General features: G+C 41.8%; 1 protein-coding gene across 1 annotated transcript; it reads left to right on the forward strand.

Annotated features, from left to right (window-relative positions):
* The first annotated feature begins 23,963 nt into the window (after positions 1-23,963).
* On the forward strand, positions 23,964-59,665 carry LOC132864403 (tripartite motif-containing protein 16-like). Its single transcript, XM_060897825.1, has 6 exons — positions 23,964-24,578; positions 46,088-46,183; positions 47,880-48,113; positions 48,302-48,461; positions 50,388-50,447; positions 59,096-59,665. The coding sequence occupies exons 1-6, from the start codon at positions 23,979-23,981 to the stop codon at positions 59,626-59,628; spliced, it is 1,683 nt and encodes a 560-aa protein (XP_060753808.1). The 5' UTR covers positions 23,964-23,978; the 3' UTR covers positions 59,629-59,665.
* The last annotated feature ends 12,141 nt before the right edge of the window (positions 59,666-71,806 follow it).

Consider the following 71,806-nt stretch of genomic DNA (forward strand, 5'->3'; position numbering starts at 1 on the left):
TCTTGAACGTATACACGGAAGTAAGGCGGAAGGTAATTTGTCGACGTCACCTCAAGACGACGCCAACGATTGGTCAAATTTGCGGGAAAGTTGCGGTGATTGGATATAATTGCAATACCGCCCTGAATTCGCGGGGATTGGGTGAATTTGTGTTGAAGTTGCAAATCACAACACCGCGAAATCCTGGAGGGTCTGATATATGCTTAATTAGTCAAATTAAAGTGTACTTTGTTTGTATTATAGTACACTTTAGAAATTAGTACACTAAGTACACTTTAGAAATTGCACATAACTTTCACTTAAAGTATATTTTTAATAGAATATTGTTAGGTTTATATAAGTATTAATTCTTGGCCAAGAATTCAGCAAAATTATTCTGTGTCAAAATTATATTAGTTGAAACGACCTTAGGTCCAGCTGGACATTGTTTGGGAACATTTTGTTTATGAAATGTGTATTTTGAACAGAGAAGTGTCTGAAGGTCTGTTTTGGTGTCAGATCGACTCACACACACCCTGAAATGGTAGAATTAAAGTTCATGTTTATGTTAATCCATTCAGTTGAAACTTAGGTCATAGCTTCATAAAAGCTATGAAATATACTGAAATATATTGAAATATACTATGGTAGTGATTTGGATCCCGTAATTAATGAATGCATTCCGTGATTAATGTTAGTTTTATAGTTTTAGATTAGTTTCATAATGACATTATAATTATAGTTAAGATCTTATGATTCTAAGGGTTTTTAGTTTAAAAGCATTAACCTAATTTAGTTATGAGTTTAATCCTGTTAGTTGTTTAATTGTTCTCTCTCTTTCAAACATATTCTCATTGTTCTTGTGGTTAAGTTGTTCTTATTTTTAATGTTTATTTTCTTATAACATTCTTTGTTTTAGCATTATTAAAGACATAGTTATTTGTTATTTTGCTTATGTTGATGAAATCAAGATGTAATTTACTGACTTAACACACATTTATGTGTTAAGGAGTTATGTTAAATTATTAGATCCTTTCTGTGCAAACGTGTCTTTGACCTTCTCTGAATAGACTCCGTAGACTAGACATTCTGTGTTTAGACATTCCATGCTGATATCTATCTGTACCTTACTGTCATCAGAAATATGTTTTTATATTATGATTGATTCAAGATCATTACACACTTCCACATAGACACACACCCATTACACACACACACACACACGAAGACAAAACATAAACACAGAAACACTATAAGACGTTTCCAAAGATGTTTTCATTTTGACGAAGTGACTGTGCGAATAAACTGACATGTGAATCTCTGATTCTGATTGTCTGTTTCTCTCGACCTGATCATTCTCGTCCTCGGCCGAGGGTGGCCCACGAAGGAATCGGGGTCTCTTTCTGGGTGAACCCAACAATTTGGTGTCAGAAGTGGGATACTGCCAACCAGGTGAGTAAATTATTTGAATTTTATAATTTGATTGGTTATTGATTGGTTGACCGCCTGGTTGGTAGTAATTTCAAAAATAGAGACCCGTAAATTCAGGTTGGTAATCCTCGTGTGGAGGCACGGGACGTAAGGAACCTCGTAGACTGAAGATTAGATTAGACACCTTTATTTATTTTAGACTCTTGTTTACGGGACGAGACGGGGCTAGTAGAGCCACGGGATTGGGCTGGTAAACCTCGTAATTTGTTTACGGGACGGTGAGCCTCGTGAAGACACTTCAAGGGGGAGAACTGTCACGAGAAGAGCGCGCTTTTAATCTTTGATTCCTTCGTGCAGCCACCATGGGGGGAAAAATTGTATTATAAAAATTGTATTATATTAATTGTATTATATTAATTGTATTATTGTATTAAGGTACCCGGACCCCGAGAAAAAAAACCACGGGACTGGATGTGGTTTAGCATTCTACACAGATTCTAGACAATTTGGCCGGCTCAGTTTTGATTTATCCTCATCCAGGTATTTGCAATCTCTAGGAGCTGTGTAATGTATCTTTAATTGTTTTAGCATTTATATAAGGCATTACTGGATATGCACAAAATAATGAAACAACAAATCAGTACTCTGGACATGAACAGTTAGAACTGTGTTCCTGGTGTGCATAAATGTGAAACCTTTGGTCAATCAAACCTGTATAACCAACTTCCAAAGTCCTTATTCCCTTTATAAAGTCCTTATAAGATGCAAATTAAAATGATTTACCTAAAATTTGAATGATAATTAACAATGATATATCCCAGGTACTTTTTAATAATAAACTTTAAGAATGAATACAAAGCTTCAATGTTTGACAAAAAACTACAAAGTGTAAATGTTATGTGCTCTTTTATCATTGTGGGAATTGATTATAGCTCTAAATAAATATTGAAGTGTTTTTTTTTGTTAAAAAGAATCCGTATAACTTTATTTGTACGCCTGTATACTATGTTTATTGAATCAAATCCGTATAAAATACGGACATTCTGTGTATTGTGCATTATGATCTCAACGAAAGCTTTACTGAATCGATTCTTTAGAACAAACTCGCATGCGTGTGAATCAATTTACTTGATTCACTCTTGATTCTTCAGAAACTACGGAAACCTTATTTGTATTCCTGTTTTCAAATTGTAAACAATAATCACACTTTCATGCTGCATGAAATTAAAGTATGAACTTTCCTCAACCCATTACGTGTGCATGAACTCAACAAATGCAGTCCATGCGTCTGTATCGATTCGCTCGATCGAGTCATTTATGTTTCCCGAAGAAGATCCGAATCGTTTATGAATCTCATCACTTCCCTTATCATCAGAGGAAAAATCTGCTTCTTAATCAATTAGTTTCAGCGTTTGGTGAGTAGATCATCTGCATTTTATTTTATATTCATTGTGTGTTGATAGTCCGAAACTTGTAACTGGAAAGTTATCAGGAAAGTCGCGAGTGGTCTGTGAGGTGATCTCTGAACAGGTCCGCGAGCACTCTACAAGACTATTAATGTTTTAATAATTAATAGTGCAGCTATTAATGCAGTTTCATGTCTTAATCTTATAAATGATGAATACGAAGTTTTCAAAATTATGAGAACTCCAGTTCCCATGATGCTTGTGAACTGGGCATGCGCACTGGATGAAAGAAAAAGCAGCTCTTTTGGGCAATTATGCATTCAGACCTTAAATAATGAAATAACTGTACAAGCAAATACAACACAAATTTTTAAAACATTCACTTAAATTAAACAGACATGGTAAAAAACAGAAGAAATATAGTTAAGGCCAAATCAAATATCACTTTCAGATTTGAAGATATTTATCAGGAATCATTTTTAAAATATTGAGTATTATACCACTTCCTGTTTAAAGGTATAATAAAAGGCACCAAATATATTTACCCTACGTGTGAAGGGAAATGCCGAAAAGTTTAATGTTTAACCTAATGTTTAATGATGATCTAAAACATTTTAAAACTGATCGTGTGGTGGTCTAGTGGTTAGGATTCGGCGCTCTCACCGCCGCTGGTGTAGTGGGATTTTTATTAATCATATGTAATTCTAACCTTTAAATATCCTATATACTCCTGTTTCTGACGCGTTTTAGCGAACTTGTCTTGTCTGGGAAGCATGCAACTAGTTCAACAGCGAGCTAACCCGCTTTTTACTTCATTTTTGACATTTTTTGAATAATTGTCGTCATAATATTTAATATAAATAATATTTGAATAATTGTTCCGTAGCAATATGCTCTGTCTCTTTCTCAGTGAACATTGAGATAAGGACTCCCAGACTGTTACAGAGAGCTATAATATAAACAACTCATGCAAGAACAGCAGGCAAGGACACAGAAATCTGCAATGGGCAGAGAAAATCATTATTTTTGGCGCTTTCTCACAATAATAAATTTAATAAGTAATCTCTTTATATTATTAGGTAAATTCCATATACATAAAGTCAAAATGTCCAATACAACCAATTCTCATTCTCATTAATACTGTTAATTGAATTAAAAATGTATTTTCAGTCTCTGTCACATATCGAATCCAACAAAGAGTGCTTATCAGCTATTCAATTTTATTCAAATTACATTCAGTGAAATTGTTTGTCATTTCAATTTGCCCCGTTTTTTTTTTTTTTTTATTTATCTCCTTATCTTTCTTTAAACTACTTGCTACTTATGAGGCTAAGCTTAACTATGTTCCTCCTAATTTCGAACTATTGATATGAAATGCTCTGATTAACTGTTTGCTCCATACTTTTGCCTTTAAAAACCACAGAGGATATGGAATGGATAGGTTAATGTATTTAGTTAACCATAATTTCTTTCAGCAAGAAACAGTTAACAAACGTTTACTTGAATAACTTTTTGTTTATAAATCGGAGACTTGGGTTTATACATTAAGTATTCATTGTCCTTGAACCTTTCCGCACTTAAATTGACATGAAACTACACAAAATATGATTTAATAAGCAATACCTCTCTCTCTGGATGTCATCCTACAGTCTCTTCTCGAGCAAGGCGTGGCGAGACACTTTACACAAGATTAATGAATTGATTGTTTCTTCTGTAATATCACAGGTTCCTGCCATTAATGATCTCTGTTCTGTCTTTTTTTTCCACGCACATGAGGAGATAGCGTTTGGACTCAAGGTTTCATTTGACTCTCCTGCTGTTTTTTTTTTTTTTTTTCCAGCTGTAATTCATAACGTGCTCTGTGACCTTCTCCCTCCCTCAGGACTCTGTGGTCTGTGTGTTCTGGTGTCTGCTGAGTCACCAGAAATCTGCCAAGACACTGACACTTGCGCCTGCTTCAACATCTGGTGCATAAGGGCTTTAAGGTTTCCAGAACTAAGCTGCAATATTGCATGGACACTTAAGTATTTGAACTTTCTCAAGGCTGTCATTCTAGACACAAAACCTCCTCCACTGCAACATCCTTTGACCTGGACTGATGCTATGGTGGTCGCTTATCACTCCCTCAGAAGCACCCTTTGTTCCGCCCCTGGGTCACCTGCTCACTTCAAGCCCTTCCACCTCTGTGCCTGTGGACACCGGGGCACAGCCTCTGGGGAGCATGAGGGGGGGAAATGCATCATTGTGCGTTTTTATCCAAAACATTAGACATTGTTGCTCAAGGCTTACCTGTGCATCTGGGGGCTGTCTCCGCATGTGCTTTGATGGTTTGATGGTAAAATTTACAGACCCATTAAATTAATCAGTAATTTAATAGATAATTAAATTAACATATGACTATTTATTCTCTGTTCTACTAACAATCTCGAAATTCGTGTCACATCCTCTTTTGATAATGTAGGTCGCGCTCTCGCACGCCTCCTTAATTCTCGGGATGATACTTGGGATGACTGATATTGTCTGTCTAAAAATCGTACATACTACTAGTATCAGGTCTGATCTCTTCCCTCCAGCCCTCTAGAGATCTTTGTTAATGGTTCTTGTTCTAAACCCTCAGACGGTTCTTGTTTTATAATTTATAATATCACACCTCTGTGGTTATTCTGTGTTCAATCAATATATCAGCCTGATATTCTGCATGAGACATACGCTCTTTCTCATTTGATTTTTGTCATCTTGATTGTGGACAAATTCTCTAAATGGGTAGAAGTTTTTCCCTGTTTTCGAGAGAACACGAAGGTAGTTACTCGTTTTAATTTTATTTATAAGTGCCTTTCAAAGTACCTAAGAACACTGGACAGTAAAAAAGAAAGACAAACAATAAAAGCAGAACAACAAAACAACTACAATAAAATAATAAGAAATCAATAATAATAATTATTATTGTTATAGTTATGGGGTTTCAAATGCCATAGACTCAGACAAGGGTACCCGTTTTACCTCAAAAGTCACACAAAACCTTTGTAAGTATCTCTAAACTATACTGGTGTTTTGACACTCCTAAATCCTCTGGTATCGTAGAACGTACTAATCGAACATTGAAAGACAAATTAAGGTCATGCAGGACACAGGTTTGGTTCTGTAATCCATAATTCATTCTGGCTGAAATTCGTGTGACACCAAGAAATTATTCTCCCCTGGAAGAACTCCGGCTCCGAGTACCTCTGATTTGAAAATGCATATGGATGAGTATTCTGCAGCCCTTATAGATAAGTTGCATAAAATTTGTACCAAGGTCAATAATACAACATTATCTCCACCACACACCCCTTTCACGTGGGAGACAGGTGCTGGTGTGATCTTTTTTTAAAGTAATGATTTGGACACTTGGGAAAACAATATAATGGGCCTGCAGACATAGTCGCCATTACTTTTGCTGCTGTTTTAACTGATCTTTTTCCACAGTGGATCCATGCCACTCGATTGAAGAAGGCTCCATAACAAAGTTGTGTTACAATAACAAGTTTGCTGCTATTAACGCTTTTTGTGTCCCTATCTAGTCTCTCTCTGGCCAGTTTTCTCTGTCTCTCTCTCTCTCTCTCTATTTCTGAGCTCTACACAGATTTGACTGAGAATCCTCAAGATGTTGTGAACAAAGAGGGGAAGAGATCTTGCGCCCCATTTGGAACCAATCATCCTCACTACAACCATGACAGTCCTCATCACGGGTTTCGTGACTTCATTGCTCGGGGCAGGGCTACCCGCCCGAGCCTTCATGACTTCATCATTGCTCGGGGCAGGGTTACCCGCCCGAGCCTTCAGGACCACTTCATTGCTCGGAGCAGGGTTACCCGCTCGAGCTGGACTTCGAGACAACATCTTCTGGACTAACTTCGCTAACTGGACCACACGAATGTGTTATGTCTTTCATCTGATGCCGTTTTCTACTATTATTACACATCTCTATGCTCTAAAACTCTGTATTCTTACAGGACTCTGTTCTCACTATAGGTCGATATGCCTTCTAATTTCATTTTTCCCCCCCACTGTTTTAGAACAAATTACTCTGAAGGAAGTAGCGTGTATCTGGGAATTAAGAGGTTTTGAGTTTCTCTAAGCTCCGGTGAGGTGGGACGAGGGCTGATCGGGCATGCCCGCCCTCTGAGCACCAATATACGTCAAGAAGGGCAAAGATTAACTCAGAATTAATTCTCGATGTAATCACATACATGATCATGAGGTGATAATGATCAAATAGGATGCTAGGATTTGATAATAGTGATACTATTATCAAAGGGGGGGATTGTTAGGTTTATATAAGTATTAATTCTTGGCCAAGAATTCAGCAAAATTATTCTGTGTCAAAATTATATTAGTTGAAACGACCTTAGGTCCAGCTGGACATTGTTTGGGAACATTTTGTTTATGAAATGTGTATTTTGAACAGAGAAGTGTCTGAAGGTCTGTTTTGGTGTCAGATCGACTCACACACACCCTGAAATGGTAGAATTAAAGTTCATGTTTATGTTAATCCATTCAGTTGAAACTTAGGTCATAGCTTCATAAAAGCTATGAAATATACTGAAATATATTGAAATATACTATGGTAGTGATTTGGATCCCGTAATTAATGAATGCATTCCGTGATTAATGTTAGTTTTATAGTTTTAGATTAGTTTCATAATGACATTATAATTATAGTTAAGATCTTATGATTCTAAGGGTTTTTAGTTTAAAAGCATTAACCTAATTTAGTTATGAGTTTAATCCTGTTAGTTGTTTAATTGTTCTCTCTCTTTCAAACATATTCTCATTGTTCTTGTGGTTAAGTTGTTCTTATTTTTAATGTTTATTTTCTTATAACATTCTTTGTTTTAGCATTATTAAAGACATAGTTATTTGTTATTTTGCTTATGTTGATGAAATCAAGATGTAATTTACTGACTTAACACACATTTATGTGTTAAGGAGTTATGTTAAATTATTAGATCCTTTCTGTGCAAACGTGTCTTTGACCTTCTCTGAATAGACTCCGTAGACTAGACATTCTGTGTTTAGACATTCCATGCTGATATCTATCTGTACCTTACTGTCATCAGAAATATGTTTTTATATTATGATTGATTCAAGATCATTACACACTTCCACATAGACACACACCCATTACACACACACACACACACGAAGACAAAACATAAACACAGAAACACTATAAGACGTTTCCAAAGATGTTTTCATTTTGACGAAGTGACTGTGCGAATAAACTGACATGTGAATCTCTGATTCTGATTGTCTGTTTCTCTCGACCTGATCATTCTCGTCCTCGGCCGAGGGTGGCCCACGAAGGAATCGGGGTCTCTTTCTGGGTGAACCCAACAAATATATTTCTAAAAGTGTAATCTAGTATAATTATTTTAAAGTGTGTTAAGTGTTAGCGTGAAAGCGTGATGTTAGTATACTTTTTATATATTTACAAAAAGTACAATTTGTGTAAGTACATTTTCAATATACTATTAAAAATATGAATATACTTTAAATAAATAATATACATATAAAGTACATTTTTTTTTTCGCCAGGGTAGGCAGCTTCAACATCATACTGAGATTCTGTTCAAATTGTTTTTTTTTTCTTCTATGAAGCCTGAGCCATTTATTTTATTAGTTTATAATTATTGTTTAATTTAGTCTTCAGGAGAGACTGCCTGCACACAGTACTAGTATTAATAGTTTTTTTTCAGTCAATGGGTCAAGCTAATACTCTGGCGACTTCCCTGTGTAGATTAACAGTGCGTAAATGCCAAAATCACAGTAAAAAAAATTAGTTCATTTTCATTTAACGTACAATAAGTCAGTATGGACCCTTTTCACGTGACGTCACGACAAACGCGGCCGCCATTTTGGACATGTACTACCAGTAGTTTACCACAGCCAACATTGAGGAACGGCAGCAAAGAAAGTTTTTACTTTCAGCAAGACTTCCATCATGCCACTATATTGTTGTGCACCTGGATGTAGTAACCATCAACAAACAAGGCAAGGTTTATCATTTTATCGGATCCCGACGGAGAAGATGGATAGCGGCCATTAACAGGAAAGATTGGCAGCCCTTGGCATACCAACGCTTGTGTAGTGACCACTTTGTTGGAGGTAAGACGAATAAAATTAGCCAGAAAAGGCATTACATTGCTGTTAACATTCTGTGGCGGCGAGTGTGTAACCAAATAGGTTAAAATAACCCATTGTAACCTCTTTGTTCTTCTGTAGTAGCTATTGTTGACTAGCTAATGTCAACAAGTAGCTGGTATATTACTGTAGTAATGTTTACGTTCAGTCATTTGGATGACTGTTAAAACCTTTCAGTCTCAAGTTTTTCCTTTACTGTATTTACTAGTTTACTGTAATTATGATCCAGCAGCTATTTACACCGGATCCAATGTAAATAGCTGCCGGAGCCAACGTCCGAGGTTCCGGAGCGCGCTCCGGCTTGCTCCCCCTCAAATTAAGCAGCACGCTCCGGCTTGCTCCCGGAGTGCTCCGGCCGAGGTTCCGGAGCGTGCTCCAGCCAAGGTTCCCCTCAAATTAAGCAGCGAGCTCCGGCTTGCTCCCGGAGTGCTCCGGCCGAGGTTCCGGAGCGCGCTCCGGCCAAGGTTCCCCTCAAATTAAGCAGCGCGCTCCGGCTTGCTCCCGGAGTGCTCCGGCCAAGGTTCCAGAGGGCGCTCCGGCCGAGGTTCCCCTCAGATTAAGCAGCACGCTCTGGCTTGCTCCAGAACAAGCCGGAGCGTGCTGCTTAATTTGAGGGGGAGCAAGCCGGAGCGCGCTCTGGAACCTCAGACGTTGGCGTGTATGTGTATGGCGATGGGTTTTTAACGACATGGGCATACAGATCATGTGGGCCGAAGTCAGGTAAAGATGAGGGCTTTGTGTACTTCCGTACGTCAGTGAATAATCCTGGTGGAAGCAGGTAAACGTCGTTCTCTAAGCCTGCTAACCTCAATTTTTGCAAATACCTCTCCCTCTGCTCGCCCTGTAAATGCCCTACGTCGCTGGATAGTGAAGGTGTTTTCTGCATCTCGCTCCTTTTTCTTTTATGTTTTTCGTTTGTCGCCTTCCTCGCATTCAAACTGATTCGAGCCGAAGTCCACTACATGTCCAAAATGGCGGTCGCGTTTACGAAGGTCATGTGACTGAAAAGGGTCTATATCGAATATCATGACAGGCCTACTCTCACCTAGTGAGGGGAAAAGATATTGCTTGGTGATTGTCGATATATTCTCCAAGTGGATAGAAGTTTTCCCTACAGCAAAAAAGGACTCGGACGCAGTGGCCAAGGCCTATGGGATATAATTCCCTGATGGGGCATTCCAAGGAAGATTTCCAGTGATAATGGCACACCATTTATAAGCCAGGCATTAAAACAATGGGGTAATTATTTGGAATAGACTTAAGACAACATTGTGCATACCACTCTGCTACTGGAGGAATGGTAGAATGGGAGATTGAAAAATAAACTGAGCAAATGCTGTGGGTGGTAAAAGAGAGCAACTGGACTTGCTTGAAGATTCTTGAAGACGTTTCACCTCTCATCCGAAAGGCTTCTTCAGTTCTGTCTGAGCCCATGTTTACATTAGACCGTATCAGCGGATCATCAGATTAACGTTTTTAAAACGATTAGTGTGCACACAGCAACACCAATACACGATTTGCGTGCTCACAACAATACCAATACACAGATACACTCGGCTCCGCAGGCATCCTGCGCTCCAAATCACTCCGCCCTGAACAGCGAGTGCCCTCTGGAGGGTGCGCACTCCAGCCCTGCGCAGCTCACACAGCGCGCGAGTGAAGCACACTAGCAGTGTTTTCGGGACTGAGCCGCTGTGTGTGTGATCCCAGCGCATATCACTTACCACTTGCAAGTGGAAGGATGGCAAGCCTAAAGACAATCATAACTACACAATGGGCAGTATTTGCATCAGTATTTGCAGTATTTTCATACTTTTATACTCTTTAATGAAAGGTGATACAAGGCGGAAGTCCACGCCGTTTTTCAGCAGTCGCATCACGTGACCAACGCCAGTGAATCAGGAAGGTGGATGTCGCAGTGACGTTGTCCAATGAGACGCCAGCTAGAGCTCAGCACAGCGTATCCGCATATTCTGAATGTTTACACAGCACCGGAGCTGACACGATCTGGATTGAACACATGGACGCTGGCGGATTCCCGTTTCCCGGCGTTTCCAGGCGGTTTAATGTAAACGGACAGTGCATCCGCGAAGAAAACGAGACAGATACGGTCTAATGTAAACGTAGCCTGACTAGTAGGGAGTATCAGGTATTTATCCTCTCATGGATGAAAAGCTCATCTAAGGTGTCGTTGAGTCATCCTGTTGGTGTGGGTCACTGGGGGCTGGATGTGAACGGCCTAAGAGTCATTAGGGTGATCAATGGATTGCCCATTAAGGTGATCAATGGAATGCTGATTCTCTCTGTCCTCCTGTATGCCACTGAAAACAACTGGATTTTGGTGTGCATTCAGTTGTCTGGGAAGTGTGCCAAGGATTGCATTGTAGGTGGCTGATAAATGATGTCTTAGACCCCCATCTCTGTTCAGTGATGGCCGTTCCAGGTTGACAAAAATGGCTTCTTTAACTCCTCGCTCATACCAACGATCCTCTCTGGCTAAAATGCGTACGTTCCAATCCTGAAATGAGTGTCCTTTGTTGTTAAGATGAAGGTAGACAGCAGAGTCCTGGCCTGAGGAACTGGCTCTCCTGTGTTGAGCCATACGCCTGTGAAGCGGTTGTTTGGTCTCACCAATATACGAATCTGTGCATTCCTCACTGCACTGAATTGCATACACTACTGTAGGTACCATGCGCCATCTTGTGTCTAAGAACTACAACTCCCAGCCAACTTCCGCGTTGACTACGTCATGCCTGGGCGGGATCACGTACATCACATTCCTCAGGAATTCAACAAAGGACTTGGAAATCCACCATCTCGTGCTCTTTCATGTCTGACTCTCAGCGAGACGGGCTGAATGAACGTCTCACCATCAGACGTCTAAACCGCGCGTTTTCTTCTCTATCTGGCCCTGATCAAGTTAGATTTCGGAAACACGCGATCATCAACTCAAGCGAGTTGTAGCTACTGCTGGTACTAATAAACCTGGGTCCACGCTTCAAACTGATGTCATGACTGGTCTCTTTATTTTCCTTGCTCGTCATGAGCACCGTGAAAACTGGCAACCAACAAAACAAACAACACATACCACACATTAATATTTAACCAAAACATACAGAAACATAAGTAAAGAAAAATACAATATAAAAGTAAGATAAATTACCGTGTACGCCTTGTACCAGCGGCAGAAGTTCATAAAATGTCCATAAAGCGTAGCAAGTAGCCACCGCTATGCACGCCAACTCATTGAAATCCTTTACCTGGCCTTAGCGCTTCCAGGTCATAAGTTCATGTTCAACTCACGTGACATACACGATTCAACCAATACAAAAGTTAAACAAAAAGCAACCCAAAAGAAAAATATACTTAGTCAAAAACAAAACCAATTAATAATACAGACAACAAAAACAAACCCATAATCAAACAAAAGGTCCATGTTATTCACGGTTGTCACATTGACAGGCCTACCAGCACCAGTTACACTCCCACCAAAATTACCTTAAATTATCGCACACAAAATGTAAAATCACAGTCAATGGTAATTTTACCCAGCATATCATTGAAACCTTTAATTCATAATCACACTGTTCATTTAAAATCTCCACCCCCCAATGTAGAAAATAGTTAAAACACAGCAAATATTTCAAGAAAAAATTCATAACATTTACACCAGACATAGCAAACATTTCCTTTAACTGAAACTCCTACAATAGAACAGGGAACCCTGCCGTCAAAAGGTTTAGAGTCACTTGCATACACCATAAAATGGCAAACTTTAACTTAGCTTTTAATTCTAGAGGTTACCAGGATGACCAACTTTTGTATTGGCCGCTCAATAATGGAGGGCTTGACAACACGCTCACCCTTTTTTCCCAACCTCCGTGAGCCCACTTGAATTACAGCTTTACGTACTAGACCATCATCACTCTCACAGACTTCCAAAACCCTAGCCAGCTTCCATTCATTGCGAGAAACTTCCTCATCTTTTACAATTACAATGTCCCCGACCTGTATATTCTTCCTGGGAGAATGCCACCATTGCCTTAGAGAGATGTTGGCAAGATATTCCTTCTTCCACCTGCACCAAAACTGCTCACACAGATATTGAACCTGCCTCCACCGTTTCCTTGCATAAAGATCTTCTTTCTCAAACCTGCCGGGTGGAGGAAGCGGAATAGATGACTTCATGGTAAGCAGGTGGTTTGGAGTGAGTGGTTCTAGGCTGGTGGGATCACTTAGGCCATCCACTGTGAGAGGGCGGTTGTTAACTAGTGACATTGCTTCATAAAAGAATGTTCGCAGAGAAGCATCATTTAGTCGCCCAGCACATTGTGTAAGAACTGAAGTCATCACACCCCTCACTGTCCTAATCTGGCGTTCCCAACTGCCACCAGCATGACTTGCACTAGGTGCATTTAGACAAAAATCGCACTGCTTGGTTGCCAAATAGGCGGCCACTCTCTCCTTGCTAACTTCCTTTAATGCTTTCCTCCAGTTCACTTTTTGCTCCGACAAAGTTGGTTCCTTGATCTGATCGAAGATGCCTCACAACTCCTCGGATAGCTATAAAGCATCGTAAAGCATTAATGAACGCATCAGTGGTCATATCTTCCAGCATCTCTATATGAACCGCTCTAGAGCATAGACAGGTGAATAGAAGGCCATACCGTTTTTGCACCTTATGACCTTGCTTGGTATAAAATGGACCAAAACAGTCCATGCCGCAATAGGTAAATGGTGGGGAAGGATCTGTGCGGTCAGAAGGGAGATCTGCCATTCGTTGCTGCTCTAGGGGCCCACGAGCCCTTCTACACCGGACACATCTCCTTATGTAGTGAGCTACCACATTGCTACCACCAACAATCCAATAACCATTGGCTCGAAGTTCATTGAGAGTTTGTCCTCTGCCCTGATGCTCGATTTTCTCATGGTGGTGTGCAAGTACAAGCTGTGTAACATGACTATCTCTGGGAAGGATTACTGGGTGCCTTACTTCAAAAGGTGCCATTGCTCTCCTTAATCTTCCTCCCACCCTCAATACACCATCTTGAAGGAACGGGTCCAGGTGGTACAGTGGGTTGCTACGACTGACCTTCCCACCCTCTTGGCTGAGCATACACATCTCTTCTCCAAACACTGCTCGCTGTGCAAGCTGAATGAGGGTCAATGCAGCCTTCCTTCTTTCCTCCACGCTCAAGAGCGCTGGTGTCTTCAACCTCTTTGCCAACCTTTGAATTCGAGCCACAACATTTACAGCCAGAGTCCACTTTGAGAAACGTGACAGGCATTGCAAAAAATCAGTTTCTTCTGCAACATAAGTTTTCAATACTTGGACAGCTTTAACCTCTGGGTCTCCCACCAATAACTCTGGTGTTCCTGGGCTGGCCACTATCTCTCTTTCCCACAGGAATCTGGGTCCTGTAAACCAGTTGGAATTGATCAGTTCGTCCACCTTAAGGCCTCTAGAGGCATGGTCAGCAGGGTTTTCCTCTGTGCTTATGTAGTGCCATTGCTTTGGGTCTGTGACCTCACGGATTCTCTGTACTCGGTTTGCGACGAAGACATGAAATCTTCTCGCCTCATTATTGATATACCCAAGGACCACTTGTGAGTCTGTCCAAAAGTATTCTCTGTCAACCTTGAGGTCAAGTTCTTCTTTCAGCATGTTACTCATTGCTGCGGAAATGACTGCTGCTGTCAATTCTAAGCGAGGTATAGTGACAACTTTGATAGGGGCGACCCTAGCTTTCCCCATAATCAAGGCACAATGAACATTGGCATCATTCAAAAGCCTGATATAAGAACACTGACCATAGCCTTGGTTGCTGGCATCAGAAAAATGGTGTAATTCAGTCCTCACAATCTTTCCAAAATCCTGATGTATAAAACATCTTGAGATCTGTATTTTGTGCAGGTTTGGGAAATCCTCCAGCCAGCTCTCCCACCTTGGCCTTAATTCACTTGGCAGTGGTTCATCCCAACTAATGCCCTTCTGGCACATTTCCTGCAGTATCCTCTTCCCCAAAAGGACATATGGGGCCAAGAAACCCAAAGGATCATAAATGGAGGACACAACTGAAAGGATGCCACGGCGCGTAGCGGCTTTCTCCTCAGGGGAGATTGAGAAGGAGAAGACATCATTTTCTACATCCCACCTCACTCCCAGCACATTCTGTACGGGAAGATGATCATGGTTAAGATTGACATTCTTCACGTCAGCGGCACGATCAGTCACACTTATTGACTCCAGTACATTTCTGTTGTTAGAAAGGAATTTGTGGAGATGCAATTTTCCTTTAGCACATACAGCTTGAGCATCCTTCACCAACCTTATTGCCTCATCAACTGACTCCAGACTTATGAGCCCGTCATCTACATAAAAATGGTTCCTAATGAAACGGGCAGCCAATGGGTACTCCTTCTCATTCAAGCTGGCCAGCTGCTTCATAGCATAATTAGCACACCCTGGAGAAGATGATGCTCCGAACAGGTGGACCTTCATGCGATATTCTGTGGGTTCTGCATTTATGTCACCATTCTCCCACCAAAGGAAACGCAGATAGTCCCGGTCTTCTGTACGGACATGAAATCTATGAAACATTTTTTCTACGTCACACATGATGGCAATTGGGTAATTACGGAAACGACAGAGCACTCCAGTAAGCCCATTAGTGAGATCAGGCCCAGACAACAAATGATCATTCAAGGCGGTGCCTTCATACTTAGCAGAACAGTCAAAAACTACCCTTATCTTATCTGGCTTCTTAGGGTGATAGATGCCTTGATGGGGAATATACCACACATTTCCAGCCTTTGCTTGATTTTTTACCTTTTCTGCATCACCATCTCCAAACACTCCTTCCATAAATCTCACATAGTCACACTTGAATTTAGAATCTCGTTCCAACTTCCTTTTAAGATGTTTCAAACGAATTAATGCAAGCTTCTTATTGTCTGGAAGATGAGGACGTGCTTTAAAAGGTAGGGGCATCTCAATGTGACCACATTCATTTTGACTGACACCTTCCTTTAAGATCTGAAGAAACTGAACATCCTCCTGTGATACACTCCTCTCTCCCATGCGAGTATCAGCAAAGTCAAGTTCCAGGGCTCTTATGACAGAAGCTGGGGTCACTAAAGGCATTTCCTTAACCAATACACGATGGCAAAACCCCGTCACGCTCTCAGGATTAGTATTCTGCCTCACACTTCCCACAATGCTCCATCCCAAGTCTGTCTTGATCGCATAAGGCTCATAATCACCGCCTGTAACAACTTGCCGTGGTGCCAGAGCCCTAGAACAGTCATACCCTATCAAAAGTCCAACCTCACATTCCATCAAAATGTGAATTTTGTCTGCTATGGGTACGAGATGTTTCCACCTCTTAGCTATCTCAGGAGTGGGAATGTGTGCTCGGTCTAGAGGGATAAAATCCCTCGTATAGGTGGGAGGTAAGAGGATGGAATAATCTGATGAAAGCCCTCGGACTTTGAGTCCACTGACCCTTTGGCTTTCCACAACCGAACCTACTCCCATCATTGTAGAGAGCTTTAATCTTACTGGTTCCTTTTCAATTTGCAGCTTTTCACATACTTCTCGATCAACGAATGTATGACTGCTCTGAGTATCCAATAGGGCATAAACAAGAATCTCTGTCTCTGTATTGGTTGATGAGAGCCAGACTGGCACAATCATTGATGTACTGCTGCTTGCTTCTCCACTAACAGAACATGAAAGTGAGACTGTGTTCTCTTCAACAGGCAAAACAGCTTGTGAAGACTCGTTTGCTACAGGACGATCTTTGTGCAATGATGTAGGGTGGCGTTTCTTACATAGCACACATGTGACTCTATTCCTGCAATCTCTGGAGATATGCCCTCTTTTTAGACATGCAAAACACAGCTTATTGTCAAGCACAAATTTTCTTTTCTCTTCTTCTGAGCTTCCCATCAATTTCTGACATTTGTGTGTGGCATGACTTTCTCCACAAAACGCACATTTAAGTGATCCAAAGTTAGGCGCCACTGTTGTCAAGAGTGAATTAAAATCTTCAGTGTCACCATCCTTAGACTTGGACGAGGAACAACCTGCTTCTGAGGAGCTCACATCTGTTGCAAAGGTATTTGCTTGTGACTGTTTTATTTCTCTAGCTGTCCTCTCCGCTGTATTTTTAATTGCATGCAATGATGACACTGGATTACACGCTATGCGTGCCTCCTTTGCAATAAATGCAGAAAACTCACTAAAGCCTGGATAGTCTTTGCTTTTGTCCAATTCTTTTGTGACGTAGCGATTCCACCTTCTTGTCACCCAATCAGGGAGTTTGATCAGCATTTTCTGGTTCTCTTCACAATCATTCAGAACCTGAAGGCCCTTGACGTGTGGCATAGCATCGCAACAAGATTGTAAAAAGTCACTAAACTCTCTTAACTTAATATACTCTTTTGCGCCAATCTTTGCCCATCTGTTGAGTTTTTCCCTAAATGCACGGTGCACCACAAAGGAATGACCATATCGCTCATGCAGCTTCTTCCATGCTTGTTCATAGGCCTGTTCATCTTTCCTATAGAAGCTACCTTCCAAAACTGACTTTGCTTCGCCACCAATGTACTTTTGTAAATAAAACAATTTGTCTGCTGCATTGAAGCATCGTCCTTCTATAAGAGCTTTGAAGCTGGTACTCCATTCTATAAACTGCAATGGATCCCCAGAGAATACAGAGGGTTCTGGAACGGGAAGTCGAGTTAAGGCCATTGATTCCTGCAGAGCTTGCACTAGATATGTTTCATTCTTTGCAGCTTGTCCTGTCAAGTATGCAGCACTAGGGGGAACTGGATTGGGATTACTCATATCACATGCTGGGCTAGGTTGCTCACTTTTTTCTCTTAAATCCTCCTCTTTGTATACTCTGAGTCTTGCTCTCATTACTTCAAGATCTCTGTGACGCTCAAGCTTTCTTAATTGCTGACGTTTGGCCTCTCTTTCATCCTCCATCTCTACTTCAGCTTCCTTTGCTGCCAACTGTGCGGCCGCCTCTGCTCTTTGAGCAGCAATACTCCCGGCTTCAGAAGGATGGACGGAGAGCTGGCCATGTTTTGTGACTCTAGAAGCAGTAGATCCATATATTGACCGTGCATATTCATTGTCGAGCAGCGAACGCAACCTTGCCCTCTCTGCCTCTACATCAAAGTCAATATCCTCTTCAGTTGCTCGTACATTCATCAATCTCAACAGGTCTGCAGTTACTGCGCTGCAAGCATCAATTCTCCTCCTAATTTCTTGACTTGGTGCAATGTTACGCCGCATGTCATTGTATAACTTTCTCATTTCAGTCTCTTGCCTCTCCATTTCATCCATCATCTCGAATAAAGTTGACTCATTGCAGTATGTCTTCAACGCAGATCTTACATCTCTGACCTTGACTTTCCATTTCTCATATGCCAACTTAAACGTTTTTTCTTTCTGAGAGAGTTCCTGCTCTTTCAATTCTTGCATTTTTGGAATTAAGCGCCTGTCACGGGAGGACTTTCTAATTTCACTTGTCTGTGGAATGGCAGCACTAGGCTCTTTCCTTTCAGTCTCAGACTTTCCTATGCACAAGGTACATGAAAAACGTTCTTTACACTTTCACCTTCAGCTTCAATCACTTCTTTGGTTTGTCCACAAATACTACACTCGTGCTTTTAGCACATCATCAACTGGCTTTTCAACTACAGACATTTTATAATCTTAAAAAGGTTGGCATACAAAGCAATAAAAATTGTTACTTTTTTTTATGATATACGACCTGTGACACGGCAGATGAAAGAGTCCGACGAAGCAGGGTACAAAGCAGGTAAGTCCTTTCTGTCCGCTAAGATGAAGACACGATGATGAATTGTTCCATAGTCCACCGAAAAGGCTCCCACACGATTAAGCCCCCAGTTGACACGGGTTGAGCCAACTGCACACGACGGTCTGGCGTGATGGCTACCGGAGTTATCAATCCGGCCCACCACTGAGAACAAGGGTAGCAGAAACCAAAGGACGGCCCACTACAGAGTACAGCAATCCTCGGTCAAAAGGCGACGTTTTCACTGTAGCTACTGCTGGTACTAATAAACCCGGGTCCACGCTTCAAACTGATGTCATGACTGGTCTCTTTATTTTCCTTGCTCGTCATGAGCACCGTGAAAACTGGCAACCAACAAAACAAACAACACATACCACACATTAATATTTAACCAAAACATACAGAAACATAAGTAAAGAAAAATACAATATAAAAGTAAGATAAATTACCGTGTACGCCTTGTACCAGCGGCAGAAGTTCATAAAATGTCCATAAAGCGTAGCAAGTAGCCACCGCTATGCACGCCAACTCATTGAAATCCTTTACCTGGCCTTAGCGCTTCCAGGTCATAAGTTCATGTTCAACTCACGTGACATACACGATTCAACCAATACAAAAGTTAAACAAAAAGCAACCCAAAAGAAAAATATACTTAGTCAAAAACAAAACCAATTAATAATACAGACAACAAAAACAAACCCATAATCAAACAAAAGGTCCATGTTATTCACGGTTGTCACATTGACAGGCCTACCAGCACCAGTTACACGAGTTATTAAACCGGTTTGCAAGTATTATTTTTCTTTTAAAGCGTACGCAACTGCAAGCAAAAAGGCAGTTTTTCTAAAAAGTGGCTGGCCTTCTCTTCTTTTCTGTTTCTTTTAAATCCGTGCATGGTACTGAACAAAGACTTTTCGTCTTATCAACTATGAAGATCACCAAAGAAAGCTTCAGAACTACTCTCTCTCACCGAAGCGCAACCTTCCGACTCGAATTTCTTCAGACAGAAGACAAGACTCTTTGCAGTAAGAACAGGCATTGGGCAAACGGAAGTTTAAGTCTTAGGAATTATTCACTTAATGTGAAGTTATATGAAGTTAAATGAAGTTTATACACTGAATTTTGGTTCTCTATCATTTGTTTGTTGATTTAAAATTGGTTAATCCATAAGTTTGTGCATCTCTCTCTCTCTCTCTTCCTTAACATTTTAATTTCACTACTCACCCACATTTTGACCTTAAGATTTCAGGGGGTTTGATAATGTTATGAGTATGGAATTCTTTTGTTACTTAGAAAACACGTGCCCAGCAGGCCTGACCAGGCCTGATGTACATACCAACAAAATCAGATAACATTCCACACACCCTGGCTCTGCCTTCCACGAACTACATTCCTTGGGCCTTAACTCCTCCCCCACAAACACGTGGAGTTAGCCACAAGAGCCAACCCTCTCAAGAGAGACCCAAGGTGTCTCTCTCTCTCTCTCTCTCCCCCTCTCTTTCACACACCCACACCCACATATTCATATACACACACCTCACTGTATATATTCCAACTGATTATCCATTTTTGATCTTTGTATAATAAATTCATTTATTATCAAAGCTGTGTGTATTCATCTGCTGTTTCGATACTTTGAAGTTGACCAATCGCAAAGAATTCAAGGAAAGGTGTAGACAATTTATGTAACATGGTAAGTGATCAATAATGATATACCATAATTTAGCTGTTTGGTAATTTATCCAGGATTCATTGAACGATTCACTAAATGATTCACTAAATGATTCACCTGAGTGATTCATTTCAAACGATTCAAATGAGACTGATTCTATGGTATGATTCAATTCAAATGAGTCAAATTAAACGATTCAATAGGATTGATTCATTTTAATTATTAACCTTCAAATTTAATGAGACTGATTTCATGTAATTATTAAAGATTGATCACTTATCCAATCCTAAATACACAAAATCATTAATTACACCTACACTACGTTGTGTGCTCCGTCACCCGTATGGTAAGCTGGACCCCCAAGATGGCCGCCACTAGGGAATCCCCGACTCTGTGATGTCATGTGAAAACTATCTATACCACGTAGTTCATTAACTGACTACTGCCACAGACTGGACAGTAACCAGTAGGTGAACCCTGTATGACAGTATTATAGATTTAATGTTCTCATTTACATGATAAAAGGGGGAATTGTAGAGTAAATTTTAGTGTCACACTGTCTTGTAATTTCCCTTTTCACTGAGCGTTTCCTTTTCAAGGACTAACGACTCAGAACATTCACCACCGCAACATGTTAATCTTATCATGCTCGTTATGTGCGTAGCAGATGTGCGTACAAACCAGCGATTAGAGAAGATCCAATCAGCTTTAGAGCTGATTACGCTCCAGCATGTAATTGCAATAGATGTAATGCAATAGATGTCTCCTTTTTATCTAGTAAAGAGTATATATAGATTTGAGAACAAAGGGACGGTATGAGTGGTGTGCTGAACCCTTATCACCATGTGTCTGTTTCTGCAATAAACCTTCTTTAACTTACAAAAGGATGAGACTGGTGTTGGTGTTTGTCATTTTTCAACGACGTGTTGGAAAGATCTTCAGGAGCAACATCAGGGCCATTTCTGACTTTAATTTTAGTATAATGTGTTATGGATGTGAACAAGAAGTCAGGAGATGAGAGGAGAAATTTTTATTTTTAATTTTTAACTTTGATCAAAAACACTTCCACTGTTGAGGTATTTATAGATTTATTTTTAGAATGTACTTACACACACACACACACACACACACACACACACTTACCTTTCTGCTTTTTCATTTTGTCCTTGGGCATTTTATTTATAATTTTATTTTTACTGCTTGACCATTTTGTAGTTTATTAGGTTATTATGGTTTCAGAATGGGATCAGAAATTTAAACATAATGTAAGTAAACTATGTGCAAACATTACAACAAATTCAATACTAGACCGGACAATTCCCCGGGGGAAATTGTGAGAGGATGCAGTGGGCGAAGCAATTCGGTCACGCATGTTCGCTGGCCGTGAATGTGTGACCTGCAATGATGTTTCAATGCAATGATCGTGTGTGTGCTTGAGACAGCAGCCATCATGAAGAAGAGCTATTCAAGAGTATAACCAAAGTGACTACAGGCGGAAATTAGCATGTACTGCTATAACCTGGGACAGACATCTGTCCTTACCACAAGGATAATGTTTAATTTGTGCACTGTCCCTTTTAAAAATAAAATAAACTCTAAACTCTAAGAAGAGTGTTTGTATGTACGAACAGAAGTGTTCCTAATAAAGTGGACGGCTAAGTTGAAGTGTCATGCCGACCGAGGCTGTTTGTTTTTTTTTCACAATAAAAAGAAATTCACAAAATTGTTTCACAGTGAGTGCTAGAAGGGTCTCCTGAATAAAATGATGTATTTTTTTTGTCTGTAGTCTTAAAAATAACGACACTAGAGCGATTTAAAAACGAGTGACTTTTCTCTCACGTTTATAATGCGTGTCATTGAGCTAAGACACACAAGGTCTTGAATTTTGTGCTGTGTTTTACGAAGGACCAGGCCTCGAACAATGACAAATAACTCGACAACGGAAGCAGCTATTCACAAAATTCTTTCACAGTGAGTGCTAGAAGGGTCTCCTGAATAAAATGATGTATTTTTTTGTCTGTAGTCTTAAAAATAACGACACTAGAGCGATTTAAAAACGAGTGACTTTTCTCTCACGTTTATAATGCGTGTCAATGAGCTAAGACACACGAGGGCTGGAGTTTTCTACTGTTTTTTATGAAGGAGCAGGCCTCGAACAATGACAAATAACTCGACAACGGAAGCAGCTATTCACAAAATTCTTTCACAGTGAGCGCTAGAAGGGTCTCCTGAATAAAATGATGTATTTTTTTGTCTGTAGTCTTAAAAATAACGACACTAGAGCGATTTAAAAACGAGTGACTTTTCTCTCACGTTTTTAATGGGTGTCAATGAAGCCTGTCAGCTGCCCTGTCCTCAGTTTGACGCTTGTCATTCAAAAACTGTAAATCCTATCGTTTAGGTAGACACATTGTGTGAATCAGGACAAGTTTTCCTACTACTTTTGAGAAAATCATGTCTGTAGAGTGAAATTTGTGGCTGAAAACACAGTTTAAGCGAGAAAGTTTGAGCTTTATTTTCAACCTCTCTCCACTCTGAGTTAACGACCTTCACTATGTGTAACGCAATAGACACCCATTCAAAAGCTGGATTTTCTCCCGGAACCCACATGGCGTTTGAGCCGGGCCTGATCCGAAAGTGTACAACCTAGCAGAAAAGTTGAATGCCAGATCCACAGAGGAGAAGTTTTCCTACGTTTTAGAGTTTGAATCACATCTCTAGGTGAAAGCATGCCAGAGCAGCGGACGTTTGAAAAACGTTGAAAAAGTGCTTTTTTTTCAATTAATTCCATAGAAATGAATGGGGTTTTTTTGGACGATTTTTTTGCGACTACGTCGCGAAAAAATCGTAATCTGTAGAGAAAAGTAATAGCATAGCGAGTCCGATCGAGCCGCACGTTTTGATATATTGTTTGTCTGTGTGCGACGTACGGTTATTGAGTTATTCGAAATCAAAATCTGCGTAGGAATAAGAAGAAGAAGAAGAAGAAGAAATACGTAGAAGAACAATAGTTGCAGTGCTTTGCACTGCAACCTATGGGCTCCCCTAGGGGAGCCCATAGGTTGCTGTGCTGCAGCACTGCATCCTAATAAAATGTTTTTAATCACAGTTACAGAGAATGGATGGATGGATGGTCAGATTAATTAATCACTTCAGAATCCTGTTTATGAGAGAGAGAGAGAGAGAGAGAGAGATGTGGTCATTGTTCACTTGAACTATCACTGGTAAGATTGTTCAAGTCTATACGCCCTGTAGGAAATACACTCACACACACTGTTTCAAATCTCTTCACACTGAATGGCAATTTGCTAACATAGCCAGGCCCCTACTTACACATTACAAAAAAGGAGCCCTCTCTTTAAAGCCACGCCCACTCTCTCTGCCACACAGAACACACACAACCAGGAAGTTCATTTCAGAGAAAACGAAACTCAGTAGAAAGTTCAGAGTCTTTCTCTCTCTCAGTACAGGAAAATGGCAGAGGCTGGTATTTCAGTAGATCATTTTTCTGTGGATCTGTTCAGCTGTCCAGTGTGTCTGGATCTCCTGAAGGATCCTGTGACTATTCCCTGTGGACACAGTTTCTGTAAGGTGTGTATTAATGGCTGCTGGGATCAGGAGGATGTGAAGGGCGTCTACAGCTGCCCCCAGTGCAGAGTGACTTTCACTCCAAGGCCTGTTCTGTGCAGGAACAACATGCTGGCTGAAGTGGTGGAGAAACTGAAGAAGACTGAACTCCAAGCTGCTTCTCCTGCTCACTGTTACGCTGGACCTGGAGATGTGGAGTGTGATTCCTGCACTGGGAGAAAATACAAAGCCGTCAAGTCCTGTCTGGTGTGTCAGGCCTCCTATTGTGAAGCTCATCTTGAACCTCACTATCAGTCTCCTGCCTTTAAGAAGCACAGGTTAGTTGAAGCCTGTGCAGAGCTCCAAGAGAAGATCTGCTCTGAACACGACAAACTGATCGAGATCTTCTGTCGTACTGACCAAAGCTTCATCTGTTATTTGTGTATGACGGATGAACATAAAGGTCATGATACAGTTTCAACTAAAGCAGAAAGAAATGAAAAACAGGTGAGAACTGGACATCATTCTTCTTTTCCAAGTCATTTTATACAAATTCTATTTCTAATCTAATTTCTATTCAGTGGATTTAATTGGTTCTCTGACTGTCATTCTCTGTGAAGTAAATTTTTATTTCCAGTCCAACAGTAATATGTAAAGAAATGTTAAAGAGGTCAGACCAGTCAGTCTGCTTTAAACACCCAACAACCTTCTTCCAGCGTTTTACAGCTAAAGTGCTCACGTGACTGTGTTAAAGCTCTGTAACTGGAGATCATATTTCATAACATTTAATGATCTACAGGTTAAAAAAATTATCTTTCTGAATGTGAGTGGATTTGTGGTCCATTTCTGAAAACTTCTTTGGGATGAATGATCCTGATTCTGGAAAGTTCAAATCTCTGCACAGATTTTGGTCAAAACTCGGCGTTAATGTCAACATTCACTAGATTGATGAAGTTCAATCCCGATGTTCACTGATGGTTCCCCAGATAGCAGAGGGTCGTTGATTCGACGTGGAATCATCGGCATGTTCTTCCACCTATACGCCGTCGAATCACCGTCGATCACCGACGTTGATTCAACACCGCTTTGCTCATACGAGTTTCCGTTGAAACGACGTTGAAAAGTGGCTGGTGGTCGACAGAGAATAGACCCCCTTTCACCCTTTATTCAACTACGTATTTCGGTCAATTTATAATTGAATTTTCGGCGATGATTCATCCAACTTTACTTCCTGTTTTATGTACAACAGGAAGGCTACAAATTAAGCAAAACAGGCTAAATTAAACTAGCTAACAATAAAGCATCGGGGCTCTTGCCTAGGATGAACACACATGCATACTTCAACCATGAAAGTGAAACTTAATTTATATCAATGTGCGTAGGCTACGTCCTGTTTAATGTACAACAGGATATAAAAGTGCATGCAACAATGCACCTCTCCTAATGTTTGTCAAGCTATCTAATGAGGCATAACTTTTAACATTTATAAGGAACAGAACACGGCGGCACGGTGGTGTAGTGGTTAGCGCTGTCGCCTCACAGCAAGAAGGTCCTGGGTTCGAGCCCCGGGGCCGGCGAGGGCCTTTCTGTGCGGAGTTTGCATGTTCTCCCCGTGTCCGCGTGGGTTTCCTCCGGGTGCTCCGGTTTCCCCCACAGTCCAAAGACATGCAGGTTAGGTTAACTGGTGACTCTAAATTGACCGTAGGTGTGAATGTGAGTGTGAATGGTTGTCTGTGTCTATGTGTCAGCCCTGTGATGACCTGGCGACTTGTCCAGGGTGTACCCCGCCTTTCGCCCGTAGTCAGCTGGGATAGGCTCCAGCTTGCCTGCGACCCTGTAGAAGGATAAAGCGGCTAGAGATAATGAATGAATGAATGAAAGGAACAGAACACACTTGAACAAGTTCTTAGGCAGCTGGGCCATAGAAGGTTCACGCTGCACGCTGCATGCTGCACGCTACACACGTGTAAAGAAAAGTGGACAAACGTAGCATGACTTGCTCTGGGCCATAGAACGGCGTTCACGTTGCACGCTGCATGCTGCACACTTCACGCGTGAAGCAAGAAATGAACATGCACACTTTTTTCTAGGCGTGAAGATGGAAATTCCAGTCAATGCATGCGGTCACCGCCGCGCCAGCCAATCAGAACGGGTCTAGGGAGATAACTCTATGCTTTCAGGGGAAAACTTCAGAAAAAATATAATTGAATGGTATAATTGAAAAATAGTTCTTCATCGGGATTGTCAAGCAGATTATAGAATGTTCGGTGAAATTCACCACGGGTTTCTCTCAGAAGGAAGTGTTCTCGGCTCCAAATTCTGTTCCTTTTTCTCTTCCTCTGTCTCAGTAAAAGCAGAATGAGGCAATCGTCGTCATCCGAAGAGTCCATATTGTTGGTTACTCGGTCAAAGTAGAACAGACGCAACACGTGAACATCCAAGCATGAAGTTTAATGGCCCAGGATCCGGTTCTTCACGTGAACGTGTAGCGTGCAGCGTGAACCTTCTATGGCCCAGCTGCCTTAGAAACATTTTATGATTTATTTATAATTGTGGCCTATTCCTCCTGCGGCGCAGACACCTGTACATGGAAACAGAAAAACATAACCAAAATTAATTTGATGCAGCATTGATAAAGAAAGTCAGCAGTAGGCTATGGGTTTCTAAATGCCACCCTACCTCATTATTTGGACATGGGGAAAAACTATATTTAAAATCCAAAGAGGGATGGAGGGAGGACAATTAAAACAAAAGAAAGAAATGAAATATAGAGTAGAGTATATTTGATAAAATTAAGGATGTTTTTATTCAGTAAACATTTAAAAAAATGTTCTACAACACTCTAGCCTAGTGACTTACCAGTAACAAAATAGACTTGAAGTATTCAGATCCGCTCTGCATAAAGCAGCTAAATCCTCTCTCTGTCTCCTGGCAGAAAGCTCCTTGGTTTGCTTGTTGTCTCAATCACAGCTGGTATTCTGTAGAAAGACTTCTTTTCACCTTTCCCATCAGCTTTGTTAGAACCCTAACACAGCACAAAAGTTTACCATTGTAGGTTTATGATGAACCAAGTGCCTCGTGGGTTCACAAACCGCGCGCTGCCGTTATTTCCCCCTAATCACGAGTTTGTTGGTCTTCCAATGTAGCGCAGGGTTTGTTTACTTCCGGTTTCGGGTGACGTCAGTGAAAGGGGTCTAATGGGGGCATTACCGCCACCCACTGGATTGGGGTGTAAAGCAGTCTGAACAAAACGTGTAAACATAAACATAGGAGAAATGAACCCGTTTTTCTAACTCGTCCTCACTTAGTCTACTTTTCTTTTTTGATTAGTCTGGATTTGATATTGTAAATTTAAATGTGAATCAATGTATATTCATTGGACATGAACAAATGAATAAATCTTGAGTAATCTTGAGGGGCGTGTGTGTCCGGGGCGCGGTGTCGCGGGGGGGGAATCGAACGAACCCTCCGATCCCCCCTGGCTACGGGCCAGTTGCTCATCCTACCAACGTTGAAAACTGGTCGGCAAAAGTGACGATGGTTCAACGTCGTATATTCAACCTTCTCTGACGGTCGACAGATCAACCTTTACCCACGTTGATTCAACGGTGATAAATCGACCCTCTCAGACGGCGGAGAAATCGACGTTTCACGGCGCCGTTTCAACGTTGATTTTCTGACGTACGACAGAAACCGACCATTCTGACCAAAACTCTACGTCGTTTCAACGACCCTCTGCTATCGGGGTCCTTTAATCCGGTGGAATTGGGTGTGTTTTTGAATGTACACACAGCACCTTAAAGAAGTAAACCTGACTATGACTCTGGATTTTACTGCTGAACAAATAAATAACTCCCATGAATCCAGATGTGCACTGTGCATGTCTCCCCCCTCTAAACTCACTGAGAAATAAAAGGGAACAGTGATGACGCGCACTGCTCTCAGATCAGTCTTCTTCTTCTGTCAGGTTTTATGGCAGTTTACAAGCAGAGTGTATTACCGCCATCTACTGGACTGAGGTGCAATCAAATGGATGTCATTTCAAAGAAAAATTGAATAAAAAGGAAAAACAACAAACTAAATCCTATTTGCTAATTTTGTTTCTTTGCTAAATGTTATCATAGCACAAGTGATGTTTTCTGATCTCGGCTCACCTAATAAGGTGTCTAAAGAAAAGGCTTTCTTGACTGCGTTCACTTCCCTCTTCAGTTTTTGTCTGTAGAATTTTAAGCACCTTAAAAGAACATGATCTACATCCTCTCTCACTCCACAAAGTTCACATTTTCCAGATGGATGTTTGTTTGCAACGTATAAGCTGTTATTTAATCCAGTATGGCCTATTCTCAGTCTTGTAAACCAGACCTCCTCCTGTCTGTTTGGGTAACTCGGTTTTGTACTTGAGATCTTTTTGTATATTATATAAGTGTCTACCTTTCTTCTCCTTATCCCATTCAGCTTGCCATATGTTAACTTTGTTTAATGAGTACCTTAAAGTGCATATCACGGGTAAATTCAGGAGCAAGATCAATGTAATTCTCCTATTTTATATTAAACTTTGGTCAAATATCTGGAACATTCTGCATTGTTGTGTTTTTTTTTTTTTTTTTACCTTGTGCAGTACCAGAAAAATTCAGTTGAAATCAAGCCGTTTGAGGTGAATTGGTCCGCCTCTGAAAAAACTTGGCGTTTGAATTTCCCGGCAAACATTAATTTTCGTGACGTCATCTGCGGGACACCTCCCTCTGAATCCTACATCAGTGCTGGTTTGTTTCTGAGAAAACGACCTGGTGGTTTTCTGCAAATTTCTTCGTTATCGCGTAACTATTAAAATGGTAAACAGATGTATCATAGGAGGGTGTAGCAACACCAATCTTGATGGGATTAGTACTCATTGTTTTCCAAAAGACCGGACAATGAGAGAGAAATGGGAGCGCTTGGTCTACACAGGCTGTGCACTGAAACCGTGCAAGCTCTCGCAGCCTGCCGGCGCTTCCGCAGGTGACATCACGATTCTGGCTCCAGACTCCCTTGGGATTTTTCCAGACGCATTTGGTTATTTTATTTTTTTCTGCTGTAGACAGATGGCCTTGTGCAAAATTATGCTTCTGGATGAGTGTGTAAAGGGTGTGTAAAGGGACATACTTTCATATAAAAAAAACCCTAAATTGGTCCAGAATATGCACTTTAACTTCTGATCTACTGAGTGGAATACTTAACTGAACCTCCTCTTCTTTGGTTGCCTCTTTTGCCAGCTTGTCTGCTTCCTCATTGCCACCAACTCCTTTATGGGCTGGAACCCATACAAACTGGATTGATATTCCCTGTTGACTGATTGCAAATAAGATATTAATTTCATTCAATAAGTCCTGTCGGCATGATGATTCTCCACTTTGAACGGATGAGATGACACAGAATCGGAACAAATAACTGCTTTAGGGGGCCTAGTTTCTTCTATCCACTGTAATGCAATAATAATGGCTGTCATTTCAGCTGCAAATATTGACTGATTACTTTATTCCGAACAATAAAGAAGAAAGATATAAAAATAAAAAAAATTTAAATAAAAAATGCAATAATCAAAACATCGTTATAAACAAACAGAATAGCGCAGCCACAAGGCAGTAACATAATAATGTTCAGAAAGGATTAGGAAGAAGTAAATAACTTATCCAATCCTAACCCTCTATACCACCGCTAATCAAACGTCACTTTCCGCCATAATAAACTATATATACAAAAGAAAACAAAAGCAACAAACAAAAAAGAAAACATACGAACATACCAAGACATACCGGCATGGTATAATATCGATCAAATCATATATACAGATACTCATTTTTTTAATATAAAATCTCCTTCTCACCCCCGGCGGGGGGGTGGTATCCATGTCATCCTCAAGCTCGGGTCCTCTGGGAGTTTGAGGGTTCTGCGCAGTATCTTCGATGTTCCTAGGACTGCGCTCTTCTGGACTGAGGCTTCAGATGTTGTTCCTGGGATTTGCTGGAGCCACTCTCCCAGTTTGGGGGTTACTGCCCCAAGTGCCCCCACTACCACGGGGACCACGCAACCCTTGACCTTCCACATCCGTTCCAGCTGCTCTTTCAACCCTTGATACTTCTCAAGTTTCTCATGTTCCTTCTTCCTGATGTTGGCGTCAGCTGGGATCGCCACATCTATCACCACCACCCTCTTCTGCTCTTTGTCCACCACCACTATGTCCGGTTGGTTAGCCAGGATCTGTTTGTCAGTCTGGAAGCTGAAGTCCCACAGAATCTTGGCCCTGTTGTTCTCAGCCACCTTCTGTGGTATGGCCCATTGGGACTTGGGTATTTCTATTCCATACTGGTTGCAGATGTTCCTGTATACTATCCCAGCCACTTGGTTGTGCCTCTCCATGTACGCTGATCCAGCTAGCATCTTACACCCTGCTACTATGTGCTGGACTGTTTCAGGGGCTTCTTTGCACAGTCTGCATCTTGGGTCTGATCTACTCTGGTAGATCCTGGCCTCTATGGCTCTTGTGCTTATGGCCTGTTCTTGTGCTGCCATGATTAGTGCCTCTGTGCTGTCTGTCAGTCCTGCATTATCCAGCCACTGGTAGGATTTCTTGATATCAGCCACTTCCTCTATCTGACGGTGGTACATGCCATGTAGGGGTTTGTCTCTCCAGGTTGTCTGTTCCTCCTCCTCTTCTGCACTCTCATCAGGGTTCTGCTGCCTGAGACATTCACTTAGCAGTTCATCCTTTGGGGCCATCTTTCTGATGTATTCTCGGATTTTCGATGTTTCATCCTGGACCGTGGTCTTGACACTCACTAGCCCTCGGCCTCCCTCTTTCCGCTTAGTGTATAGTCTCAGGGTGCTGGACTTGGGGTGGAACCCTCCATGCATGGTGAGGAGCTTTCTAGTCTTGATATCTGTGGCTTCTATCTCCTCCTTTGGCCAGTTTATGATACCAGCGGGGTATCTGATGACTGGTAGTGCGTACATGTTGATGGCTCGGACCTTGTTTTTACCATTCAGATGACTTTTCAGGACCTGCCTTACTCTCTGAAGGTATTTGGCTGTGGTTGACTTCCTTGTGGCCTCTTCATGGTTTCCATTAGCCTGTGGGATGCCAAGGTACTTGTAGCTGTCTTGGATATCACCTATGTTGCCCTCTGGTAGGTCAATCCCTTCAGTCCGGATCATCTTGCCTCTCTTTGAGACCATCCGGCCACACTTGTCCAATCCGAATGACATCCCTATGTCATCGCTGTAGATCCGGGTGGTGTGGATCAGCGAGTCTATTTCTCGCTCATTCCTGGCATACAGCTTGATGTCATCCATGTAGAGCAGGTGGCTGATTGTTGCCCCACTACGGAATCGGTACCCGTAGCCGCTCTTCGTGATGATCTGACTGAGGGGGTTCAGGCCTATGCAGAACAGCAGTGGTGATAGCGCATCTCCTTGGTATATGCCGCACTTGATGTTGACTTGGGCAATGGGTTTTGAGTTGGCCTCTAGGGTTGTCTTCCACATTTCCATTGAGTTCTGTATGAAGGTCCTTAGGTTCCTGTTGATCTTATACAGTTCCAGACATTCCAGTATCCATGTGTGTGGCATTGAGTCGTAGGCTTTCTTGTAGTCAATCCAGGCAGTGCACAGGTTGGTCTGTCTCTTCTTACAGTCTCGGGCGACTGTTCTATCGGCCAGTAGCTGGTGCTTGGCTCCTCTGGTGTTACTGCCAATTCCTTTCTGTGCCTCGCTCATGTATTGAGCCACATGCTTACTCATTTTTGCCGCAATGATGCCTGACAGGGCCTTCCATGTTGTGCAGAGACAGGTAATTGGCCGGTAGTTGGATGGGATGGGTCCCTTCTGGGGGTCCTTCATGATTAGGACTGTCCTGCCTTGGGTTAGCCATTCTGGGTGGGTTCCATCCCTCAGCAGCTGGTTCATCTGTGCTGCTAGGCGTTCATGGAGTGCAGTTAGCTTCTTCAGCCAGTATGTATGGATCATATCGGGGCCTGGTGCTGTCCAGCTTTTCATCTTTGACACTCTTTCTTGGACATCTGCCATTGAGATGGTTACTGGTTCTTGTTCTGGGAGGTTGCTGTGGTCAGCTCTTAGGTCCACTAACCATTGGGCATCGGTGTTGTGTGATGCCTTTCTTTCCCATATGTCTTTCCAGTATTTTTCCACCTCAGCTCTTGGTGGGTCTGACCGGTTGTTGTTCCCCTGCCATTGAGAGTACACCTTGGCTGGTTCAGTGGAGAACAGCTTGTTTATTCTCCTGGCCTCTCCTTCCTTGGTGTATCAACCGGGTGGCCAGAGCTGTTAGTCGCTGTTTGGCAGTTTCGAGTGCCTCTGGTATGGAGAGTGAGTTGTACTTCCTGGGCGCCCCTTTATTCACCATGTTCCCTTTCTGTAGTTCAGCTAGCTGGCTAACTTCTCTCCTTGCTGCCTTTATCTTGGCCTCTAATCGTCTCTTCCATGGTGGATACTGTTTGTTATGTCCCGAGCCCACCTTGTGTCCAAGCATCTCCATGATTACTGTTGCTGTACTGTGTATCAGCTTGTTGGTCTCAGTGATGGTTCTTGTGGAGATTGTCTTCAGAGCAGCATTCACATCTACTAGTAGAATGTGAATCTTCTGAAGGTACTTGGCAACTCAGCTTCGGTATTTGTCGGGGGCTCCAGGTTTCCAGTTGGGTCACGATCTTCCTTCTCAGGTCAGCAGCTCTTGTGTTGAGGCTGTTAGCTGTTGGGGCTTGGTACCCAATCTCTGGTTGTGGGGATGATGACATCTCCCCGCTGACCTGTCTTCCTGGCTCCCCCTTGCCGTAGCATCGTTGTTGTATTTCATCTCTAGTTGTGATAGCAGATTTCGATTATGGATGTTGGAACACTGGGCTAATAGCTGTTTCTTTGTTATACTTGATTGTGGGTTTCGAAGTATCCAATGGTCCCACATTCTCTTGTATAGTAGCATTCCAGCAAATCCGTATTTTCTGTCCTCGTCCATCGATGTCTTGTTCCAGTAGCCCATTTCTCATCAGTTTGCCCTGGTTCCCTAGCAACTGACGCAGACCTTGTTGACCCGGGCGACGTCTGAGCCGGTATTCACTCATTCCTGAGGTAGGCTGATATATCATGAGGGGTTTTGCCTAAGGACCCTTACTGGATGATGTTTTGCCCCGACCGGGATTCGAACCCCGATATCCTGCGTCGTAGTCAGTGAGCATTACCACTGTACTATCCAGCTGATATATAAATATAATACACACAATACATATATACAGTACATACATATACACATACCTATAAATATACACAAAATACAAGACCAGTCACAGACTTGCTCTCAATTTCATCATCACCTATATAGTCTGCCTGTCCTCATTCTCAAATATTTTTAGTAACATGTTTTTATATAATTTTTTTTAAACAGTTTTATGTTGGTGCTATTTTTGAGTTCATTATCCAGACCATTCCACAATTGCACCCCACAGACTGTTATGTACATACTTTTCAGAGTTGTTCTAACATTTACTCTCTTAAAATTCATTTCCCCTCTCAGGTTATACCCACCCTGCCTTTCCATAAACGTATTTTGTACCTCACCCGGAAGAAGGTTATGTCTTGCTTTATACATAATTTGTGCTGTCTTGTGTTTAACCAGATCAGTGAATTTCAGAGTGTGTGCTTTTACGAATAATGCATTTGTATGCTCAAGAAATCCCATATTATTGATGATTCTTATTGCTCTTTTTTGTAATGTGCGTAACGGCTGCAGGTTAGATTTGTAGGTATTACCCCATATCTCCACAAAGTAGCTCAGATATGGAAGTATGAGTGCATTATACAGAGTATGTAGTGATTTTATAGTCCAGAATGTGTCTTGATTTCCCCAAAATTGCAGTAATCTTTGCTATTTTTGCTTTAACATGATTAATATGTGGTTTCCAGCAGATTATATGATCAACAATCACACCCAGAAATTTTATTTCATAAACTCTTAATATGGTTATGTTGTCAATTTTCAATTCAACTTGAGGGTTCGACTTATATTTTCCAAATAACATAATCTTTGTTTTACTCAAATTCAATGACAATTTGTTTACATTAAACCACCTTTTCAATTTATGCATTTCGGTTGGATTGTCTCCATAAGCTGCTGTGCATCGTCCCCGGCGCAAAAGATGTTTGTATCATCGGCAAATAAAATTCATTTCATGATACATGATACATTACATAAGTCATTAATATACAATATAAACAGTTTAGGACCTAAGACAGACCCTTGCGGTACTCCACATGTTATGGGCAAACAATCAGATGTGTGATCTCCAATTTTTACAATATAGACAGATGATCTGATGTTCTCTTTTTAATAGAGATTTTGTAATCAGGGATATAAACTGCAATACCTGTTTTACCCTCTGAATCTTTAGATGCATCTGTATAAACCTGTGTTGTATTATAGTACCTACTTCCTAAATATTGCTCTACGTTCTGATACACTCCTCCAGATTTAGCTATCTCTTTGGTTTCCATGATCACCGTAGGGGAGCAAAACAACCAAGGTGGAGTTGTTACCAGGGGCACAGTCTTACTACAAATGATATCATCTATTCCCAATTGATTTGCTAATTTGTTACCATCCCATCCAAAGATACAAATCTGGGATCTGCCATACTCCCAACACTCATTGAGAACTTTTTTAGTAGGGTGTGATGCCTCATGTCCATTTAAATTAATCCAGTAAGCCATACTCAACTTAAGATGTCTGAGGCTTAAGGGCATTTCTCCTGATTCTACTTGCAACGCTGGTATGGAAGAAGTTCTAAATGCACCACAACATGTCCTGAGACTTTTAGCCTGCATTCTATTGAGTTCATTAAGCAATGTCTTAGATGCTGAAAGATACACAATACAGCCATAATCTGAAACTGATCTCATCAGTGCAATATATAAATTCTTTTAAGGGACAGCCCTGAGGCTCCCCAGTTGTACCCTGATAAACATTTCAAAACATTAATGCCCTTTTTGCATTTCTCAATTATTTTCTGAATATGTTCCTTCAATGTTAACTTGACATCAAACCAAACTCCCAAGTACCTTACTAGAGCTTAAGTTGTATCACCAAGTAAGTAAGTTAGTCCCACACTAGAGCTAAAGTTGTATAACCAGTCCTTAGAGCAAGTTAATATTGTCAATATTAACTTGCTCGAAGGACTGGTTATACAACTTAAGCTCTAGTGTGGGACTTACTCTTTTCTTTGAAAAACAAATAAATTGAGTCTTTTCTACAGACAAATGAAAACCCCATTCAGATGCCCATTTTTATACCTTGTTGATGGCTCTAATATTGCATCTTACATTTTAGTTCTAATATCAATATTTCGTCCTTTTATCCACAAATCTCCATCATCAGCATATAATGCTCTATTGATTCTAATGGCATCTATTTTATTAAAAACATCATTAATCATAATGTTGAACAGTACTGGACTGCATACGCTACCTTGAGATGTTCCATTTTCTATTGAATAGATGTTAGAGAAGTTAACCCCAACTCTTACTTCTACTGTTCTGTCCTTTAGGAAGTCTCTAACCCAGTTAAACATCTTACCACCAATACCCATCCTATTCAGCTTAATTAACAACCCCTCCTTCCACAACATATCGTATGCTTTCTCTACAACCCCGATTCCAAAAAAGTTGGGACAAAGTACAAATTGTAAATAAAAATGGAATGCAATGATGTGGAAGTTTCAAAATTCCATATTTTATTCAGAATAGAACATAGATGACATATCAAATATTTAAACTGAGAAAATGCATCATTTAAAGAGAAAAATTAGGTGACTTTAAATTTCATGACAACACCACATCTCAAAAAAGTTGGGACAAGGCCATGTTTACCACTGTGAGTCATCCCCTTTTCTCTTTACAACAGTCTGTAAATGTCTGGGGACTGAGGAGACAAGATGCTCAAGTTTAGGGATAGGAATGTTAACCCATTCTTGTCTAATGTAGGATTCTAGTTGTTCAACTGTCTTAGGTCTTTTTTTTGCATCTTCCGTTTTATGATGCGCCAAATGTTTTCTATGGGTGAAAGATCTGGACTGCAGGCTGGCCAGTTCAGTACCCAGACCCTTCTTCTACGCAGCCATTGATACAGTATGTGGTTTGGCATTGTCATGTTGGAAAATGCAAGGCCTTCCCTGAAAGAGACGTCGTCTGGATGGGAGCATATGTTGCTCTAGAACCTGGATATACCTTTCAGCATTAATGGTGTCTTTCCAGATGTGTAAGCTGCCCATGCCACATGCACTAATGCAACCCCATACCATCAGAGATGCAGGCTTCTGAACTGAGCGCTGATAACTTGGGTCGTCCTTCTCCTCTTTAGTCTGAATGACACGGCGTCCCTGATTTCCATAAAGAACTTCAGATTTTGATTCGTCTGACCACAGAACAGTTTTCCACTTTGCCACAGTCCATTTTAAATGAGCCTTGGCCCAGAGAAGACGTCTGCACTTCTGGATCATGTTTAGATACGGCTTCTTCTTTGAACTATAGAGTTTTAGCTGGCAACGGCGGATGGCACGGTGAATTGTGTTCACAGATAATGTTCTCCGGAAATATTCCTGAGCCCATTTTGTGATTTCGAATACAGAAGCATGCCTGTATGTGATGCAGTACCGTCTAAGGGCCCGAAGATCATGGGCACCCAGTATGGTTTTCCGGCCTTGATCCTTGCGCACAGAGATTCTTCCAGATTCTCTGAATCTTTTGATGATATTATGCACTGTAGATGATGATATGTTCAAACTCTTTGCAATTTTACACTGTCGAACTCCTTTCTGATATTGCTCCACTATTTGTCAGCGCAGAATTAGGGGGAATGGTGATCCTCTTCCCATCTTTACTTCTGAGAGCTGCTGCCACTCCAAGATGCTCTTTTTATACCCAGTCATGTTAATGACCTTTTGCCAATTGACCTAATGAGTTGCAATTTGGTCCTCCAGCTGTTCCTTTTTTGTACCTTTAACTTTTCCAGCCTCTTATTGCCCCTGTCCCAACTTTTTTGAGATGTGTTGCTGTCATGAAATTTCAAATGAGCCAATATTTGGCATGAAATTTCAAATTGTCTCACTTTTGACATTTGATATGTTGTCTATGTTCTATTGTGAATACAATATCAGTTTGTGAGATTTGTAAATTATTGCATTCTGTTTTTATTTACAATTTGTACTTTGTCCCAACTTTTTTGGAATCGGGGTTGTATATCAAAGAATGTTGCTAAAACTGATTCGTTATTGACTTGTGCTTTCCTTATTTCATTTTCTAAACATACAATAGGGTCCATTGTAGTACGTCCACTATGGAACCTGCTCTGGTGTGGGGAGACAAGACCTCTTTTTTCAGTTTCATACACTAGCCTTCTAGTGATCATTCTTTCCATAATCTTACATAAATTAGATGATAATGCTATTGGCCTATAACTTTTAACTTCAGTTTTATCCTTCCCTGGTTTTCCAATCGGAACCACTACAGAATGTTTACAACACAAAGGCAATCTACCTTGCTCCCAAATCTTATTAAAAAGATTTAAAATTACAGATTTAGCCACGTCATTGACTTCATTAATCATTTTATAACATATACCATCTTTCCCTGGTGAAGTGTTCCAAACCCCATTTAACGCTCTCCTAAGCTCAAATAATGTAAAATCCTTATCAAGTACACTCTCACTTATTACCTGCTTTACCAGTAATCCTTTATTCTCATCTATTACTTTAACTCTCCAAGACAATTCTTCATCAGTTAAGTTCTGTGAACTATGAACCTTAACAAAACTTTTCGCAAGCATCTCTGCTTTCTCTTGATTAGTTACTGCCTCCACATCATTGTTTTTAATCACAGGTAAGGAAAACTCCCTTCTAATGACTCCCATCTTTTTAATCACGCTCCAAATATCATCCACTTTGACTTCCGCCCCTATTTTAGAACAGAAATCACGCCAATATTTCCTTTTAGCTTCTCTTATAATTCTTTTAACCTTTGAATGGGATTTTTTTTTTGTATTCCATTAAATTGGTATAGGAATGGTTTGATTTAACAGTTTTGAAAGCTTTATTTCTAGCTTTAATTGCTTCCTTACAATCATCTGACCACCAAGGTACCATTCTCTTTTTCCTCATCCCAGAAGATTTGCCAAGAACCTCTTCTGCTGACTCACAAAATATATTTGTAATGTTTGAGTTTAACTCATCAACATCATTACTCATATCTGACATTATTCCCATCAGCCTACCGCTTGCCTTCATGCTATATAACCCCCAATTTGCTTCTCTCATTTTCCATCTTGGAAACCAATTCTCTTCAAGGCACACATTTTGATTTCTAATACTTAACCAAATAATATAGTGATCACGACCAAGAGAATTTTCATTAACCTCCCACTCACTTACCCCTGCTATCTGATCAGATACTATTGTAAGATCTATTGCTGATTCTGCTCCATGAGATGCATCAAAGCTAGTGTTCCTTCCATCATTTAAACAAACGGCTAGTTACGAATGTAACTGTGGTTCTATGAATGCCGGATGACCGCCAGAGGCGGCACAGCCTGTGGATGATATCCTTCGCGTAGCGCAAGTCGAGACTTATACCAACAAAGAAGTCGTGATGACGTACCTCATGCATAAGAGGCACTGCAGCACGTCATTCGTCCTCGGAAAACTTCTCGCGGTTGCGATGTCCGAGTGACTGGGAACTCTGGCGGTCATCCGGCATTCATAGAACCACAGTTACATTCGTAACTAGCGTTCTATTTCATGCCTCCTGACCGCCAGAGGCGGCACAGCCTGTGGATGACTAATACCAGCACTGTCATGAGGACGAGTATGTCAATCCATAATTGAAAGAATGGCAGGCCCAAGGCTTGTAGGTGATGCCACATTTACCCTATAAAACCTGGTGAATGTTGAAGGGCCAGACCATGTTGCTGCTGCACAGATGTCAGATAGCAGGGTTCCCCTCAGAGCTGCCCATGAGGTAGCCAAGCTCCTGGTGTTGTGGCACATTACACTGCCCACTGGTAGGGAATCAGCTGACTTGTGTGCAAGGGAAATCACCTCGCAAACCCAATGTGAGAGGCGCTGTTTAGATACAGGCGAGCCAATTGCACCACCTCCATAAGTGACAAACAGTTGGTCTGACCGTCTCGTGGCTTCGGTCCGAGACACATAGTGCCTCAAGGCTCACACAGGGCATAGGTCTAGACGGTCCTCATAAGAAGCAAGCTCAATGGATTGGTTAATAAAGGATGGAGATAGAACCTTCGGCAGAAAGGCTGGGTTTGGCCATAGCGTAACGCCAGATAGATTTGGTCCCCATCTCATACAATCTGGGCTGACTGACAGTGCGTGTAACTCACTCACACGTTTTGCCGAGACCATAGCTAAGAGAAAAACGGTCTTCAAGGAAACCCATCTCATGTCCGCTTCAGCCAATGGTTCGAAAGGGGCCTGGCACAGAGAGTCTAGTACGCGATGCAAATCCCACTGAGGGCTGCGAGGGGCTCTGTAGGGGTGGAGGCGTCTAGCGCCCCTAAGAAAGTTGCGGATGAGACTATGTGCACCAATAGTCGCACCCTCCACTTTATCATGCCTCGCAGAGATAGCTGCTACATAGACTTTCACGGTAGATGGGGATTTACCCTCATCAAGCAGTTTCTGTAGAAACTTGAGCAGTACGGGTATAGGACAACCCGTGGGAGAAACGCTTACGGTCTCACACCACGTCTTGAACAATTTCCAGCGGTTGTCATACAACGACCTAGTTGAGGGGGCCCTCGCGTTCTCTAAGGTATTGATGACCGCTGGGTCAAACTCTAACAGGGGGTTGTCGGGCCCAAGGGCCACACCCACAGCTGGAGACGTTCCGGGCAGGAGTGCCAAACTTTGCCCTCCATCTGAGACAGTAGGTCCCTTCTGAGCGGTAGTTGCCACGGAGTTCCGGTCAGCAGGGAATGAAGCACAGCAAACCACGGTCTCGCTGGCCATCGCGGAGCCACCAGCAGAACACGGTGACAGCACTGGCGTATCTGAAGTAGCACCTCCAGAAGGAGGGGAATCGGTGGAAAGGCATACAGCAGTTCATCCGGCCACTCGTGTGCCATGGCGTCCAAGCCCAGTGCTTCGTCCTCCTGCGTGCGAGAGAACCACTTTTGGCAGTGTGTGGACTCTTTGCTGGCAAACAGGTCCACCGCTGCTGTGCCAAAGCGATCCCAAACCTGCTGTACCACCTGTGGGCTCAGGCGCCACTCCCCCGGGTCGAGGCGTTGTCTCGACAGGGAGTCTGCCACCGCATTCAGTTTCCCTGGCAAGTGGACTGCCCTGAGGGATGCCAGCCTGGGGAAGGCCCACTTCAGTAGAGATTGAGTTAAGCGAAAAGCAGTGGGGGATCGTGTTCCCCCCTGGTGGTTGATGTTGTACACCGTCGTCACATTGTCTGATCTGACAAGTACGTGGCGCCCCTGTAGGTATGGCATAAGGTGTTTTAGAGCCAGGTGTACTGCTCTGATTTCGAGGAGATTGACGTGTTCGCCCATCTCTTCTTTGCTCCACAACCCACTGACTGCTCTGTGTTGCCATACTGCGCCCCACCCTGTAAGAGAGGCGTCTGTAGTCACAATCTCCCTGTGTGTGGGTGCTGCACCAAGAGGAACACCTGATGTTAAAAAGGTCTCCTTCCGCCATGGGCTGAGGGCAGACATGCAATGTTCTGTGATAAGAACGGGTGTCTTCCTGTGACGGGTCACGTCGAGGCCGAGGCCAATCAGCCATATTTGCAGAGGCCGGAGTTCCAGTAGACCCAAGGGGAGGATCTGGGCTGCTGCTGTGAGCATACCCTGGAGCCGCAGTAGTATTCTGAAACGTAGTCTTCGTCCCACCCGTACTCGTGACAGTAGTGAAGTGATGTTCGCTACACGCCGGCTGGTCAAGGACGCAGACATTGTCTGTGAGTCTAGGATCATGCCAATGAATTGAGCCGATTGGCTCGGGATAAGTGTGCTCTTTTCTAAATTGATTGTCAGTCCCAGTTCTGAGACATGGCTCTGCAGTGTTGCTATATCTGCTAGGCTGCGTTCCCTCGTCGGGGAACAGACTAACCAGTCGTCCAGGTATGGTAGAATCCTCATACCTGACTCCATGAGGGGGGACAGTACTGCCTGTATGCATCTCGAGAAGACTCTGGGTGACAAAGCGAGGCCGAACGGGAGTACCCTGAATTGGAACAGACGGCCCTGGAAGGCAAAGCGGAGGAACCGACGATGTGCTGGTGCCACCGGGATATGAAAGTAGGCGTCTTTCAAATCCAGGGTAGTAAACCATTCCGCTGGGGAGATTACCTTCAGAACGTCTGCTGTGTGCAGCATCTTGAATGGCATTTTCTTTAGGTACTTGTTTAAGCCCCGAAGGTCTAGAATTGGGCGGAAACCGCCATCTTTTTTTGGAACGACAAAATAAACTGAACAGAAGCCGTTGAAAGTAGGAGAACACTCTACTTCCTCTATGGCCCCTTTCTGCAGAAGAACGGTTATCTCCGACTGGAGAACCAGAGATCTTGTTGAACTTTTTACAATTGTGGGCCTGAGACGGGCCTTTGGAGGGGGCCGACGTCTGAACTGCAGTCTGTAACCCTCTGACACTGTTTTTAGAACCCATGGGTCGCGAACGATTCTGGCCCATGCGGCCAGTTGAGTCTCTGTGTACAGTCCAACCGTCGGCCCGGGGCCTTCAGCGGGGAGTGCGATTGAGCTTCGCTCCACTGTTAGTGGGGGTGGAGCGGGGCATGGGATATGCCTGGCGGCGAAAGGGTGCAGAGCCCCTGGGGGCATGTCTGTTCTCCCTTTGCCGTTGAGGTGCCGCGCGCTGGGGGGATGAGAATTCCCGCCGTAGTGCTGGGGGCTGCGGTGCTCGGAAGCGAGTCACCTGTGATAAGCCCACCTGCTGTTTCCGTGTTTCCGAAACTAGGGCGTGGCGTTCCAGAGCGTCCTTAGCGGCTGGCCCGAACAGTTGGCCAGGTATGAGGGGCAGCTCCCGTAGGGTGGCTCTGCACGCGTCCGGGAGTGGCGTTTGCGAAAGCCAGACCTGGCGGCGAGCGCGCACTAATACCGCCATCAGACGCCCTAACTCCTGGGTCATGAAGCCCACGCCCTGTAGGGTGGCTTCAATTGCCTCACGTACAGCCGGATCTGAGTCTGCCTTCAGCAGGGAAGACTGCGCGGCCAGAAGAAGGTGAGAAATCGTATTGTCGATCCTTCTGATGCGCGCCGCATGATTGTAGGCTCGAACAAGATCATCGTCTGTGCGCCTACAGGCCTTGCTTGGACAGCGTACCTGGGGACGTACTGCCTCGTCTGGGGAGACCACCAGAGACGCCACACAGGGATCCACTGCTGGCATTGTATCCAATCCAAACAGGCCTGCATCAGCCATGTTACTCATAGCGCGTGCCACAGAGGTGGGGTGGGAACGTGCAGCTGCAGTTTTAAACGCCGTCTGGAACTCGTCCACAAAGGCGTCACATTTTGGGATGATGGAGGAGGCGTCCACCGAGGGCTGCCTGAAGTAGGCGCTCACACCAGCGTTAGATTGCAGCGGCTGTAGCCCACATTGTACTAGCGCCGCAGTAATTGCGGCCAGCAAGGATTGGGGGCCGAGAGTCCTGCCATCCCCATTTTTGTCGGAAAAAACGCTGGAGGGGGCATCGTCAGAGGAAATGCCCGAGCGAGGAGAGCCAGGCAGCTCAAGGGAATCGTCTTCCACTGGATTAAAGAGAGAGTCAGTGGCGGCAGTGGAGAGTGTATCGTCCTCCACGTCTGGCTCCTCTCGGGTAGGCAGGGTGGGAGCAGTAGCCAGGGTACCACCTGCTGGTGGCATGGTCTGCATGTTTGCCTGAGGGGGTTGGAACTGAAGCAGTAACGTCTCTATTCGGCTTACAGCCAAGGAGAGATCGTCCACCCGTTTGTTGAGCACAGAAGTGGAGTGCGATTTCGCCTTCTTCTTGGCTGGCTGCGCAGCCTGAAGGCCTGTGCTGCCGCGTTTTACGGCTTTGTGGGCACCTGCGGCAATATGCTCGGTTGTCGAGAGCAGCGCATCACTTTTGGCCAATAACTCGGTAAGTCTGGCCTCTCTTACCGTGAGCGGTAGGACGGCACAGCTTGGGCAAGGGTTCGTCAAAGCTGAACGAAGGTGAGCGGTGCCTAGACAAGACGGGCATTCTAAATGACCGTCCTCAGATGCAAGTGGTGCAAAGCACGTTTTGCATGTGAGGGAAAGGACATCCATCATAGCGCAACTAACGCGAACCCAAACTAACACACGACGCAATAACAATAATGTAGATCAAACACCGAATACACAATGCTAATACGAGTGACAGGGCTAACGAGTTGGCTAGCTAGCTAGTCAGTCACGGGGAGAGCCACCGTGCTAACTAGGGAATACACCACACTTGTCAACAAAACGGGGAAAAACCACCGCGGGGATGTGAGTGTGTGTGTGCGGGGGTGAACACGGGGTGAACCACCGTGCACTTCTGATCACGGGAAAGCCTCCGTGTGCTTACCTTTCTTGTTCCTTTCCTTCTTTTTTATTTTTTATTTTTTTAGAATATAAATTCCTCCACGGGGGAACCGCCGTACAGGATTCCGGTAATCCGGTAATTAGCTTGGGATGCTCGAATCAAGCGCGAGAAGAATAAGAGGACGAATGACGTGCTGCAGTGCCTCTTATGCATGAGGTACGTCATCACGACTTCTTTGTTGGTATAAGTCTCGACTTGCGCTACGCGAAGGATATCATCCACAGGCTGTGCCGCCTCTGGCGGTCAGGAGGCATGAAATAGAACAACTTGTAATCATCCATAAACTCCTCAATAGTGCTCCCATTTTCATCCACCTTAGTACCTCCCCACAGAGTGTTATGTGCATTTAAAATCTCCACACAATACTAACTTTCCATTTATCCCCTCACACATACCATCTAGCATCTTTCTCAAGATTCTTTTACCAGGGTTATAAAAGTTGATCATTTTAATCTTAGTTTTACCGACCCAAATCTCAACCAGAACTGCTTCGACCTCTTTATCTATATTTAAAGCTCTGTAATTAATTCCCTGCTGATTAAATGTGGCCACTCCACCTCCTGCAGTATCCCTGTCTTTACGCACTGCTAGGTATCCATATATTATTAAATCAAGTGATGGTTTTAACCAGGTTTCCTGTATACAGATAATGTTTGGTTTAACAACTTGTTCCTCAATAAAGTGTTTTAGTTCCTGACCATTAGCAGTTAAGCTCCTGGCATTCCACTGTAGGATAGATAAAGTCATTATTAACTGCCACATGGTGCTTGACTATCAGATACCCCTAATACCATATTGTGAATGGAATCAACTGACAATTCATGAATCTCTAGATACTTTTCCGCTGCTTTTTAAATTATTTTAATTCTATCAGTTCTATTTGCGACTTGAGCTGAGCAATTAACCACTTCCACCATAAAAGCAATGAAATTTTTCTTATCCACAATTAAAGTCTCTTCAGTTACTTTACAGCATTTCAGAGTCGTTTGAGTTTGACTCGGGGGTAAAACTACAGGAGTCATACTTCCTTTAACCCTTGATTTTGCTTGGTGTTCTTTGTCAACCTTTTTAATAGCTTCGGCATAAGTAACACTGTCTTTCACCTTAACACTTTGCACTTGAATTGCTCTTTTATACATCTCGCACCCTTTATAGGCCGCACTGTGTTCACCTCCACAGTTACAGCACTTGATTTTTGTTCCTTCCTCACATTTACCATATTCATGTTCGCCTCCACATCTAGCACACCTAGGTTTTGACTTGCACGCAGAAGAAATGTGTCCATATCACTGACATTTAAAGCATCTATTTGGTGGGGGGATGTAAGGCCTCGTCATATAACTTTAAATATCCAATCATGATCCGCTCAGGCATCTTAACCTCATCCAACACTAACAAGACAGACAAACTTGGTCCTTTAGTTCCATTCCTAATTACTGGCAAACGCTTGACTTTGTTGATTTTAACTCCTTTAACATTGCTTTTAATATCGTCCTCTAACAAGTCAGTCGATACACCTGATATCACTGCCATTACTTTACCTCTTTCTTCCCAGTCTTGGGCTTTAACGTGTTTCCCCAGTAAAGTTTTAAGCTTCATTAATCCCATTCTCTGATCTCTATCTTGACAAACAACTAACAGGTTACCATCTTTTAATGTTGTGACGGAGCGAACTTCACCTACTTGCCTATAAATGGCTTCACTGACTTTCAGTGGGTTTAGTATACAAGGGGTTTGAAATCGGATCACAACTTTAACATCAGTCCTCGATCTTTTCGCTTCATCTTGTTTAGCTTTCACCTTTCTTTTCTTCGATGCTCTTTTGAACCAAATTCCATTTACCTGACTTATCTTCACCTTCACTTTTAAAGTACTCTCACTGTCATTCTCTTCTGAAAACTCCTCCAAAACATTAGTTTCACACTCATCTAGAACTCCTTTCAATCCATGATCGCACCCCAGTCCACCAAACGCCAGTTGCAATGAATCTGGCGGCTCTTTCGCATTCCCGGAAGCACTCATCGCTTTTTTTCTCAGATCAGTCTGTCTGTGAATCCCATTGAAAGTCACAGCTGCCTTTTGAACAGTTTCACTCCAGAGAATATTGCTGAACTACCTTGATGTTTCTGTCACACAAATAACATTGAAATAACAATCAGTTGACATTTTCACAGAAAACTAAACTTATAATATCATAAGTGGTGCAAAAATATGAAGATAGAAGTTACTTCATTTTGGGTATCTTTTAATTTTAGTTAGTTCTAAAGGCGATATTTCTAGTTTTCATTGAAATGTTTTTGGGGGGGTTGCTATAATTGTGTCAAAGATGATGAAATGTATTTAAAATGTATGTTATTTGTTCTCAGAATGAGCTAAAGGAGGAGCAGATGAAATCCCAGCAGAGGATCCAGGAGAAGCAGAAGGAGGTGCAGGAGCTGAAACAGGCTGTGGACACTATTAAGGTGAGGAGTGAAGAGTCGCTGTGTTTCAATTAACCTGCTTAAAGGAGATGCGCAGAACCATGGCCTGATTTTTTTTGTTTATAAATGCCTTGAGACCCCAAGAATGGCACAGGAATAGTTTTAAGCATTAACAATAAATCTATTCATAATATTTATGATTTTAAAATGATTCATATAGGTAGCGGCTTGAGTGAATGACCTTGATGTCTGTAATGTCACAGCAGGAAGGCTATCGGTCTCATCGCCATTTCCGCTATACTAAAACACAGAGGTAACTGCAACTTCCAGCTTCCGTTTTGAGCTAATTTATTGCCATGCCACGTAGATGTGTTGCTGGCCGGTGCAGCAACATGACAGAAGGTGCATTTATGTTGCATTCATGGCCCAAGAATGTTCAAACTGCAAAGATTTGGATGCATTTTGCGAGAAGTTCACAGGCACATTGGGCGCCTATGAATTGGTCTCTCCTCTGCTCTGTACATTTTACTGAAGACTCGTACGAAACCTCTGCTCTGTTGAGGAGCGTTGGCTATAAGCCCGTTTTGAAAGAGGGTGCAGTACCAACAATTAAATAAAACTACAAGAAAAGGAAAAATTAAAAAAATAATAATTTTTTTTAAAAAGGAAAGTAAGCTCAGTGGCACCAGCTCTCCCACAGTTTGAGCCGAGGGTTGTTGGTAAAACCCAGGATGGAACGGGGCGTGACATATTATCGCTCAGGCAGTGACCTCCCCGTGGTTGTTGCTAAAACCGGCGATGTCCCGTCCCGGGTTTTAGTAATTGCCTGAGCCGAGCAGTAATGGTGGAGTACTCAGTATGGAGAAAATGGAGAATGAGTGGAGCAGCCGTCTGATTTCTAAACTGGATATTGTTGCCATCTCGCCCTTACGTGGAAGAAGCGAATGAATGGAGAACTGAATGAACAACTGAACATCAGATTGTTTCAAAACAATCGGCCACAAGATCGGCCTTCAAGAAGCGAGAATGCAGACGGGTAAGCTCCGACTCTCATTTGGATACAAAACAATGAAAACAACATGTTGTTTACCTGCATTTAGATTAATACATGTAACTTGTATTGTGTGTTTAAGTTACTGGTATAAGATTTATTTAATTTGCTTCAGAATGTGATTGTCTCAGTTCATCTGATTATTTAATGAGCCTTTTATGTTTTATCAGTGAAAATGCATGCATGTACATGTATGTTGCATAAGTTATAACACCTATCCTGTTTTAATGAGAGTCAACCCACAATCAATGAAGTCAAATCAGTCTTAGTTGAGCGAGTCGGTAACGGTATTTCTTACTTTCACCATAAATTTTTATTTATATGACTTTGGTCTATAGCTGTCAAAGGCCTCGGCCTTAAAACCGGTTCCCGCAGTGACGTCACACGCTCAGGGCTGGCTGGCTCAGCGGGGCAGCTCCAATGCCAAATTTGCGGTCGAGTTTAACTCTCAAAAAAATATTATGTGATTCCCATTTATGCAGCATACAAGAGTCAAGGATGGAGATACTATCCACTCAGAAATGTATTTAAAAATAAAGGTTCTGCGTATCTCCTTAAAATAATGAACTAAAAAAAACAAGGAATCAAAACCCGGGGTTTAACAAAAACAACTCAAATATCTCGAGAGAGAGTTTATTTTTACAGAGTATCCCATGAGACCTCCATTTTGTGTGTGTGTCCTAACAGAAGCGTTCACAGGCAGCAGTAGATGACAGTGAGAGGATCTTTACTGAGATGATCAGCTCCATGGAGAAAAAGCGCTCGGTGGTGACGGAGCTGATCAGAGCTCAGGAGAAAGCTGAACTGAGTCAAGCTGAACGACTCCTGAAGCAACTGGAGCAGGAGATTGCTGATCTTCAGAGGAGAGTCACTGAGCTGGAGCAGCTTTCACACACACACGATCACATCCACTTCCTCCAGGTAACACTCACTGTCTGATCTACAGAGGGCGCTGTTCCTCACAAAGTTTCCTCCTAAAAGCTCATTACAGCAACAATAAATGTTCCTGTCTGAGATCCCAAGTGTGTCTTTGGTCTGATTCAGTCTGAGATTCATTCGTTCCTCTCCTACACTTTTCTCCTTCTCTATTCTGTGTTTCCTCTCTGTAGAGTTTCCCGTCTCTCTGTGTTTCTCCTGGATGTGACGACTCACCCAGCTTCACTGTCAATCACCATCTCTCATTTGATGGAGTGAGGAAATCTCTCTCAGATCTGAAAAAACGAGTCGAGGAAATCTGTGAGGAGGAATTCAGCGTAATCCATCCACAAGGTAAACAAACAAACATTTGTTCTGTATCACAGTAAAGAGAGCCATAAAATTAATGTAACGGAAATAAAACGTAAGCAGGAACAAAACCGCATCAAATCACAAAGCATTAGTATTAGCCTCAGAAATTCATCTCATCTCATCTCATTATCTCTAGCCGCTTTATCCTGTTCTACAGGGTCTTGGGCAAGCTGGAGCCTATCCCAGCTGACTACGGGCGAAAGGCGGGGTACACCCTGGACAAGTCGCCAGGTCATCACAGGGCTGACACATAGACACAGACAACCATTCACACTCACATTCACACCTACGCTCAATTTAGAGTCACCAGTTAACCTAACCTGCATGTCTTTGGACTGTGGGGGGAAACCGGAGCACCTGGAGGAAACCCACGTGGACACGGGGAGAACATGCAAACTCCGCACAGAAAGGCCCTCGCAGGCCACAGGGCTCGAACCCGGACCTTCTTGCTGTGAGGCGACAGCGCTAACCACTACACCACCGTGCCGCCCGCCTCAGAAATTACATGTGCAAATTACAAATAAATTTCCCAGATAAACAGGACCTTAATCACAAATCCACAAACTAATCTTATTGAACTTTACACATAACAAATATGATGAACATTAGATCAGAACTGAGGCCTTAATTCCTCCATAAAATCCATCAGAAAGTAAAAAAACACACACATTGTCAGAGCTTCAGCTGGGAAAAGTTTTTTGCTGCTTCTCATGATTCTTACATTCAAATGCTGCACAGTGTGATGACATTTTGGCCGATCTCTAAATCGTGTCTGACTGAGAGCAGTGAAGAATCTAATTTGACCTGCGCATCAATGCCAGCAAGACAAAGGAGGTGGTGATCGATTTCACAAGGACGGTTTCCCAAATTGCATTAGTGAACATCCAGGGTTTGGACATCGAGATCATGGAGGAGTACAAATACTTGGGTGTTCACCTCAACAACAAACTGGACTGGACTAACAACACAGATGACCTGTACAAGAAGGGCCAAAGTCATCTCCACCTCTTGAGAAGACTGAGGTCTTTTGGTGTGTGCAGGACACTCCTCAGGACTTTTTATGACTCTGTGGTAGCATCAGCGATTTTTCTACGCTGTGGTCTGCTGGGGCTGTGGAAGTTCAGAGAGGGACAGGAAGAAACTTAATAAACTGGTCAGAAGGGCTGGCTCAGTCTTGGACTGTCCTCTGGACTCCATTGAGGTGGTGGGTGAGAGGAGGATGTTAGCCAAGCTGACCTCAATCATGGATAACCCCTCTCACCCCCTACATGAGGCTGTGGGGGCTTTAAGCAGCTCTTTTAGTAGTAGACTGCTATACCCACGGTGTAAGAAGGAGAGATACCGCAGGTCATTCATACCTGCTGCTGTCAGACTGTATAACACCCACAACTTGTAACGTAGCACCAATAACCTGTTTGTCGTTTAATTTGCACTACTTCACCACTACTACCTCTGCCATCTCTCATCGATGCAATTCTTATGTGCAATAATATAGGCCCGAAACTATTTTTATGCATACTTGTATATATTACTTATGTATATGTGTGTGTGTGTGTGTGTGTGTGTGTGTGTGTGTGTATATATATATATATATATATATATATATATATATATATATATATATACACAGACACACACACGGAGTCTACCTGTAATGTGCAATAAGGCAATTTTTCTATACTTTTTCACGGTAGATAATGCAAATAGCTTTCTGTATTTAATCCTTTGTTTGTCTAATTTTTATTTCAGTTTTATTTGTTATCTGTTTGACATTTTCTTGCTACTGTAACACGTGAATTTCCCTGATGTGGGATGAATAAAGTGAATCTAAACTAATTTTTCATTTTCATGCTTTAAACTGTTTTCGTGTCATTTTTCAGTCTCCATTTTGTCTCTGTGTCTCTACAGCTGCAGCAGTTCACATGATTTTACCCTCAGAACCAAAGAGCAGAGAAGATTTCCTGCAGTGTAGGTGTAAAACACACACACACACACACACACACACACTTCAACTCTGAGGAGCACCGCCCACATGATGGTCTTTCTTTCTTTCTTTCTTTCTTTCTTTCTTTCTTTCTTTCTTTCTTTCTTTCTTTCTTTCTACCTACAACACACAGAATGTGTATCAATAATGGTTTATTTATATCACACACAGAAATCGAGTTACACACACAGAAATCTAATACATACAAAGGATAAAATTCTGCCTAGAAATAACTAATAATCTAATCTCACTCGGCAGAAAAAAAATATTGGATTACTGTTATAAAGAAGAAAGCTAGTCGCACAGAGGCACAATGATAAAATACAATATTTCAACAAATACAGAAAACAATAAAAAGAGGGAAAAATGAAATGACAGTGTGAGGAAAAGAGAAAGGAATGCTGATCTGAAGCGATAATCGTACTTTTGATAGAACGCTTGAAATTGCTGAAGCTAAGACTCTGGAAAGATTCATCAATACTGTTCCAGAGAGCAGCAGCTTTGAAGCGAATATTAAACTTGCCATCGTTAGTTCTGGCTGAAGGAACACAAAATGAAGATCTCGAAGCCAGTCAAGTTTTATACTTGTGCCTTGATGCTAAAAGTGTCAAAAAGTTATCAAAGGCAGGCAGCAAGTAAACTAGAATGAAATTTAAATGTAAAAATACTGTTTAAGTAATCTATAAAATCAGAGAATTTCATCATCTCCAGCTTTTTAAAAATAGGAGGTGTGTGTTCATTAAAAGAAGCTAAATTAATAATTCTGACAGCTTTCTTCTGGAGTCCAGTTATCGGTCAAAGGGTAGCCTCATAAGTATTACCCCAAACTGTAACACCATATATTAAAAAAGAATAAATAAGAGAGTAGTACAGCTGAGTTAGAATACTTTGAGAAACAGCGTGATGAAGCTCAGCAATAATTCCAAAGCCTCTGGAGATTTTCTTGCTCTACTGGTGGATGTGTTTCCTCCTGATGAGGTGAGAGTCGAAAACTACTCCAAGATCCCTGATGTGGTTCTTCTGTTTAATCGGCTTATAATTAATTTTCAGGAAATGGTTCTGCTCAATTTCTTTTGGGGTGGATTAAAAAAGAACAAAATTTGTTTTGTCAACATTCAGAGAGAATTTATTTGCACAAAGCCACGCGATGATATCAGAATTACTTTATTAATCCCCGGAGGGAAATTCAAATTTGCAACCAAGCTCCCGAATATTGACCAATTCAGAATTTACCCTGGCTTCTAGAGAATCTAAAGATGAATCTGCCAGGAATAAATGTGAGTCACCTACAAAAAGATGAAAATCAAATATATTGGAGCAGTTCATAAAATCATTTATGTATAAGAGAAATAGAAGGGGGCCATGATGTGAACCCTGTGGTACTCCACATGAAATTGGTAAAGAGCTGGATGAAATATTACCAATTGAAACAAACTGATGTCTATTTGATAGATATGAGGCAAACCAATCATGGACAATCCCACGGATGCCATAAGAATATAATTTTTCTTACAAAATATCATGATCTATGGCATCAACGGCTTTACTCAGACAAAGAATGATACCACAGGAAAATTTGCCATCTTCAATTGCTCTTTGGATTTTATCAGTGATTTAGTAAAAGTGCATGTTCTGTAGATCTGTTGTCACGGAAACCAAACTGACCAGAATATATTAAATCAAACTTCTCTCGATATGTATTCAGCCTATTTTACATGAGTTTTTCTAATATTTTTGATAAAAATTGACAAACCTATAGGAGTCAAATGGTTTAGCTTATTTCTCTACACTTTGTATTGAGCATACAGGCACTGATTTCTCGTCTTGATCGATTTTTCTATACAATTTGATTTAATAATTCATTGTTCTAAGACTGAAGGGAAATCCAAGGTTCAGATTTGAGTTTGATTTCCTTCCTTGACATGGTTTTTCAGAGGAACATGAGCGGTAATAATTTCATCAGAGTTTTCAAGAAAGCTGGAGAATGTCAGGAATATCAGGCTCACCATCGGACTGGCTAGAGCAGTCAATTTGTTGAAAACCATAAATGAATGCATCTTCATTGAACCATATGAAATCTATCCATTATCCATAACCGCTTATCCTGTGCAGGGTCGCAGGCAAGCTGGAGCCTATCCCAGCTGACTATGGGCGAGAGGCAGGGTACACCCTGGACAAATCACCAGGTCATCGCAGGGCTGACACATAGAGACAAACAACCATTCACACTCACATTCTCACCTACAGTCAATTTAGAACCAACAATTAGCCTAACCTGCAGGTCTTTGGATGGTGAAGGAAACTCACACAGACACAAGGAGAACATGCAAACTCCACACAGAAAGGCCTCCATTGGCCACTGGGCTTGAACCCAGAACCTTCTTGCTGTGAGGTGACAGTGCTAACCACTACATCACTGTGCCACCTGCCATAGGAACTCTATTCTCTAAACTTGCTTATTCAATGGGGAGGGTGAATTGAGTCAAAAGACAAAAAGTTGGGAAAATGGTTAGTTAGGTCATTATAAAATATTCCCACTATATGTAGCATATTTAAGTCATCCGACCATCCATTATCCTTAACCGCTTAACCTGTGCAGGGTCAGCCGGGATAGGCTCCAGCTTGCCTGTGACCCTGCACAGGATATTTAAGTGAATTAAAAAATATATTGTCAATAAACATGGCTGAAATGAATAGGAAGATTAAGTATTGATAAATTCACCTGTAGGTATCCGAGTGTCTGAATTCATCAGATTTAAGTTTAGGTTGCCCACAAAAATATAAAGCTTTGACTCCTCATGGATTTTATCAATTATTATTGAAAGCTTATCCAGAAATGGCTGAAAAGAACTGTTTCGGTGTCTGTATCTCACACCACAAACTATGTTCTTACTGCCTTCATTATGGAGCTCAACACAGACTGATTCGTCTTGATCAGAAGAAGTATTAAGGTTATCTCTTAGATTATAACTTCAGGAATTTATGAAGAGTCCAATTTAGAGTGTTGGGAAATGTAATTAAAGCCAGGTAAGTAAAAACTGACAAAACTATCTTTGAGTTGAATGCCAGGTTTCTGAAAGGCAATGGATCTTCAATAGATGATCTAAAATACTGAGTATGTGTTGAAATTCATCAAATTTAGGTGAGAGGCTCCTGATAATATAGTGAAGGAAAGAGAACAACTTGTCAGATAAACAAGAAGATAGTCATCTATATCCTCTGCACTATCTACCAAGTTTCAAGATATTATTTGTCATGTTTTTTCAAGTTCTGCTGCCGGAAACTAACCCTACCTCTTTACACTGACCTCAGCAGCCATTGGCATAAACCTACAGGACCTTTGGTCCAGCTGAGCTAAAAATTAAAATTTCACATCTTAGTATCAAAAGGCACATACACATTACTTCATCAACACATATACCAACTTTCAAGACCAAACCACTCATAGTTTTCAAGTTCTGCTCTGAAAACCAAACCTACCCTAGAGACCAAGTCTGAAATTGTTTCCATGGAAACATGAAAAATTAAAATTTTTCAAATTTCTTAGTATGAAAAGGCACATCTCCATCACCTTAACATGTATACCAAGTTTCAAATCCGTATCATGAATAGTTTGGGATATATGCTCCAGAAACGAACATTGCTCAAAGTCAAAATCTATTACTATGTAAAAATTTGAAAAATACTTTTTTCCAAAAATTGAAAATAGGAAAAGGCACCAGTTCACATGTTGCTTGATATGTATACAAAGGTTCATGAAGATATCTCATCTCATCTCATTATCTCTAGCCGCTTTATCCTTCTACAGGGTCGCAGGCAAGCTGGAGCCTATCCCAGCTGACTACGGGCGAAAGGCGGGGTACACCCTGGACAACTCGCCAGGTCATCACAGGGCTCATGAAGATATCTTCAGTAGTTTTAAAGATATGGCCCAGAAACGAAAACGTGACCAGACGGATGGATGGATGGACAGAACCTGTTTCTATATCCTTCTCCAACCTTCATTTGGGCGTGGGATAATTACGAAGTTCTTGAGAAGAATGAAATTCGTGTGGGGAATAGTACCTAGAATTAATATGACGAGTATTCACATCAGGATTGAAATAATTTAGGTTTGGTGATAATTCTAATCATCATAATTAATCTCATAATAATTCTAAGCAGGAACAACGTCAGCTTGATTTATGCACAATTATACCGACAAAGTTAAGGTCAAACAGAAAAAGACGCCACGATCACGGGCGCAGATAGAGGGGGGGATGGGGGGGATTCGTCCCACCCAGATTTAAATTCACCTCGTTCGGTCCCCCCCACTTATAGGGAGGAAAAAACGTCTATGCTGTCTTTCTTTGCATAAGGCAAACCTCACGGAAAAATCAAAAGACTAATTACCATTCGGTTTATTGAGGTGCACAGCAGTGCATACATAGTTGCAACTGTGCAGACTGCACAGGTTGCGAGCTCGAGCTTGGTTGCTATGGTTACCCATAACAAGTTTGACAGGCATATCAGGGACAGCGCCTCCTAGTTCAGGACCCCAACACGGCATGATGAAGGGTGCCAAAAGGCAGAAAACGACTGCATCGTTTTTTCAAAAAAAAAAAAACGACTGTAAGTAAACTGTGCCTTACTTTATCATATCACCTTGCAATTTTTTGATAGTCTGTTCAAAGTAATGTCGTAGTGAAAGTAAAATCGTACGGAGTAGAGAAGCCTTTCTGGTAGCCTCCTTCTTTTGGTGGCAGCCTGTAGATACAGTGCTCAGAAGGCAGTTTTAATGTTTAATCTGGCGTTCCCTGCCATAATTTCAGCGAGCATATTGTTTCATAAGGAAACTTTGCGAAGAGTTGTTGACTGACTGCCACTCACGCAACACACAGGCATAGTTAGAAAGTCAGGATGCACTGGTTTACACTTTACACACACACACGTAGCCCAGCCTCTCGCTATGCTTAAGTTGGAACTTAGCGGTTTTAAAACTAGTTTTGCAGTTTTGCAATTTCTGTGCGTGATGATAATGTGTAAACTTTGGATTTCCATAGGCTATGTTAAAATGTTATCATTGTCCTGGCCTGCAGGTAGTTCCTGGTGATGGCAGTGAGGGAGGTGAAATAACATGTATACACACTACCGTTCAAAAGTTTGGGGTCACCCAGACAATTTTGTGTTTTCCATGAAAAGTCACACTTTTGTTTACCACCATAAGTTGTAAAATGAATAGAAAATATAGTCAAGACATTTTTCTGGCCATTTTGAGCATTTAATCGACCCCACAAATGTGATGCTCCAGAAACTCAATCTGCTCAAAGGAAGGTCAGTTTTATAGCTTCTCTAAAGAGCTCAACTGTTTTCAGCTGTGCTAACATGATTGTACAAGGGTTTTCTAATCATCCATTAGCCTTCTGAGGCAATGAGCAAACACATTGTACCATTAGAACACTGGAGTGAGAGTTGCTGGAAATGGGCCTCTATACACCTATGGAGATATTGCACCAAAAACCAGACATTTGCAGCTAGAATAGTCATTTACCACATTAGCAATGTATAGAGTGGATTTCTGATTAGTTTAAAGTGATCTTCATTGAAAAGAACACTGCTTTTCTTTCAAAAATAAGGACATTTCAAAGTGACCCCAAACTTTTGAACGGTTGTGTGTGTGTGTGTATATATATACATTTATATATATATATATATATATATATATATATATATATATATATATATATATATATATATATATATACACACACACAAAATGGAATCATTTGCTGACAGCTCAGTCCCCCCCAGTTCAAAAATCCTATCTGTGCCCCTGGCCACGATACAACACTAAAGATTGAAGTATTTTGTGTGTACAGAATGCTGAGGGAAAAGGGAGGAAAAGAAAAAAAATGGCTGAATGTGAAAGCTGTTTGGAGTGGTTCCATCAGGAATGTGAAGCGACCCCAGGGCCTGTTTTTCACGATGGGGGGCAACAACTGTAGAATCTAAAGGGGATGAGGTGCAGTGGGTGAAGACGGACCACCAAAAGCAAGATTTTCTTCATTAACTTGGTTATTAATGGATAAACATTTGATTTTTTTTCTTTCTTTCGCCTCGACTGTCGTGACATGCGTGGATTAAATGTACATTATCCTCGATGCGTCAAGTTGGAGCTTAATCTTATTTTTATGTAATAAAAAAGGGCTTCATATTTAACAACAAATGCACTGGACTTGGACAACTGATCTACATTCCTCACCACAGTTTATTAACACATCAGCACCATCTTTTAAACTTTAAATGGTCTTCAGAAGGCAGCACGGTGGTGTAGTGGTTAGTGCTGTCGCCTCACAGCAAGAAGGTCCTGGGTTCGAGCCCCGGGGCCGGCGAGGGCCTTTCTGTGTGGAGTTTGCATGTTCTCCCCGTGTCCGCGTGGGTTTCCTCCGGGTGCTCTGGTTTCCCCCACAGTCCAAAGACATGCAGGTTAGGTTAACTGGTGACTCTAAATTGACCGTAGGTGTGAATGTGAGTGTGAATGGTTGTCTGTGTCTATGTGTCAGCCCTGTGATGACCTGGCGACTTGTCCAGGGTGTACCCCGCCTTTCGCCCGTAGTCAGCTGGGATAGGCTCCAGCTTGCCTGCGACCCTGTAGAAGGATAAAGCGGCTAGAGATAATGAGATGAGATGAGATGGTCTTCAGAAGTCACAAATCTAATCTTGAAGGTTGATTTTATAGACATGGTATCTACATTTTAAGCTGGGATTTTATAAAGCTCATGAGCTGACATCGTTACTGCTGAGAATTATGGCGATGACACGATCAATCTCAGAATTCAAGACATGATAAACAAAAGTACAACACTTATTCAGAAGGTCATTAAAGGAACCGCCTCGATCCAAACACAGTGAGGAGAAATCCTGTTCCTCAATAAAAATCAATAAAGGTTCTCTGAAATGTTACTACGGCTACAGAAGGACTCAGAGTTCAACACACACACGTTATCCTCTTCATGTTTATCTAAACCTTTTCCTGTGCAGACACAATTATACTGAGCATAAATTCATACAGAGACTGTGTGTGTGTGTGTGTGTGTGTGTGTGTGTGTGTGTGTGTGTGTGAGAGAGAGAGAGAAAATAAGAGTCCTGAATAACAAAGGTATATAAAAAACTAATGTTTATAAGTTATTTTTAAATGGAAAACTGTGTGAATAATAATGTAAAGTGTCAGAACACTGTTGTGATGTAGGAATTAAAACATGCTGTACATTTCTCTGAACAGTAGGTGTCGCTAGTGAACTCTGTTGAATGACACTCCGAGTCATGAATCTTTTCGTGAATCACAACCACTGAGCTCTATATAAAACCTGGAGGGCTCCGAACCCATTCCCCTCTGTAGGGACGAGTGAAGCCATCTGGACGCCATCTTACCGCTCACATCGCGTGGATTGGGTTTGTGTGTTAAACCGTCGTCTCATCTCATCTCATTATCTGTAGCCGCTTTATCCTGTTCTACAGGGTCTTGGGCAAGCTGGAGCCTATCCCAGCTGACTACGGGTGAAAGGCGGGGTACACCCTGGACAAGTCGCCAGGTCATCACAGGGCTGACACATAGACACAGACAACCATTCACACTCACATTCACACCTACGGTCAATTTAGAGTCACCAGTTAACCTAACCTGCATGTCTTTGGACTGTGGGGGAAACCGGAGCACCCGGAGGAAACCCACGCGGACACGGGGAGAACATGCAAACTCCGCACAGAAAAGCCCTCGCCGGCCACGGGGCTCGAACCCAGACCTTCTTGCTGTGAGGCGACAGCGCTAACCACTACACCACCGTGCCGCCATGAGAGATGATGATAATAATAATAATAATAATAACACACAAGGCTGTACAATACTTCCTTTCTATTTAGGACAGCTGTTGAAACAGGATTATTTTCTCATGTTATTTGCCATTTTCACTTCATTCTCACAGTCATGTCTTAACAGTATTTATTCATCACATAATTCACTGTCATTTTAGACACAAATGATTCAATTTTGATGCTTTTTCTTTTTAAGACGACACGGTGTTTAGCAAATGGGGTAACTTTTAACGTGGCAAATGTAATAAGAAACACAGCGTCTGACAGTATGGATGCCGGATGCACCGTCTGGCCAAATGCTTCAGTGAGATGACGACTGGACTGAACCCACACTCCACAAGCAGTTAACAAAACTCATCTTGCGTAGGCGTGAATTATTTTATTTTCCAATGCATACATCATTCATAATTCTGATTAAAGTTGTATTTGTTTACCACATTAAAAGTTACCCCATTTGCTGAACAGTGTGTGGACTTAAAAAGAAAAAGCTTCATTCTCACATGTTTTAACAGTATTTATTGGTCACAATTTTGCTAATTGAATCTTTTTGTGTCTAAAATGTGACCAATAAATACTGTTAAAACAGAGGGTAATGGGTTCGGAGCCCTCCAGATTTTATATCGAGCCGAGGCCTCTTTCGTCATCGGTCACGTGTTTTTGTCTGCCACGCCCCCTTCTACTCCATTCGCGCTTCAGAGCCTCACGACAGACAGGTGTCTCACACACACTTCTTATAAATCCTGTGATTAACATCTAACCTGTGGATATTTTATTGTTTTAGATTTCTGTTATCTGACTCTGGATCCAAACACAGTAAATCCTGAACTCATTCTGTCTGAGAAGAACAGAGCGGTGACACGCAGTGGGACAGAACAGAGATACTCTGATCATCTAGAGAGATTTGACTCCTGGCCTCAGGTGTTGTGTAAGGAGAGTGTGTGTGGACGCTGTTACTGGGAGGTGGAGTGGAGGGGTGCTGTGAACATATCAGTCTCATATAAAGAGATCAGCAGGAAAGGAGGGGGTGGTGAGTGTGGGTTTGGATACAACAGTCAGTCCTGGTGTCTGCGGTGTTTTTATTCCTCTGTCTGTTTCCGACACAACGACATTCAGACTGATCTCCGAGGTCCATCATCCTCCAGAATAGGAGTGTATGTGGATCACAGTGCAGGAACTCTGTCCTTCTACAGCGTCTCTGACCCGATGAGGCTCCTCCACAGAGTCCACACCACATTCACTCAGCCTCTATACGCTGGGGTCTGGATGTGGGGTTCTGACTCATCTGTGAGGTTTTGTGATCCGATGAAAAAATGAAATGTTGGTAAAAGTTGAAATGTTTAGTAAAATTATAACTGAGGTGTCAGATTGAATTTCTCCCTGAAATACAAAGACACTTTTGTGTGCAGAAACTGTGGCACTAATGAATTATTATTTTCAGAGTGCATCTGTTTTATAGATTAATAAGAAAATAAGTTACATAAATGTCTTAATGCAGAATATAAGATGTTTCTAGAAAAAAATTCAGACTATTTTAAATGTCTGCACTATTATGAGATTTATTACACTGATATAAAAGTTTAGAATGTCTCATTCTGTTTTTTCTTTGGCAAAATCTGTTTTTCAGAAATAAAACTTCCTCAAACTACTGCGTCTTTCTGTCCTGCTGCTGGTGGAAACACACCCTACTGTGTGTAAGAACACTTTTAACAATTTTGTGTCTTGAACCATTTTCTGTTAAATAACAATTACACTCACTGTTCAGATGCCTTCAAAAAATAATATTTAAAATATGGAATAAATACAGAGTTATTTTGCAGGTTTTGGAATCTATCCATATAAAGATTTACAAATCATTGTTTTCAGTTTTAATTTCAATTTCCACATACAATATCACCTTTTTCTGATTTGGGGCTGTTTTTCCTCTCAGATGCCTGATTTAATGTCAGTGATGTGTCTCTCTCCCCATGTTCTCAACTCATTTGTACTAGTTTATTGTACTTTAAAACTAAGAGATGATGTAATCAATTAAAACAATAAAAGTGTTAATTTTAATTACCAGGGCATAAAAACTCCCTTTGTGTTTCTCTACTTTTCTATTTCCATTTAAAGGCCAAATGACGACTATTAATCAAACTCAGGTTTATAAAAGATGCTTCATAAACTCAAGATCCAAACACTGTGTCGAAACAAAACTTTATTAAACAGAGGTCAGTTTAAATCCCAGAGGGAGCGCTCGTGTCTCTCTCCATCACTACACACTGGGAACTGCACACACTTCAGGCCTCACACACCACACACTGGTTTCCTGTGAGGCCTTCACTAATGTGCAGCTCCACACGTGCGCTAGCGTACGGGGAAAAACCACAAACACCACCAATCCAGTATCGTCAGGATTCTCTGTTCAGACACAAATATACAGTACAAAACAAAAACCAAAATAAAACTACAGTTTCAGATGGAACAGCTGGAAAAGGGCTGATGATCAGGAGAAGGACGCCTGGGATCCAGTCCTGTTCTAAAGGAATGCCATAATTAGGTGTAAATCATGATACGATGATGAGACTTAAGATCGGCCCACGCCTAGTCGAAACCTGAAGAGGTGAATTAAACAACAAGGTGGAAAAGGATGAAGTGATTTCATTATGAACTTTGTTTGGATGACTAGAACATTAATTCTTCTTACAAGTCTTCTATAACTGGACACTGTAGAGTCAAAGTGTTAAGTGGGTTGGAAAGGTCTTCAGGAGCAGCATCAGGGCCATTTCTGACTTTAATTTTAGTACAATGTGTTAAATTGGTGTTAACAAGAAGTCAGGAAATGAGATGAGAAATTTTTATTTTTTAGCTTTGATCAAAACATTTCCACTGTTCAGATATTTATAGATTTTTTTAGAATATAGTTCTCTCTCTCACACACACACACACACACACACTTTTCCCCTTCTGCTGTTTCATTTTATCCTTGGGCATTTTTCTGATCTTTTTATTTTTACTGCTTGACCATTTTGTAGTTTATTAGATTATTATGGTTTCAGAATGGGATCAGAAATTTAAACAATGTAAGTAAGCTATGTGCAAACATTTCAACAAATTCAATATAAAAGATGTTAATTGTCCAGTTATATGTGACAACAAATAAAATAAATGACAAAAGAAAAGTACACATGGGGGAAAAGCGTAAAGGAATAGCAGTGTTTGGTCAGATCAATTCCACAGTCCAAAGACATGCAGGTTAGGTTACTGGTGGCTCTAAATTGACTGGAGGTGTGAATGTGAGTATGAACGGTTGTGTGTCTCTGTGTGTCGCCCTGTGATGATCTGGTGACTTGTCCAGGGTGAACCCCACCTCTCACCCATAGTCAGCTGGGATAGGATCCAGCTTACCCACGACCCTGCACAGGATAAGCGGCTACAGAGAATGGATGGATGGATGGATGGACAGATCAGTTAATCACTTCAGAATCCTGTTCCTGAGAGAGAGAGAGAGAGAGAGATATGTGTTCATTGCTCACTGAAAGGAATAGAAAATGTAAAGTAAATACATGCATGGGTTGGTAGCTTGTAATATTGAGAGCCTGTAAGAAAAGTTTCAGGCATGTTTGACCATTTATAAGAAAGCTGTGAGCGTTTTTGTATCGCTGCTCTAATGCCACCAGGAGGCCGCCATGTTGCCTGTTGGAAGGGCGATGTGTGACATCATTTGGGCGCAAGGCTGAGTGTAGCTCTTCAGTACTGAAGGAGCAAAGCGAAAGGTCTGCTAAGGTGAGAATGTCGATTTTTTCACTATACATCTGAAATAGTGTATTAATGAGCTGCAACCCTGACTTTTGGACAAACCTGAACTCTTTACCTGTAAAACGAGGCTGAAACTGCGTAATACTACTCCTTAGTACGCTCAGCATGCGCTCGACTCATTCATGAAAAACTTCAAGACATCCCCAGGCTAGCTGACCGTAATTACCGTGGTAGACAGTCCAACTCCCGCAGCAACGCAGAAAGAGGGTAAACAAGCACTGCTTTACTATACAGGATTCATCTGAACATTACAGCAGGATGCACTTGTACGAGAAAAGGCAGAAATATTGCCAGAAACCCCCGAGCTGCTGGTATGGGATGGATTTATCTGGTAAAATTCATACATGTAAAGGATACAGTATAAATAGCACTGAGGACAACACAAAGTATAAAATACACTTATTTCCAATGTGGTCCTCTTGATGACAGCAGGAAACAATAAAATATACCAGATTATAATAAAATTGACAAAATTCTATCAACAATGATGAAAGTCAAACAAAAATATGCTAACTGTAATTATCACAGAGTACAACTAGATTACAGAAATAGCACCAAAATGATTAAAAATTAGTTACACACACAAAACTGGGTTTGGAATTTACTCCATAAAATTTAAGAAACAGGTGAAAAAGTTATCACGTGTTTGATGTCACTTACAATCCACGGCTGTATTCGATAAAATGGACCACAGCGCCAGCGACATTTTTTCACTGATTTCCTCGAGTATTTCGGACAATGACACGAATAACGATGAGGATCATGATAAACAAGCATTACCGTATCAATTAGTTACACACAAGTGAACAATATTTAGAGTTATTTTAGTCAGTCATTACTGAGGCTTTTCTGAGAACACTGAATCAAAGCAAGACACCCAACAAACATCGAGCTGCTTAGATTAGATAAAACTTTATTGATCCCTTTGGGTGGGTTCCTTCAGGGAAATTAAGATTCCAGCAGCATCATTACAGATAAACAGAGAAAATAAATAGAGAAAACTTCTAGATAAATTAAAATAAATTATTTACATATACAAATATAAAAAGAATAAGATATGGGGAAGGGGGGGGCGGCAGGAGACATTGCACTTTATATCAGAATCAGAAACACTTTTATTGCCAGGTATGCGAACACATGAGGAATTTGACTCCGGTACCACTTAGCTTTCATAGTACAACACAGATAAAAGCGTATATACAAAACAAACAAACAAACAAACAAAACAAAGGAATGGTAATAGTCGGGAATAATAGGGAATACAGAGAGAGAGAGAGAGAGAGTCTAACTGCAGTGATCTTCAGGGGAAGATTGTTGCTCCAGCAACGACCTTGACCAAGGCAGTGCTGGCTGAGAGAGCTGAAGATTGGAATTCGTTTAGGCTTGAAACGGGTAGACGTGGCAGACTACCCCGCTCGTCCATTCTGGTCCCTAAAAACCATTTCTCTCTGCAAAGCCATCAACTTCTCCTAGATGGAATCCACAGAGCAGCTCAAGTTCTGAATAGCCACAGTCTAAGTGCCGACAGCTCTGCCCACCACTTCAATCATGTCGGGCAGCTTTATGGGGCTTTGAACAGCTGTCACCATTTTCTGATTTCCTCGATACACCAGGGCAATGCCTAGTCCAATCAGCAAAAGTCCTGTGATCATGGTTCCGAATAGGTAAATATCCTCAATGTCCTCCACAGAAAGAACCGCCAGGCACACGACATGCCACCTCTCCCACACGTCCATCGTATATCCAGCTGCGAACGTTCCGGCAGGACAGGCTGGTTCCCCCGAACCCAGGCTTCTCGTCGAGAAGATTGTGTCAATTGTGTGAAGAGACCAGTTTATCAAATCCATGAATTTTGATTTGAAGAACAATGCAGAAAGGGCTCTCGGACAAGACGAGTCAGCAGAGCAGAAGCAGGAAAGCTCAGGGGAGGAGAGGCAGAGAAATGCGAGATGAGAGGAAAAAAACACCTCCACATTATGCTCCTATCAGGAGCACTATGTGGAAACATTAAAAAAACCTCAGTGCAGCAGCTTTCCATGAAAGCACGGAGAAGAATTAACACAACGATTACACAAAACATAGAAAGTACGAGAGAGCGAAGTCCCGAGGCAGCCATCCGCGGCACCATCTTGGATGGAAAACTATATTGCACATTGTCCAGGATAGCTTATTGTTAGGCTAGGCTACTGCTCCTTCCCATCCTCTGTCCTCCTGTTACCCCCCCAGAGAGGAGTTGTACAGTCTGATGGCGTGAGGGACAAAGGAGTTTTTAAGTCTCTCATCCTGCACTTGGGAAAGAGCATTCTGTCACTGAACAGGCTCCTCTGGTTGCTGATGACGGTGTGCAGAGGGTGACTGGCATCATGCATGATGTTCAATAGTTTGTCATGCTTCTCTGCATCAGCAATTATTACTTTTATGCCCAAAGGAACTCAAAAGAACATCACGCTTAATAAAAACTTAGGGAAGCCATAAAGTGTTTTCTTACCCTTTGAATTTCTCTTTTGCGGACTACTGACAGTGTTGTCTCGTTTGTAAGCTTCAAGTCTTACTCGCTATGCGGAGCTTCCGTGTCTTGCACCCAAATGATGTCATAATTGCCGGAAACGATCGGGGGGAATTTTCTGATTGGTTAAAATATTTTCAATGGCGGTATCCATGAAATCATCCATTCTGCATAGAAATTGACTTTTGGAGATGGAGATCTTTGTTATGTGAGCTCCTAATTTTCAATTATTCACATGAATCGTTAGTTTTATATCAATTATCTTCATAACTGGATTTTTCTTTTCAACTACCACTGGCAAGATTGTTCAAGTTTATATGTCCTGCAGGAAATACACACTCACATACACAGTTTCAAATCTCTTCACGCTGAATAGCAATTTGCTAACATAGCCAGGCCACTACTTACAAAAAAGGAGCTCTCTTTAAAGCTACGCCCACTCTCTCTGCCACACAGAATCAGGAAGTTCATTTCAGGAAAGAGGAGGGAAGAGATCTGAAGGGGGCGGGGTCATGGCATGTGACTGGATTGTAAATGGACAGAGGATGGCAGAAGGAAGTGACGGATCAGGAAGTGAGCTAGGAGGAATGGATGAGGGTGGCGGGAAAGACGAAGGTTGGTGGACTGCAACTTTTAAAAATAGTCGTAAATGAAGGAAGCGTAAGCAATGAGGGAAAAATGTGAGTGTTGAAGACACGGACAGTGATGAAAGCATGGGAGCTGCAGGGAAACAAGTTGAAGAGTATAAAGTGATAATTAAACGAACTCAAGAAGGAGCGGCATTCAGTGAGTGGAACCCGATTCAACTAACCAAAGCGATAAACAAACTGGTAGGTGATGTGAAGAGCCAAGATACTACGAAGTGGAGCACTTTTAGTTGTGTGCAGAGATAGTACTCAGCAAGGGAGGGTCATCAAACTGAATAAAATTGAAGACAAAAAAAAAAAAAGAGTGCAAGGACCATTGCTCAAGGACAAGAAGTTTGTACGAGGAGTCATTTCAGGGGGACCCACAGCTGCATCAGTGGACCAGATTAAAGAGAGTATAGTAGGGACAAAAGCAATTGAGGCAAAACGACTGAGAACAACAAGAAACAGTGAGAAGTGTGATAGTTTAGCGGTAATGATAAAAATTGATGAGGAAAAGCTGTCAGCTAAAGTCTATTTAGGTTCTATGTGCTATGATGTTAAGCCTTATGTTCCCCTGCCACCGAGGTGCTTCAAATGCCAGAAATATGGACACGTAGCAGCCATATGCAAAGGAAAACAGAGGTGTGGAAGATGTACAGGAGAACATGAATACGGAAAGTGTGAAAGTGGAGCCAAGTTAAAGTGCTGTAACTGTGGAGGGGAAAAGAGCTCAGCCTCTCGCGGATGTGAGGCCAGTAAGAGAGCAGCAGAGGTGCAAAAAGTGAAACTCTCACAAGGGATAACACATGCAGAAGCAGTAAGGAGAGCGTTTGGTCAGACAGAGAAGCCAAAACGAAGTAACACAGAAAGCTACAAAACAAACCCATGTGAAGGCTGTGATAAAATAAAGGAGATGCTGATTGTAAGGAGAAATGATTTTGTGTTATTCATGGTGGAGGTGATCAACTGCTCAGCACAAACAGACAAGAAAACTAAGAAAATCAAAATAATAGTGAAGTCAGCAGAAAAATATCTTGGGGTTAAGGGTTTGTGTTGGGAAGCGGTTGAGGAAGTGCTAAGTGGGGAAGGGCCCCCCTAGTTCACAGGCCCCGAGGCTTGGTGATTCATGGCACTGATCATTCTGCAGTGGAATGCAAGAAGTCTCCTTGCTAATGGTCAGGAGTTTAAACATTTCTTAATAAATTTACAAGATAAACCAAACATAATCTGCATACAGGAAACCTGGCTGAAACCAAAATGGGATTTTATTCTACATGGATACACTGCTATTAGAAATGACAGGAAATATGGTAAAGGTGGAGGGGTGCTAATATTTGTGCAGAATGGGATGAGGTACAAATGTAGTCAATAAGGACAAGAGGAGATTTCAATCATTAATTATTATAACCCTTGTAAAAGGTTGACTAAAGACATGTTAAATATTATTGGTGGAAGGCTGCAGGGTAAAGTAATACGGTGTGGGGACTTTCATGCTCGTAGTACACTGTGGGGTAGTAGGGATACAGATACTAATGGTTCAAGTATAGAAGATTTTATTGATGAGAAACTATTAGTGTGTGTTAACTATGATAAAGGCACAAAATATAACTGTATACAAAACACAAAGTTCAATCGACCTCACGCTCACACTGCAGGAAATAGCAGGTATCACAACATGGGAAATGATTAATAAAACACCTGTCAGTAGTGATCAAAGTGATCAATAGTGATCAAAATTGGTACAGAAGTAAGTCAGGAAATATCAATGGGGATGCCAAGGTGGAATTTCAAAGAAGCCAACTGAGACAAATTTCAACTATTAAATAAGATGTGAAGAACTGGTTTGGGAGGATATTACTGGTGTAGAGGAGTTTAACAATAAGTTGGTGACAGCAATCATACAGACAGCAGAGGAAACAATTCCAAAGGCAGTAGGAGGCAGAGAGAATGGGATGGTTCCCTGGTGGGATGAAAATTGTAGAAAAGCTGTCAAAAGAAGAAATGGAGCTTTCAGACAATTAAAGAAACATCATTCATTAGAAACATTAATTCAGTATAAAAAAAGAGCACAAGCAATAGTTAGAAGAATAATTAGAAGAATAAAACATACATATTGGAGACACTACTGCAGTAGCATAGGCAGGGAAACGCAGCTGTCAGATGTCTGGGGAACGATCAGACAAATGAGTGGTATAAGAAGGTGGTATGAAATACCAATGTTAAACCAAAATAATAAAATAGCAGTTACAAACAGACAAAGCAGAGCTATTGGCACAAACATTTGCTAAAATTCATAGCTTAGAGAATCTGTCAAATACAGCTAGACAATCTAGGGATAATACACTGGCATTAAATCCAGGTGTTGAGGTGAGGAAAACTACATTAGGATGGTGATAGTCTAGATTTACCCTTCAGTCTATTTGAGTTAAATAGAGCAATCATGAAGGTAAAGCAAACTTCCCCAGGGAAAGATGGTATTAGCTATAGCATGCTGGAACATCTGGATAATCGGTCACGTGATGTAGTTTTGAGACTATTTAACATGGTTTGGGAAACAGGAATAATTCCAACAACCTGGAAGCAGTCTACTGTATCATTGTGCCAATTTTAAAACCTGGAAAAGACCCTTCAAACTACAGACCAATAGCATGAACATCACAGTTTGGTAAAACAATGGAGCGGATGACAACTGAGAGGCTTAATTATTTCATGGAAAGTAAACGCCTGTTCGCACCTTATCAAAGCAGATTCCGTAAAGGAAGAAACACATTGGACTCCGTCTTATCCTTGGAATCAGAAGTCAGGAAAGCCCAGACTAATAAAGAAATAGTTGTCGCGGTCCTGTTTGATGTAGAAAGAGCATATGATGTGTTGTGGAAAGGACGACTTCTTATTAAATTGAATAAATTAGGTATAGGTGGTAGGTTATATAACTGGGTGTGAGACTTTCTATTTGGCAGAACAATAGAAGTAAGAGTAGGCGTGGAGTATTCGAACACGTATTTAGTAGAAAATGGAACTCCACAAGGCAGTGTGTGTAGTCCGGTGTTGTTTAACATAATGATCAATGACATTTTCGAGCAGGTAGAATATGGTATTGGGAAAGCACTGTATGCAGACGACGGGGCCCTCGGGATTAGGGGCAGAAATTTAGGATACATTCAGAAGAAAATGCAGACAGCAATAAAAACAATAGAGGAATGGTCAAAGAAATGGGGGTTTAAGCTATCAATATCAAAGTCCCAGGTAATATGTTTTTCTTAGCAGCAAAAATCACTTTTGCTGAAACTATATGGTCAACCACTTGAGCAAGTCAGAGTGGTTCGGTTTCTGGAGGTTATTTTGGATGAGAAACTCACGTGGAGACACCATATAGAACAAACGAAAGGAAAATGTAAGAAAATCAACAATCTTCTGCGTTGCTTGTCAGGATGGAACTGGGGGCAGCAAGGTCATCATTACTAAACATTTACTGGGCACTCATGAGAGCAACACCGACTAGTGGCCTAGTGGTAGCGTGTCCGCCTCTCGATCAGGAGATCGTGAGTTCTATTCACGGTCGGGTCATACCAAAGACCATCATAAAAATGGTACCTACTACCATCTGGCAAGGCACGCTGCAATACAGATGTGCATGGGGAGTTAAACTCTCGTGGTTACCAGAGGACACGCCCCCCACTGTAACCCTAGCTATGTAATAGGCGAGAGGCCGAGGGCTACGGAAACGGAGATCGGCGCCGCCCGATGTGCCACCATTCAGAGTTGGGCCTGGTTAGTACTTGAGTGGGAGACTGCCAAGGAATACCAGGTACTGTAAGGCGCGGGAAGGACTTTAACTTAACTAACATGAGAGCAAGATTAGATTATGGTTGTGTAGCCTGTGCGTCAGCGTCAAATAGCAACCTTAAAAAATTAGATGTAGAGCAAACACAGGCCCTAAGAACATGCTGCAGGGCATTCAAAACCTCTCCAGTAGCTGCCACGCAGGTAGAAATGGGAGAAATGCCATTACATATTAGGAGAGTTAAGCTTATGTTGGCATACTGGGTTAACTTACACAATGAATTGCACCCAACAAAGGCCATCCTGCAGGAGTGCTGGGGACACAACCAATCAAACTTACAGTTTTGGATGGATTGGTGATGTCAAGGCAGGTGAAGCAGGTCGACACAGTCGCCAGTACAGCAAAACAGTTCCAATTTCAGCGATCCCTCCCTGGCTGTTTGTGATGCCATCTGTCGATCTGAATTTACAAAAAGAAATGAGAGACAAGTCCAAGCGAGTGCCTGCTTGTTACATTGTCCAAAGCAGTGGTGTAGTCTACGTGATACGCAGGTATATACGGCGTAAGCGCACTGGAAAAGCTCGGCGATTTCCGTATACTCACTGAAGAGCTCAGTGATTTGCGTGTGTGCATGCGCCTACCGAAAAATATATTCGTTATTTGAACTGGCCAAACCAACGTCAACATTGTCAGATGAATGTTCCCATGGGCGTAACCACCATAGGCACTGGGGGGGACATGTCCCCCCCAATATTGGGAAAGCACCAATCTGTCCCCCCCAATATTTGGCGTATTAAATCAATATGAGACAAATAATATGCCATCCTGAACCATGGCTATATAATGAATCCTTCACTTGTTATGTCCGATTTACTTTCAATTTAGGAAGTACAGAGAAACAAAACAAACAAAAAAAACCCTTTGCGACCACCCCCTATGATTGTGCACTTGGGTCAGCCCATGTGGTTCGTTGGTTTGAAAATCCACTCAGACTGTCAGGTAGGCTGCTGGTGGACACATTCAAATGGCGGTAGCCGCAAAGAAAAGGAAGGACCCATGGGCGTAAAAATGCGTATGGACGCGTCCATACTAATATTCAGCTGAGTTTAAAATGTCCATACCATTTTTGAATGGAGAAGCCGCGATGTGGGAAACGCTGAATAAAAACACCAAACGCGGTGTCGCTTCCAGCTGATTTTCAGTTGTGAACAGATCTCCCAAAGACGGCTGACTATTGGTGGGGACAGCAGGTAAAAAAGCTTTATGAAGCTTTGATTGGCCCACCTCCCGTTGCCTTGACGTTGCTATAGTTTTTTGTTGTCACTGGCTGTAAGCAGTAGCAAGCGGTAAAATCAGCATCCAGCTCGCTGCTACAGCAAAACAGCACACAGGCAGTGATGTCGGGCAATAAAAGAAAACGTAAGGAGGACATAACATGACATTTTTGTCATATGATCCTGTAACAGCAAGGAGTTTCTGTTTGCAATCTCTCTCTCTCTCTCTATGTCTGTCTCTCTCTCTCTCACACACACTAATAAATGCTTGTAGGTAATGCTAAATGTTTACTTATATTTACTGTAACAGCAAGGAGTTTCTGTTTGCAATCTCTCTCTCTCACACACACACACACATACACACACACTAATAAATGCTTGTAGGTAATGCTAAATGTTTACTTATATTTACTTTTTTCTTGCTCATTGTTTGCATGTATATGCATATATGCATGTGTATATGCGTATGTATGTAACCTCTGCAATAAAATGTGAAAATGTAAAAATGTGAAACAATTATCACTTAACCCTTTCAACTTGATGAATAAACATTTTTGCAAAATGCACTACAACTACCAAAACTCTTCACACTTCTACCACCCATACCTACATTACTTCCAGACAGGGCCGTCGACAGGGGGGGGGGGACAACCGGGTATTTTGTCCCGGGCCCAGGCATGAGGGGGGGCCCAGAACTGGTCCCTCATGAAGATGCCATTAATCATTCTGTTTCATTTCAAAATGTGTTGATTTGGGGGAGAAAAATGTGCTATATTTGCATTCAATGAATGATTTCTGGTTCTTTTGCCTTTATTGTCTTCGAAAATAGATTCAAGAACCCACGTACCACCCCTAATGCAGAAATGGTTTGGTCTTTGATTAAGGCGCCAAATAACACGGCACTATAGAGATCTTGCAGTCACGTGACCGGAAAGTACACAACCGCCATCTTGTCGGTCAAAAACACCGCTGAATACTGCTGCACTCGTGTACAGAATGGATCAATTTCAACCGACGGACTACACGGCTCATTTTTCTAATGAACAGATAACTAGATATATGTCTAAAATAAACGATCTACAGATTTGTGACCCTTATGGCTTTCCGGACGGAGTTTTCACGACCGGATTTTGAACTGCCAGCGGAATACCCGGACATGTATGATTACCTCATTAACTTTCCCTCGCTGTTCAGTGGTGAAGCACTGCGTGCTTATAAATCTCTGCACAGTTTTCTTTACAGAAATTCAGGATTTGTCAGCGACTCAGATGTGGCATCTTGTAAACAAAATGATCCTCACTGGATGGGTAAGTCACTTAAGTATTGAGTATAGCACTGACCAGCCGATTATAGAATAGAATAAGGTAATTCCAAATCGTCCGTGTTGTTTACATGGATCTGGCGTTGGAGAGGTAGAGGCTTAGCAGTGGAGATTTGAGTGGCTGTTTGTATGTGTATATGTATGTGGCAATCATATCCAAATGTTTTAGGCACGCTTGCTGAG

Source organism: Neoarius graeffei, chromosome 17 (genome assembly GCF_027579695.1).
Source record: "Neoarius graeffei isolate fNeoGra1 chromosome 17, fNeoGra1.pri, whole genome shotgun sequence".
In the NCBI taxonomy this organism is placed as follows: Eukaryota; Metazoa; Chordata; class Actinopteri; order Siluriformes; family Ariidae; genus Neoarius; species Neoarius graeffei.

Excerpts from the sequence above, each read along its gene's own strand:
- LOC132864403 (XM_060897825.1), top strand. The coding sequence starts at position 23,979 with ATGGCAGAGGCTGGTATTTCAGTAGATCATTTTTCTGTGGATCTGTTC. Across the intron at positions 48,462-50,387 it reads CAGCGTAATCCATCCACAAG|CTGCAGCAGTTCACATGATT; the intron begins GTAAACAAACAA and ends GTGTCTCTACAG. Across the intron at positions 50,448-59,095 it reads CAGAGAAGATTTCCTGCAGT|ATTTCTGTTATCTGACTCTG; the intron begins GTAGGTGTAAAA and ends TTATTGTTTTAG.